Below are 72,089 nucleotides of genomic sequence, written 5' to 3'. Positions count from 1 at the left end.
TTCCCCCTTTCAATCAAGGAGCTCTAATAAATTGTGATTGAGAAGGATTCTTGATTTTGTGGTCGTCCATTCCTGCTGGTCAGGAAGCGCGTCACAAATATCCAATGAAAATTATAAATTATTCATTTTATAATGAATGATCTTCACTGACCAGGCAACATTTAACAATTATCACAAGGTTCCATAGCAACATATTTTCTCTCCTGGTTTCTTTAGTTGTCCAGATGTATCATCTCAAATAATCCCATGGAGTGGATGACATTAACTGATGATGTTAACTGATGATGTTAGAACAAAATCTTATGGTATTATCTATTCTTTATCTATCCACGATTTTTAAGAAAAACCCTGCACCTCTCTACACAGTGAATCAGGCATGGTCTTCTCCAAGGCATCAAAAAGTTGAAGAAAGTTCACCCCTGAGGGTGAGCATTCAAAGCAGGTGACCCAACTCTGAGAAGGAGATGAGGGAGAAGAACATATGCAGATGGAGAATGCATATCCAGATTGTTACATGCTTTTATATCTTGAAGAAGCATAACAATTTTTATATGATTCTTTTAAAAAAATTAGTATTTTTACATAATTGTCATAATTGTTTCTTATTGAAACAGAGACTCAGCTCAGGCTATCTTCAAACTTGTTATATAGTTAGGGCTTACCTTAAATCTCTTATTTTAGTGTCTCAACCTGGAATTACAGGTATGAGTCATCATGATTAATTTTAAAATCTTTAACTTTTATATCAGATCCTATAATTAAACTCTTACATGTCTTACGGCTAAAGAAGTGATATCAACCGTGAAGACTGATTATATTATATAGCAAGTAATTTTCATTTGGGTTTAACAGTCTGGTTATCTCACATGATGTTTACCAAAAACATCATTGACTGAAATGAATAAATAAAATGTAGAGAAGAAAATAAATATCAGCACTGTTTAGGAATGTTAAGATGGGAATACAGAAATGTACTGGTGAAGTTGATTAGTATGGAAATACTAAAATTGAAGATATCTGCATTGAATTAGTACCTCCCTGTTCACTAAGGTAGGACACAGTCCCTGTTTTGGGAAGCTACTGCACTGTCACTATTACTTGCTAGTGACGTAGCTTCTCAAATGTACAGTCTTTGCGCCTTTCCAATGTACCCATTTTCAGACCTCTGGCCTTGGAGCTAGCATCTTCCCCTTCATTTGCATCTGCCATGCTTTTTGATCATTCTCTTTATTGTTCTTATTAAATAAGTTGTAAGTTTCAAACAAGGTCATGATAGATAAGACAAGGAGACTCCTCTAAATGTCACCTAATGCTTTTTTTTACGTTAATTAACTCAAGAGATTAAGAGTAGAGTGAGATAATTCAAGCAGTTTGTATAAAATATACAGTATATTATTTTTGTGAAGTTCAAGAATCTTCTTAACAATACAAAGAAAAATTTTCACTTAGCAGATGTTATTATTGGTAGTAATGTGTGTGTACATATTGTATATGTGGATACACACGTCACTTAATATATGCGCAAACAAGAGAACATCTTTATGGAATTATGACTCTTTTTCCACCTTTAAATGGGATTTATATTGAACTTATGTAAGAAGACTTGTGTGGGAAGGGTCTTTATCTGATGAGCCATATTGCCATTCCTTGTTAATACATATATATTTGTTTAAATATGTCTGTGCATATATATGTGTGCACACACATATATACACTCAAGTGACAATTTTAATCTTTTCCTCAGCAGGACTCCTAGATCAATTTTAGTTGAGAGCATAAAACAGGTAACCATTTTCTACAATTGAAAATGTTATCATTTATGTTCTAATTTCATAAAACCCTCATTTAATTTAACATAACTAGAGGACTCTATATTCAATATCATAATTTTTCCTTCTATATTTCTTTATGTGAGTATTGACTTTTGGCAATAGATATAAGCTATACATATATATGAATGAATGCTATAGAATAAAAGGAAAAGTTATTCTACATGGAATTTGAAGGGAAATTTCCTTTAAAACACAAAATATTTTGAGATGTTTTGCCTTTATTTGTATTCTAACTAGAAATTTTAAAGCCAAATAAAACACATGTATCCCCCTAAAATACTATGCATATTCCTTAGTATAAATAACATTAAAGACCTTTAAAGACATATGGAAAATCAACTGCTATAGAAGTTTCTAGTGAGATATAAATAGACATAGTCAAGATATAGATAAACATACATAAACAGAGTTAAAGCTTAATTCCCCCATAACAGGAAAACAGTATATCTACTGTGCTTTAAAGCCTAACAAATCAAAAGTCCAGAGATAGTAATAGGTTACTTCTTTTGATTTTGTTGGCCAAAATGTTCCGTAGGTCCACAAAAATTGCAGGATATTGTTATTATTCTTGGTTACCTACTAAAACATGACAGTAAGAAACCAATGCATGCTTGGGTCAAAACATGGAGAAATCCAGCCAGTACTGATCTGTAAGTTCATCCCCAAAGAGTAGGTTTCATTGTTCTGAAAGATGCTATGAAACTACTGGAAGAGAAAAGTAAACATTAATCATACCCGTTATGAACCCAGTGAGCTTCAATAATGACTGACCTGGTCAGACATGCCCACTGATACAATCAGTAGTGACACAAACTCCATGGAAATAACCAGCAAATTCTTGATTGGATTTAAGGGCCACTCCACAAGATGGAACACATTTCTGGCATCCTTAGCAGACTAAGGACTAGTGGTTATAAAGGTAGTAGGTCATAGAAGAGAGCTCATATACTATTGTGCTGAAATGACCATAGTGACAAACTGACTCCTATTACTCTCAGATTTGTTAATCTCTCAGCCCTCATTCGAGGACTGTCTGTTTGCATTAGATGGTAACTATCATCTGTCAATTATGACCCACAACTGTCAAAGGTGCAGAGAATCCGAGACTGAAGAATTCTTAGTCCTAAATGGCTCATATGTATGACATATTCCCTCCCAATCTCCAATGATCATCGTAAAAATGGGGCAAAAAGAGTAGAGGAGCCAGAGTGGTAGGTGAGTACACGGAAGCATTATCTTTCGGACACAGCAATGAAACTGCATATATGATCACAAAACAGTTGTAATAGAATGAATAAGAGCTGCTTAAGTCCAAGGGTAATCAAACCCAAGTATGGAGAGGGGAGGGAGATAGGCACAAAAATACTGCCTGATGGACGTTGAGAGGAGAAATAGTTTTCTCTAAGAGTGTAGCTCTTTGTAAGGTAACTGTGCTCCAATGCAAGGCCACACATAGAAAAATATTTTAGAAACACAGATTTATCTTAAAGTTTAAAATAAATAAACAAACAAACAAAAAACAAGACACAAAATTGGTTGGGAAAAAAAGAGGTATAGATCTGGGAAGTGTTTGGGGAAGTACTGTGAATATGACCAAAACATACATCAAATGTTAGAAGAACTAACAAAAAAATAGAAATATTAAATCAAATAGAATGAATTTCAGAGTAAGAAGCTTCCTGGAAACTTGAGCTAATTTATACCTGGGTTTTACTTTAGAGAGTCACTGATAGACCAACAGATTTTCTTGGGTGTCATTTTGTACTTTGTACTTCTGTAAGCAAAATTTCAAGCCTCTTTTGATGGTTTGCTTACAAGGGAGAAATTTCAAAAACAAATATCTTTGAAAACGCATAACAAAATAAATAAAATACACACTCATATATTTTATATGTATCCAATCAATTTTAAAATGCAGGTTTATGTATCTTCATTTCGTGGGTATTTAAATAGTGTGCACATCATGTTACTCATACCATAGGTTTTGCAATACACTTAAACCTTTGGGAATCACTCAAATTAGTGGAAAAATTTATCCATCTCATTTACAATTTATCACTTATTATATTCTACTTATTCTCTAAAAATATATTAAGAGTGGAGGGTAAAGACAGCTCAACTATTAAGAAGAGCAGTTGCTACTCCAAAGGACATAGGTTCAATTCTCAGCACCCACATGACAGCATACAACTGATTATAGCTCCAGTTCCAGGGTGTCTCATGGTTTCTTTTAGACTCTGTGGGAACCAGGCATACACACAGTGCACAGTTATTTTTGCAGGCAAACACCTATATACATTAAATAAAATTAAGTTGAATTAAAAAATATTGTAATTTCTCTCATATCTTGCTTTTCTGTGGCTGTAATAAACACTCTGACTAAAAGCAATTTGTGGAGGGAAGGGTTTATTTCATCCTATAGGTTACAATCCACCTTGAAGGGAAGCCAAGGAAGAAACTCAAGGCAAGACCCTGAAGTAGCAACCATAGAAGAATGCTACTGGTTCGGGTCCCTTGAGTTATTTAGTTTCCTTTCTTAGGGAGCTCAGACTCACCTGCCCAGGGATAGCCCCACCCAAGCTGGGCTATGCCCACCCTCAGAAATTAAGAAAATGACTCACTGACATGTTCACAGTCCAATCTGAGACCAAGTATGTTCTGGTCTGTGTTAAGTTGATAAAAACCAAGTAAAATAATAGTTATGCCAATAAAGACGTAAGGAAAATAGGATTTCTGTTACATATTTAAAAAGAGAATACTTCTTCTTAAGGAGAATTATGCCCCTAATGCCAACAGGATATCATATGCAGCCACTGAACAGCTGTGAATTAAATCAGAAATACAGACCAATACCTGTACCTTGATAAGTTCTGAAGGAGGAAGATAGTAATAGATATGCATCAGACAAAGGGAAGTTGTATGTGCTGTGGAGATGGAGCAGGGAATCAAACGTTTGCTGACCAAGTGTGAAGTCCTGAACTTGGATCCCCAGTAGGCATTTAAAATCCATGTGTGGCAGGGTGTGCCTGCAACTTGTACAATGGGAAAAAGAGGAGGATCTTGGAAGCTCTCTTGATCTGCTAATTCATCAAACTCCAGGTTCAGCAAGATAACCTTGTCTCAAAAATAATGTGGAGAAAGAGGTGACAAACTCTGATATAACTCAATATATAATCAATATAAACATTGATATATAAATCTCTGCCTCTCCCATACCTGCCTGCATGGGAAAAGTGTTCCCTAACACATATATACAGTCATATATACACAAACATGCACACACATACACACACACACACACACACACACACAATTAAACATTTCGGTTTTTCTAACCCCATCTCTTTATTCATCTATCTATCTATCTATCTATCTATCTATCTATCTATCTATCTATCTATCTATCTATCATTTATCTTCTATATATTAGCTATCAATCTATATATCTACCTATTATCTATCTATCTATCATTTATCATCATCACCTACTACCTATTTATCTATCTGTCTATCTATCTATCTATCTATCATCTATCTATCTATTTATCATCTGTCATTTGATACTAGCAAACTTGTGTCAATATAATGGAGAAAAGTTTAATGAATATAAAATGTATAGGAAGAAAAAAATGTATACGAAGCTGAGGGAAAATTACTTAGAAGTCAGTTATTGTTAAATTATAGGTTTGAGCTAAAATAAGAAAGATATTTTAGAAGAAGACTAAATAAGCACAAAATAATCAAATATGTATTTTTCCTAGGGTCACATTGCTATATTGCCCTCTATCTTTATATATGATGCTTTCTTAAAACATGTTAACCCACATGTTTATCTTTGGCCTCTTTAGATTTCAACTTTGACTCTGAAGCAGTAGGAAGTTATTGTTATTAGATACTTACTTTTAGCTGGACCCATCGAGGTGGTTTTGGATTCCCGAGTGCCGTTTGGACCACCAGCTGCGCCATATTACTGAATTGCTAGGGTTAAATTCTGCGGGTAAGGAGATCAGTGGAACTTTGCTTTCTCTCCACTGCAGGTGTAACTGGAGACATGCGCAGTGTTACCTAGTTAGAGTTTGGTTACAAGTGCCCCTCTAACAAACATGGCCCATGATGGCAGAGACACACAGAGAAAAGGCCACTAGTCAAAAGTACAGTCTGGAGTGACACACTTGCAAATCCAGAAATACTGAGGCTAATGGGAGCTATATGAAGCTGGAAGAAGCAAGGAGAGAGCCTCTTTACCTTCTGCAGAGAGCATAGCCCTGCACCATCTAGAATGTAGACTTCTATCAGACCCACAAGACTGAGTTTCTGAGACTGTAGGTAGCCCAGCTGAACATCGGTGCCTCAGCAACAGTGAAGGAAATCGGAGCGGCGATGTGAGCCGAGGTCATCAATTAACTTTATCTTCCCTTAAATATTGCTTTAAAATAAAGTTATTAGAGGTACAATGATATAATATGATTAACAGATTTGGCTTTAAGTAATTTTAGATTTTGCTATCAAAGTGACCTCTCTGGGTCAAACAAAACTCCAAAGGTCAGTCATCAGGAAGGCAAGGTTAATATAATCAGTAGAATGATGATGAGAAAAAGGCAATAATTGAATATAATTTTGTAGAAATTAGTGCAATACTTTCCCCATATATATCTTCCCACTACTTTTGTATATAGTACTTAGTTGAGTGTTTGAAATATATCAAGTTCAACAGACATCTTTTTCTGAATTAAAATAAACAAAGGTTTAATCCAAGAGCAATTAAGTAAGCACACATGCCCTACCTTTTCAACAAATTAAACTAATAAATACTGTCATCTTATATAAAGAGGGCATTTAAAAGTTACTCAGAAATTTTTAATATAATATATTGCAATGAGATGTAGTCGTTATATTGTTCAAAAACTCTACTATTTTTAAGTTTGTGTCCAGTGACCAACATCTTTTCAGCATTAACTCCTTCCTCAACTCTGGGGATTACCATTCTAATCTTCATGTTTAGAAGATAAAAATTTTAGAGGTCACATCTAAATGAGCTTTTATGTTTGGTTTGTGCAACTGAAAAAATATTTCTCGGGTTCGGTTACACAGTCTCAAATGTCAGAATTGCATTTAATTGATTTTATTGATTTTTATTGAGCTCTATATTTATCTGTGCTCCCCTGCCTGCCTCTCCACACCCTGTCAACCCTTCCCTTAGGTCCCAATGCTCCCAATTTACTCAGGAGATCTTGTCTTTTTCTACTTCCCATGTAGATTAGATCTATGTTTGTCTCCCTTAGTGCCCTCATTGTTGTCTAAATTCTCTGGGATTGTGATTTGTAGGCTGGTTTTCCTTGCTTTATGATTAAAAACCACTTATGAGTGAGTATGTGATAATTTTCTTTCTGTATCTAGGTTACCTACTCAAAATGATATTTTCTAGCTTCATCCATTTTCCTACAAAATTCAAGATGTTATTTTTTTCTGCTGTGTAGTACTCCATTGGGTACCATATTTTTCTTATCCATTCTTCAATTGAGGGGCATTTAGTTTGTTTCCAGGTTCCGACTATAATAATCAGTGTGGCTATGAACATAGTTGAGCACATATCCTTGTGACACGATTGAGCACTCTTTGGATATATACCCAAAAGTGGTATTACTGGGTCTTGAGGAAGGTTGTTTCCTAATTTTCTGAGAAATCACCACACTGACATCCAATGGGGCTGTACAAGCTTGTGTTCCCACCAGCAATGCAGAAGTGTTCCCTTTTCCCCACAACCTCTCCAGCATAAGTTGTCATCAATGTTTTTGATCTTGGCCATTCTTACAGGTGTAAGATGGAATCTCAAAGTTGTTTTGATTTGCATTTCTCTAATGACTAAGGATGTTGAACATTTCCTTAAGTGTCTTTCAGCCATTTTTGATTCTTCTGCTGAGAGTTCTCTGTTAGGTCCGTACTCCATTTTTTATTGTCTTATTTGTTCTTTTGGTGACCAATTTCTTGAGTTCTTTGTATTTTTTATGTGTATTAGTGTTATCCTTGTATGTATCCATGCATGTGGACCACATATGTGCTTGGTGCCATAGAGGTCAGAAGAGGGCTTGAGATCCCCTGGAACTACAGTTAGGGGTATTTGTGAGCCATTGTATAGGGGCTGGGAGCCATACCCTGGTCTTCATAGGAACAAGTGCTCTTAACTGCTGAACTGACTTTCCAGCTCTAGAATTCTCTTCTTTCCAAGGTTGAAAATCCTTCTATTCTGTCTATAATGGTTTCTTTATTATTTATCCTTCAGTTGATGCTTTGATCCCCTGTCTTGGCTACTGTGTAATGGTACAATGTGTACAGAAGTGCAGATGTCTTTTTGACACAGTGATTCCATTTAGAGGAACTACAAGTTTGTTTCCTGGGTCATAGTGTACATTTTGCGAACCTCAGTACTAGTTTCAGGAATGGCTCTATCACTTTATCTTTCCCCAGGTATTCAAGGAAGCCTCTACTTTAAAAAGGAAAAAAAACCCTGTGTTTATACTTGTTAATTTTCATCATTTTGGCAAAAAACATTTTACACACACACACATATATATACTTGGTGTGGTATATATACTTTGTGGTATAATTTGCATTTTCTATGGATATGTAATGTTATTCTGGTGACAGATTTGACATGTTGACATGTTGCTTAAAGCCAAGACATGAAATGTCTCCAGTTTTGTTCTTTATGCTTAAGATTAATTCATCTAATTAAAATCCAAAGAAATTTGGGTTATATATATATATATATATATATATATATATATGAAAATGTCATTGATATTTTCATAGGAACCAATTGAATCTGTGACTAGGTGGCGATAATATGGACATTGCTACAGGAAGGTTATATCTAATACCTACCCACCTACTGGGACATGGCCTCAATGGACTATTTACCTAGATGCAGAAGCATGTCTGCCTTCCTTTCTTCCTTTCTCTACTTGCCCCTGGGCCCCATTTTGGCTGTTCGGTTTGCTTTGTATCTGATCTTCGCCCATTGTTCAAGCAGACCATCCTTACTTTGTAAGTCTAACCTGGTGCAGGAGAATTGTCTGTATTCTGTCAATCATGTATTTTAATAAAATGCTGATTGGCCCGGCAGGAAGTATAGACGGGTCAGCCAGACAGGAAGTAGAGGTGGGGCAATGAGAACAGGAGACAGCTAGGAAGGAGGAAGCTCCCTCCGCCACTCCTGCGCAGACCACTGAAGAAGCAACATGTGAGCTGACAGCTGAAAAAGGTACCAAGCCATATGGCTAACGTAGATGAGAATAATGGGTTAATATAAGCTATAAGAGTTAACAAGAAACCTGAACTAATGGGCCAATCAGTTTATAATCTTATGGAGTTCTGTGTGTGATTTTCCTTGGGAGTTGCTGGCTGTGGAGTACCAGGCGGGACAGAAACCCCAACAAGCCAGCTCCTCATAATACACTACCCCTTAATAAACACCAATCTGTTTTCTTAGTTCTGAGCTAGTGTGAGATTCCTTTTTGTTAAGCATCCAATCATTCTGCCTTCACTTGGTGCCCCATGTGGGGCACCACTTTGTAACAGGAGGAGGGGGTTGCTTGTTGTCCTGGCCGTTTGGCTATTTTACACCCAAAATAATGACACAGAAACTATATTTATTTAAACACTTCCTAGCACATTAGCTCTAACTTCTTATTGGCTAATTCTTACATCTTAATTTAACCCATTTATGTTAATCTGTGTATCACGACATGACTGTGGCTTACTGACAAGATTCTGTCTCAGGCAGAAGATCTATGGCATCTGTCACTCTGCCCTTCTTCCCAGCATTTAGTTCTGTCTACTCTGCCTACCTAAGTTCTGTCTTATCAACTAGGCCAAGACAGTTTCTTTATTCATCCAATGAAAATAACACATAAATAGAAGGAACTCCTACACCAGGACATTTTATAAATATTAATTTTTCCAAGACATGCATAATATGCTCTTTGGCCCTGTGTTCCCTTAAGTTACTTTCTTAAACGTGTTTCAATTTATTTGTTGTGTGTGCATGGATGTGAGCATGTGGATGCACATGCTTGTGCTCATGCATGAGGAATCAAGAAGAGGATGTTGGGTGAGCATTTTCCAACACATTGTCTTGAGGCAGGTTCTTTTACTTCACTGAAAGTTTGCTGTTTGGGTCAGAATGACTAGCCAGTGAGCCCCTGAGATCCAGCTGTCTCTGTCACCACCTCTAATACTGTATACAAGCACATGAAGCCTGGGTTCTGATAGTATTTGAGTGCCAGAGAGTCACACTCAGGTGCTCTTGTGCAGAGGGCACTCTTCTGTTCTCCATGAAGTTCTCTTCTCAAACACTCATGAATATTTGAGACATTTCCGTGTATAGATCCTTCACTGAATAGATCCATAAGTATTTATAGGTATTATTTTATAGTTATTGATATTGAAATTGCTTTCAGAATTTTTTTTTCTTAGTTAATTGCTAACATATATACATGAAACTGATTTTTACATGTTGATTGTATATGCTAAGACTGAATGGATTAGTTCTCAAAGATCTCTCTTGAAATTTTTAAAGCTTTCTGTATATGCGATCACATTGTACGGAATCCTGGACAGGTTAACTTTTTCTTTTTCAATTTGAATGCATTGATAGTATTCTTTTCCTAACTGTTTATTTGGGATTTTCTGTAGTATTTTGAATAGAAGGGCAATACTGTGCTTTCTTGTCTCATTCTTATTATTAGGGAACATTTTTTTTCTACCTTTATTAGAGTATATGGTGCTTTCTCTGAATTAGCTATTTCAGAATACTGGCTTTTGTTGACCTGAAACATATTTCTTACATGTCTGATTTGTTGACAGAAAGATACTAAATTTTGCTTTATGATTTTTTCATGTTGATAAATCATTATATTGGTGTTTACTTTCATTTCAATAATGTAGCACACTTACAGATTTATCTTTTTTAAACTAACCTTGAATCCCTGGAAAACATCCAACTTAGTCACAGAGAACAGTTCTTTTGAGAGGCTGTCAAAATCAGTTTGCCAGGGTGCTGTAGAGGACATCTATGGTCATCAAAAACCAGATAGGTGGCTTTTTGTGCCAGCTCATGAAACATTTCCTGCAATAACAGTCCATCTTATAATTGACTTATTCTTACATGTTTCAAACTTCTGTATTTTCTATCTGCCAGGCTCAGGTTCTATATATCTAAAAATTTGTTGATAACTACTTGATTATTAAAATTGTTTCCAAGAAATTGTTCCTACTAATCTGTCATGGTCTTTTCCATTTCTGTAGAATCAGCTTTGATGTCTTTCTTTCAAGCACACTTAGATTTGGGCATTCTCTCTCCCATTTCTTAGCTATGGTAAATTTAATTTTTAGGAACTTGAAAGGCATTTTGTAGATTTGCATGTTCTATTTTGTAGAATGTTCCATTGAGAAGAATATGCATTTTTCTTTGTTGGATAAGATATTCTGTGAATTTATGGTAGGGCTAATTGGTCTACAATAGAGATTAACAGAGTTGTTTTTGATTTTCTTTCAGGATAATCTGTGATGTTGGAGATTCATTTTCAGAGTAGTTATAGAAAGACCCAAGGAGTACAGAATCCTGCATTTAATCTCCATTTTCTATTGCACGCCATTTTTTTCTGGTTGTATATTTAGGAAACATTCTTCCCTCAGTACGTTCACTCATCTCTCATTTGCAGTTTTATGACTTTGAGATAAATAACTTAGTGAACTTACATTTATTCCATTTTATTGTTTTGCAAAAATGATCTTGTATGTTAAAGGTGATTAGTTAATTTAGAAAGTATGATGGTGATTAGTTACTTTTATAAACATCCATAGCGTGGCTTGTAATAACTTCCAAGACTTATTTATATTTTTAAAAGTTAATATGATATTGTGCTTTTTATTATTTGTGTGTGTGTGTATACATATGTGTATGTACATACATATATCAAGATAGGACATTATTCAGGAGCTGAGATATCAGACTTAAATGACAACTGTTAGTGTTTTTACTTCCCGAGCCTTTTCTTTGGCCCTCAAGAGTATTTTTTTCCACTTCACATATTTGTATATATTTCTTGTTTCTTTTTTTCTGTGAGATGTTCTTTGAACAGTTTCCACCTTTCTTATCACATTGAATTTTTATTATGTTTCTTATGTGTCATTTCTGTTGTGAAATCCTTGAGGCAGGGCTTCGACAGCTGCAGCACCTATTGTAACTTTGGTGTTCATACATTCTGTGTGAAGTCAAGGCTCAGAATATTACAAGAGAATAAAAGCACAGAAGATATCTGAATATCTTTTTTATAAAATGGAAGGTAATTAATACTTCCATTAATACTCTAGGTAATAAATTTCTAGAGGGTCGATGCTAAAGAAGATTGGTTTATGAAATCAGTAAAGGAATTAAAATACAGATATCAAATCTCAATTCGGCCCAGATCCAGCCCTCTTAGTAAATATTTCTTATCAGTCAGGACTTCAGTTACAATTCTATAGCTAGCTATAGATGCTAAGGTATTCAGAATGCTAGTTTACCATGGCTTTGGCACAGTGAAAGAAAAAGTGCAATGTAACCTTCCCTAACTAGACTATGAGCATTTTAAAATAATTCTGCTTAGTCTTACTTCCTTTTCATTCCATTAGGCAATTAAACATGTTATGTGTCATGCTACTAAAGTCTTCCCTAGATCAAAAGAACTTTTTGATGTTTCAGAGTCTCATTTCTCTCTTGAGAGTATTCCATAATGGTTTATGAATGGGTCGGCGCTTGGAAAAGGAGTCAGGAATACAAAGTGCTTCTCCGATTCTGGCACACCCATTGCTTGCTCTTCAGAAAAAGCAACTTAGAAGCTTCCCAGTCTTTTATTGGGAGAAGAAACCTCTTTCAGTTATTAAAGAATAGGATAACATAAAAGATTTTATGAGATGTGCTACTCAATTGATGCTACTCAATAAAAATTCAGAAATGATTAATTTCATTGTTTTTATCTTTGTGTATATTAGTGTCTTGGTAATGGATATACTTGTTATGAAGTACTCATGGATAAAACATCCTGAGAAATTTGGGGTGTGATACTAATTTTATTAATATTTTTCAGTTTGCTATTTGTGCATTCTGAACTACATCACAAATATGAACAAACGAAGCAGCAACCTATTTTTGTTATTTTTCCCCTTCTGAAATTCACATTTCTGACTTCCATATAAAAATTAATGTGGAAGGCTTTTTATTTCCTTCTGTGTATACCCATTGTGAAATGAGGGTACTGAATGACTTATCTTGTTTGAAATAAGCATTCAGCACTTGTTATTTTGGTGCTGATGATGATGTAGGAGAGTCTTATGTGTTTTTGTTGCTTTCATTGGCTAATTAATAAAGAAACTGCTTGGACTGATAAGTTAGAACATAGGTAGGCGGAGTAAAAAGTACAGAATGCTGGGAGAAAGAAAGCAGAGGCAGGGAGACACCATGACTCTCCTTTCCAAGACAGCTGCAGATTAGAATCCTCATGGTAAGCCAACACCTCGTGGTGCTACACAGATTATTAGAAATGAGTTAGATCCATATGTAAGAGTTAGCCAATAAGAGGCTACAGATAATGGGCCAAACAATGTTTATATGAATACAATTTCCGTGTAATTATTTCAGGGCTGAAGTAGCCAGGATCCGGGCTGGAATACAGCCTGCCGTTCCTTATTACTACACTGATTATAGATATTCAGTGAGGAACTTTAACCAGGCATGTGCAAATATAATTCGCTAAATGAAACCTTGAAGAGAGAAGCTCATGGAAGGTGAGTAGATCACGAGGCCAGAACTGAGCTATATGAGGGAAAAGAGCCCTCAGGAGACACAGTTCTACTCAACCCATCAGCTCATCTCAACTGGTGCCTTTACTGACACCATATCTGTTAGAAACAGATTTCTGCCCTTTCTAGGTTGTTCAATCCATGGGAGCTTGTCACAGTAGCATGAAAATGGCACCAACTTTACTCTTCTCCTCACCAATTTCCTGACTGGAGATACGATTCTAATTGACTTTATTCAATATAATGCTATAAAAGATCCTGTTAAAGTGGGAGGAAAAATAAAACTCAAGCATCCTATTCCCCTCACTTTCCCCTTCTCACAGACACAATGTTCTTTGGATCACAGACTTAACACTGTAGGTTCAGCAGAAATAAAGGATTCCTATGATTTAGTCCCCCAATGCATAAATATTTCTTCCTGATCCTTTATTCCTTGCTGTATCTCTATATTTTATTTTGTTCTGTGAACTGCCCTTGTGGTAAATTCTTCTTGGTTTGCAAATGATGCAGAATATGTTACCTAGAGTTGACCTAGGAAATTAACTTTTAAAATGGGACTGATTGAGGGATTCTGTTGCTCACATATTTCATAAACTGCCATAATAATGTCAAGATGAAAAGTTTGATGATAGAAGGAAGAAACACTCCATCACTCATGAATATGAATATGAAGTTTCTATGGAGGTCTTTAGTTGTCAGTTGTTCCATTAAAAATGGCCCAACATTTAGAGGTTCACAGCAGTTAGCCTCAGTCATTACCTGACTTCTGTTGCCGGGAGGTGCCATGGAAAGGTAGCTCTGATTTAAAGAGTTTATGGAGGCTGCCGTTGAGAGTCTCCATGGGCTGTCGCTATCTGGAGAATCCAGCAGGGCCAGGAGAAACTGCTCTCATGATTTGTCACAGCAGTGCATTTTAGAAGGAGAATTTTATGTTCCATTGGCTGTTGGCATGAGGACTTAATTCCTCACAGAAGTGCTTCAGAGGCTGGTGAGTGTCTGATGACGTTTCACTGTGAACAAGAGATCAAAAATGGAAAGTTTTTGCTCTTTTGTGTGTGACAATTGATGCTTCAAACGGGGCCCCCCACCAAGTCTGTTCCTGAGCAGTCAGCCATTGATTCTTGCTTATATTTTGCTTTCTGAAGTGATTGTCCTTACATTTTATATACAACTTGAGAAATTTGTGGGTATAGTCTATACTATTACAGGTAACATTGATTACTACAATTGTAGAATGTCTATTTCTTAAAAGTCATCATTTTAGAGAGCAATATACAGACAGTGTAGACTAATTGACAAGGTTGTATTCTAGCTTCAATACTTGAATAGTCAAAAGACTTAAATAATGAAAATAATAATGAAAGAAATAATGAAAGTATTCATTTTTTATCAAAAAGGACACTGTCAGTAAGACAAAAAGGCTACCTTCCGACTGGGAGAAGATCTTCACCAACCCTTCATCAGACAAAGGTCTGATCTCCAAAATATACAAAGAACTCAAGAAACTAGACACTAAAACTCTAATTAACCCAATTAAAAAATGGGGTACTGAACTAACAGAGAATTCACAACATATGAACTTCGAATGGCCAAAAGGCACTTAAGGTCATGCTCAACCTCCTTAGCGATCAGGGAAATGCAAATCAAAACCACTTTGAGATACCTACCATAGTACACCTGTCAGAATAGCTAAACTCAAAAACACCAATGATAGCCTATGCTGGAGAGGATGTGGAGTGAGGGGAACACTCATCCACTGTTGGTGGGAATGCAAACTTGTGCAGCCACTGTGGAAATCAGTGTGGCGGTTTCTCAGGAAACTGGGAGTCAACCTCCCTCAGGACCCAGCAATTCCACTCTTGGGAATATACCCAAGAGATGCCCTATCATACTACAAAAGCATTTGTTCAACTATGTTCATAGCAGCACTATTTGTAATAGTCAGAACCTGGAAACAACTTAGGTGCCCCTCAATAGAAGAATGGTTAAAAAAGGTGTGGAACATATACACATTAGAGTTTTACTCAGCGGTAAAAACAATAACATCTTGAATTTTGCATGCAAATGAATGGAAATAGAAAATGCTTTACTGAGTGAGGTAACCCAGACCCAAAAATAGGAATATGGTATGTACTCACTCATAAGTGGATTCTAACCATAATTAAAGGTCTTTGAGCCTATTATTCGTGATCCTAGAGAAGCTAAATAAGAAGGTGAACATGAAGAAAATCTTATAGTTATCCTCTTGGATATTGGAAGTAGACAAGATTGCCAGGCAAACTTGGGTGCAGAGGGGGCGGGGTTGGGGGGTGGAAGTAAGGGGAGATGGTTAGAGAGAAGGGAGAGGTGGAGGATTGGGGATGGCTTGGGGGAATGGGATGGGGGGAGGAAGGATGGATATGGGACTAAGGAAGTATATATCTCAACTAAGGGAGCCAATTTAGGGTTTGCAAGAGTCTTGATTCTAGAGGGGTTCCCAGGCCCAAGGAGAGGTCCCCAGATTGTTCCCTGGGCAGCAGAGAAGAGCGTACCTGAACTGGCCTTGGCCCAAAACCATACTGATGAATATTTTGTATATCACCATAGAACCTTCATCGGGCGATGGATGGAGATAGAGACAGAGACACACATTGGAACACTAGACTTAACTCCCTAGGTCCAAATGAGAAGCAGAAGGAGGGAGAACGTGAGCAAGAAAGGCAGGACTAGAGGGAACCTTCATCTGACGATAGATGGAGATAGAGACGGAGACCCACATTGGAGCACCTGACTGAGCCCCCAAGGTCCAAATGAAGAGCAGAAGGAAGGAGAACATGAAGAAGGAAGTCAGGACCGCGAGGGGTGCGTTCACCCACTGATACAAGGGGACTGATCGAATGAGAGCTCACCAAGGCCAGCTGGACTGGGACTGAACGAGTATGTGATCAAACCGGATTCTCTGAATGTGACTGACATGGGGGCTGACTGAGAAGCCATTGACACTGGCACTGGGTCTTGTTTTGTCTGCATGTACTAGCTTTCTGGGATCCTAGTCTGTTTGGATGCTCATCTTTCTAGACCTGGAGGGAGAGGGGAGGAACTTGAATTTCCCACAGGGCAGGAAACCCTGACTCTTCTTAGGACTGGAGAGGGAAGAGGGGAGGGAGTGGGGGGGAGGAGGAGAGGGAGTGGGGGGAATGGAAGGGTATGGGGAGGAAGGGAGGAAGTGGAAATTTTTATAAATAAATAAATTAATTAATAATAAAAAAACCTGAGGAATAAATCTGAGTACTATTTCCAAGTGTCACACTCTTGGATCTTCTTTCCCATCATCGCTCTGTGCTAATGGGGCATCGCTAACTCTGAAGGGATGGAATCTGAGGTATTGGATAGGAACCCATAGACGTATGAATCTGATATATGCAGTGGTACCTTATGGGCCTAACATGAAGGGCGAGAATCTGTGAACCTGGGCTAGAGTGTGAGAGACTGAGATATAGTCAGGATCCTATGGATTGAGATATGCACGTGAGATGCAGGGCAGAGACTATGGGTCTGAGAGGTTGCGAGGGAACCTGGGGTCCTGAGATGCAGAGTGAGAGCTATGGACGTTAGAATCACTGCGGAGCCTATGGATCTGAGATTTGGCAAGAATCCATGAACTGAAAATACAGAGTGGAGCCTTTGGGTTTCAGATGTGGGATGGGAACCCCTTTGCCTGAGGTGGTAGGATGCCATCTGTAGACAATTTTGAGTCATGAGTGTACTGAATTTTCAGGGCTTAAATGGTTCTTATTTCGTCTCTGGAAGCACAAATATGTTTCATAAAGATCTCAAAACCCTTCCTAGAGAACTGCTCTTGTAGAGACTGCTGATTCTTTTCTGCACCTCACACCATGGGGGCTGATGGCCTCCTGTCCTATCAGGAGAATGAGATCTCAGAATCTTTAATGCTCTCCCATACATTCTCCTCTCCAATGCCTCGTTAAATATTTGGCATTTTAACTTGTGTGCTTTCTTTTTTGAATATCTAAATCAGCCATCATCAATTATTTTTATCATCACTCCTTCCCCCCACAAAACATCCAAAATGTTTTATTACTCTTTAATTCTAAATTTAAATATTATTTCCCAAAGGTTACCTGGAAAAATTCAGGGCAAGTTTTGCATGAATATCTAAAAGTCTAAATTAATGATGTCAGTAACTAATAAATAAATAACCCCAGAGCCAGAAATGTTCAACACATAGATAAGTAAATAAAAGACAAGGATGTAGTAGGATTGGGCTAGAGATGACTTCTTAGTCATTAACAATAAAAAATGAAATTGACCAGAAGTCTTATCTGACATGAAAGAAGCAACAGAATAAAGAGAGTTACACCTGATGAAATGTCATCATCTAGTAGGTAGAAGAAACAGAGCCATAAAGGAAAATGGCCCCTGCAAAACTGTTGTCAGAACAGGGCCACCCAGAGACAAGGAGTAAGTGCAAAGAAGAAATTAGGTGTTGATGGCCCATTTGGGAAATAAAGTTTCCTCCTTGAAATTCTTTGCATACTATTGAAATGTATGCTATTTTAAAATAAATGTTTTATATATTTAGTGTGCACATCAATGACGTTTTTAATCTACATATACTTAATTTAGTGATCACTACAAGAATGACATCCATCCATCCAAATGGTTTCCATATCTTTTTTTCCACTTTTGTTCTGATAAAAACAACTATAAATTTTCCTCCTTAGTATATTCTCATCATAAATTAAACTGTCCCAGAGACTAATCACTGGTGTGCCTGATAGACTCTAAAAATTCATTTAGTAAAATAACATCCTTGTCCAACAACTTCTCATTGTCTCCCCTCCCCACTCCCAGTAACCACTGCTCAACATATTTAACTCCTTTCAGATTTCACAGATAAAGGATCACACAGAATTCTTTTCTTTACTGGCTTACTTCATTCAACATAATGTTTTTCATTTTATCTATGTCATAGTAAATTGCAAAATCTCCTTTATGAAGACTGAATATAACCCCATTTGCGGATCTAGCACCGATCAGCCTCTGAGTGTGTCAATCCTAGCACTCTCTCTTGCACTTTGGACCTGATTTAAGCACACATCTGCTGTCACCTCTAGGCATACAACTGGTTTCCCTTTGCCAGCTGACCTTCTTCTGTTCCATTTTTAGATCACCACCAGCTGCAGTGACCTCTGACAGATCAAAGTAAGTGTGCTCTGAAATGTATGTGTCTGTGAATATATAGGAAAACAATTGGATGGCGTATAAATGTGTGCATTATATAGTATGCACATTTCATTTAGAAGAGGCTGTTACCACGATAAATAATGCAAACTAATCTAGCTGTTACTGGAAAAGAGGAGAAGTGAAAGCTAAGATTTTTGAGTCAGAAGTGGAAAGCAAAATACCAGCACAATGGGGACATTCTTCTGGGTATAAGTTAGTGGCTGGCCCAGTAAACATATCCAGTCAATGTTGGTTGAATGAATAAAGTAACAAACAAGAATTAAATGGAAAATGGAACAAGAAGGTGCTTATTTTAGGAGGTGAGATTGGTGTCTATTTATAACTGAGGAGCAGCCATAGATAGAAGGACAGAGAAGAGGAGCAAAATGAGCAATAGCTTCACTTTACCTGGCTTTGTGGTGGCACTTGGGCAGTCTGAGGTCATTGTGGTGGCTCCTCTGTACCCAGACCAGCTATCGGCAGAAGTTCCTACCCAGTGGTTCTACACCCAGTACTTGCACTCCATACACCACCCACGCTGCAGTGCCGTGCTGTCTTATTGACTCTGACTTTGTGGTTACCAGTTTCTATTTACTGATTTTTTTTCTTATAATGGGCAACCACAGACAATGGGCTTTCAACAGAAAAAAATTCAATTTTATTTTATGTCCCATAAATTACAATGATTATATAGAATTATAATGTCATACATAAATATTGACTATCCAAGATTGGTCTCAGTCTCTGAGATTAAATATAACCACTTGTAAATTACTAATCACTTATACTTATTCTCATATATGCTTCAATAAAATCATAATTTTCATAAAATAACAATTTTACATATATCTATAAGTTTTCTTTTTAGGACATCCTGTATTTCAAGGGTTATTATAAAGGAAGAAAAGAAGATAGAAAATACTGCAGGGAATATTTGGATCACATTTTTCCCTAGACAGCTAAAAAAAGTCATGATTGACACTGTGATTGTGTGGAGATTACAAATCATGCTGCACAGACTTGTGTATTTAGTGTAGAAACTAAATAGCAAAAGCGGCACTAACAAAACAAGGGTAATCTGGAGAAATAGAACAGAGTTTAAGAAACTGAAGGGCTAGATCATTTGAGAAAGTACCAGATTTCTGTTTACTTTCCAACATCAAAAATGTAGATTGTCACAAAGAATGACTTGCAAATGAATAATTCAAAAGAGAAATAGATTATTGAATTAGATGGTTTGGGGAGAAGAAAAAAAACATCTCAGGGGTCCTCTAGAAACAAAGCAACATTCAAGGATGTCAGAGCAGCAGAAGCAAACTGCACAGGATGGGAAAATATTGAGATGAAAGGAAAAGGCAATAAGACTAGACCAAGTAAGCTGTGGGAAGTCACAGCAGCCTCACATCAACAGAAACTTAGAAGAAATTGGTAGATTGTGGAAACAGTTGCTTGTTTTGCTTGGATTTGATTAGATTGCGGTAGAAGGGCATTTCATTGATGCTTAGTTCAACTCTTTTCCGCTAACACTTTTGAATTTTCTGTGTCAGACAACCTGGTGGGTGATGAAGAAAAGGACATAAAGTAGTGCTTTTGACTCTGAAGAAATCACAGCAGAGAGATAGGTTCACAGTTGCGCATCCTAGCAATATGAGTATTATTAAGTAGCTGGAGGTAAATGAATACAGTGTACTAGGGAAATGAGAGCATTTGCTCTAGTGAGTCATCTAGAGAAGAAAATAGACACTAAATGTTATACCAACGCTGCCCTCTTGACACCATTGTTCATCTTTATGTAAAATACATACTTTGGTAGAAATAATAGATGCATGATACAGCTTTCAAAGGAAAATGGTTGCAGTCTCTTGGAGGCCTGCTCTTTGCTGATGGGAGATAGTTGGTGAATGGATACTGAGAAGAGGGCAGATGGGGGAGGCTGGAAGGAGTGGAGGGAGGGGAAACTGTGGTCAGGATGTATTTTATGAGAGAGGAATCTATTATATATATATATATATATATATATATATATATATATATATGAAAATAACACCTCAGCTAAAATTTTAGATAGTAGTCCTTACTATGAGAAATCTATGCAGAGCTCAGAAAACATTCAAGTTTTTAAGATTTTTTTCAGTATTGCATTAAATCTTACCAGTCATCATTAAGGTAAAGTCAAGCAAATAAGGAGTTTGTAAGTCTGCAATGTTTCTTGCAATTGCATATATAAGCATATACACATTTCCATAAATATATGCTTATTTGGTATGGCTGAGGTGGAAATGAATTTAGGGATAATTCAAGAAGACCATGATCAAAAGCACAGTTGAAATTCTTTAAGTGCAAAGTTAATGAATACAAAATAGAACAGATTCAAATAAACTCTGAGAGCAGAAATCTTAGGCTCCCTGCTCACTGCTTATCCCAGAGAGAAACTGGCTGATGTGCAGGCCCCGCAGTGCCACTCCTGAGGTCACGTGCTGGGGAGAGGAAGGGTTGTCAGGGGACAAGATGAGCTCAGATCTGAAGATGCAGCCCCCGTGTTCCTGTTGAATTTCCAGAATGGGATCACTTCTGATGCTTTGAAATTCACCGTGAAGCTCAGGGGAACAGAACAAGGTGGTGGGAGAGACTAACCTAAGAGAAATAAGCTTCCTTCGTATGTGTCCATTTAACCATTTTGGTTTGACTGCTTTGAACTTGTTTTGCTCATCCACTTTCCTAAGCTGGAAACTTATGGTTAATTATAGAACTTCTTTTTTTCTTTTTTTTTCTCTCCCCCCCCCCAGAACTTCTTTTTTATCTGAAATATGATTTCACATAATATTTTATTACAGTCTGCCAATTGAAAATAGTATTTTCAATGTTATTAAGTTTAATACTACAGACCCATGAGTTACTTAGATGTATACTATTACAAACAACATACATGCACGCACACACAACACACATGTACGCACACACACACACACACACACATACACTTCACACATAAATACTTTTAAAATAAGTATTCCTTTTATGACAATTTAAGTTTTCAGGGTCACTGACAAGTTAGTGTAGAGTTTCCCAACATCACTAAGGTGACCCTTTACTCAATATTGACTTCTTATAGTAATTGTATTAGTATCAATCTTTTTTAGAAAGGATACTAAGAAAGAGTAGCCTCTGATGATGAGTAAGGACAGAACACAGGCAAAGAGCACTTTATTCATAAAGATACAAAGCTAATTGCTTTTCTAATTTTGACTCTGTCCTTCTGTGCTTTTTTTGTGGTGTATGAATACACCAGCGTGTAAGCGATACTGAAAGAGTGAAGCCTTAAGTGAAGCTACATTTCTCCAGAGTGGCCAGTTTCTACTGCGTAGACATGCACTATGCTGTGGAGGTTTGGACTGGACAAGTGTTTGTGTGAGTGGCTACCTTACTCTACCTAAGTGATATTTTGATTGATTAATTCACTATAGTAAAGAAGTGTTTATAGTTAAAACAGTATTGGTGGATCGGTATTAATTGAAGTTAGTTCTTCATTTGGATCTGTTAGTTTTTATTCAATCTGATTTTTTCCCTTCCAGGATTCCATCCAGGGAGTGCATCATGATTTGTCATTTTGTACCCCTCAGTCTTTTCTTTGTTTATTATAGTTAATCATATGTGTTTTTGGTTTTGTCCATACATGTCTGTTGAAAGAAGGCCGCTTGTTGGTTCCCGGCTTCTCAGCCCCAAAAAAATCACAAAGAAACAGTATTATTTAAATTACTGCTTGGCCCATTAGCTCTAGCTTCCTATTGGCTAACTACATCTAATTACATCTTAATCCAGCCCATCTCCATTAATCTGTGCATTACCACGAGGTTGTGGCCTACAGCAAAGTTTCAGTATGTCTTTCCCCTGCAACAGCTCCATGGCACCTCCATGACTCTGCTTCCTTTCTCCTAGCATAGAGTTTAGTTTTTCCCACCTACCTAAGTTCTCCCCTATCAACAGGCCAAGGCAGTTTCTTTATTCACCAGTGGTATTCACAGCATACAGAGGGGAATGCCACATCACATGCCTATCTATCTGCCTTTGCCTAAGTGTGAATGTGTGTGAGTGTGTGTGTGTGTGTGTGTGTGTGTGTGTGTAGGTGAATATGTATTTGTCTGGAGGCCAGAGGTCAACTTTGGGTGTTGATCCTCAGGAGGTGTTCACCTTGTTTTTTTGAGACAGAGTTCTGTTGGAACATAAGGTTCACCAATTAGCTTAGACTGGTTAGCTGGTGGACTCCAGGTCTCCACCTGTTTCAGTAACTTCAGAGCTGGGATTACAGGAAGATGTCACAACATTCATCTTTTACTCATTTATTTTATTATTTCAAATGTGGATACTATCTTCGTGTGGGTTCTTTCTCTAGTGTTGGCCTCCTTCTTGTGCCCTTTCTAATCCCTCTCAGATCTGTGGTTAGTTTCTCTTTTTGTCATTTTTATAAGTGTGTGTGTGTGTAATTTGATAAGTCTAACCTGTTGAGTCTATTTAGTGTTACTTCCATGCATATATTTTTAGCACTGACCACTTGGATTGAATCACCTGCTAGGGGCCTTGTCCCTCTCTCTATCAGCAGTCATTAATTGCCCGTAGACTTCCCCTATCCACATAGACATGTCTACTGGCGCTGTCATTGTGCAGGTCTTGTATGGTCAGCCACATTTTTGAGATTTTACTAGTTCAGCTTCCTTGTCATATGCAGAAGGTATTGTCTCATAGCCAACTTCCTGGTCCTCTCACTGTCCCAATTTTTCTGGTTCCTCTCACCTGATGTCCCCTAAGCCTTGTGAGTAGTCCTATGTTGTAGAGCACCCTAAATTTGCTTGTTCTTCTGATTTTGACTAGTTATGGATTTCTGTAATGGTCTCTCCTGCAAAAAGGAGCATCTTTAATGAGAGGTGAGAACTGTACTATCTGTCAATACAAGAATAAGGATTTGGCATGCATTTGAAAATTGTGCTGGCTTAGGAAAGTGACAGTAGAGTGTTCTCTTTAGAGTCCATGACCTTAGTAGCCATGGCTATTTTGTTAGTTTTACAGTATCAGGAATGAATTCCCTCCTACTGGGCAGATTTTCAGTTCAGTTGGATGGGTATTGGTTACTCTCAGGATGTAAGTGCCACTGTAGTACCTTTTGGTACATTTAGCCATTCCTGTCATTGCTACGGTTCATAAATGTCACTGCTGTGGAGGAGTATCGATTGCTTTCCTCCATTGGCAGCTAGCTCAGCTCCTGTTGATCTCATAATAGCCAATGTTTTGGCAGAAAGATCCTGGGACACATTCACTTCAATTCCTCCAACTCTGAGTCCTAAGTGTGTGTGGTCTTAAGCAATAGGGTCTCCCCTTTTGTTTCTGGGAGGTAACCAAGGACAACAATAATAGCCTATATTGTTTTGGGAGCCCCTAAGGCTCTGATGACCAACAAATCTAAAGGAAGTTACCAATGCCTGGAACTAGAGGTATTGATGATAATCTGTGACTTTTGTGAGGCTGATTGTCATCACATGTAGCATAATGCCATTTCAACTATAAGCATATGTATGTATACATTTGCATGTGATATGTAATTCTAAATAAACATAAAACCACATTGTTCCCTATGGTTTAAAATATTGTTTATATCCCCTCCTATCTCTCTCCCTCTGGACTGCCCTCCCCCTTCCCAGATAAGGATCCCTTCATTTTCTCAATTCCGTTCGTACAGCACTGTTATTCTACTACTACTTTCTCCAATGTTCATGTTTTCTTCCCCTTTTTATTCTCTTTACCTTTCCTGGTATCTGTGGTTGCTTGCATATAAACATTCAGAGCTAGGAAGCACAAATCAGAGCGAATATACACAATTTGGTTTTCTGGGTTTCATTACATTACTCAATAGAATATTTTCTAGTTCTAACTAATTTTTCTTGTAAATGTTATCGTTCATTTTAGAGAAATTCTATTCATATATATGAGTATTCATATATATTCATATTCATATATATATGAGTATATAAATAAATATATACATCATATCATATTTTCCTCATCTATTCATCATTGGAAGGACATTTAGGTTGTTTCTATTTTCTAGATCTTGTGAATAGAGTCACAGTGAACAAAGCTGAGCAATGCCTGTGGAGTTAGAATGTGGACATTTATTCAGTTCCCAAATAAATACACAGAGTCTTAGTTTTTCTTATGAATGCTGGACCTTTACTTGGCTTGTTTCTAGTCAGCTTTTCTGCAATTATCCCATCTACCTTTTGTCTCTGTGCTTTTATCTTTCTCTATTCTGTATCCCTCTCTACACTTCTTACTCCTTGCTGTGTAGCTGGATGGCCGGCCCCTGATGACGTCCTCTTCTCCTTTGCTCACTCCTCAATCCTCATCCCAGATTTCTTCTCCTATTTAGTCTCTCTGCTTGCAGCCCTACCTATCCTTTCTCCCACCTTCCTTTTGGTTTTTCAGCTCTTCATTAGAGCAGTCGGGTGTTTTAGACAGGAAAAGTAACACAGCTTCACAGAGTTAAACAAGGCCAGATGGTGACACTGAAGATTCTTTGGATTTCTCTGAACACGTATCCCAGAGCCCAGGGGAATATGAATATAATGACTATGTTTCATGGAAGCAACGCTCCCATTGCTTTCTTGCCTGTTGCTAACCCTGGCAATGTGACTGCATGTGGCAAATACATACTTTCTGCTTAAAGTCAGGGAGCCTGGGCTTCATGCCAGTCTTTACAGAGACACAGGGAAACACTTGCTGTGTTTCTTGGACTTCTTCCTTGTCCTGGTTCCCTGGAAGGTTGACTGGAGGAATGAAGAGATAGAGAGTGCTCATATGGAGTTTCCCTTAGTTGTACTGTCTAGAAAATCCCATGGAGTACTGAATGGAAGTGATGAGGAGTTGAGTACCTGTGCTCACCTAGATGGAAGCCTTCTGGTTTTCATGATGATGTATGTTGCTAATTGTGACATTTTCTGAGACACCCTTTGTCAGAGCCGCTTAACTTCTATCCCTATATTGTTGAGTGTTTTTTTTTCTCAGAAATATGTTTGATGAGGTCAAGTGCTTTGCTCTGTCTGATGGGATGAGTATATTGTGATGCTCACACTCAGTGAAAATGTTGAGTTACCATGGTAAACCCTAGCTGGTTGTACTGTACTGTATTTTACTATGTTAGATATTCAGTTTAATAATATTTTAATGATTTTTAAGTGACTCAATGTTATGAATTGGTCAGCTGTTTTCTTATAATTTAGATTTTAATTAGTCTCATCAAAGGAGATGGGACATACTTCCTTTCTATTTCTGTGGCTTTGGGTATATGTGTGTGCACGTCCCAGCGTATGGAAGCTGGACGCCGATATGAGTTGTCTTCCTCAATCACTCTCCATCATATTGGAGACGGGGTCATCCCTGAACTGGAGGCGTGCTGATTTGTCTAGCCTGAAAGGCCTGTGAATTGCAGAGGTCCTCCTGTCCCTGTCCCTCAGTGCTTGGATTACACACGTACATGCAATGCCTGACGAGTACACGGTACTAGAGATCAAAGTCCTGATGTTGCACCAAGATCCTCACTGCTGGAGCTGTCCCCCAGCCTCCTCATTTTCAGTTTCTTTTGATGAGCATTGTCTTTTCTTATTTTTCAGTTTAGGAATCATGTGAGCTGATTTTCTTGGTAGTTTTGCCATCACGTGAAGAAGAGTTGATATAACCCAAACTTTTCCTTTGTATTGGATTACAATGATTATAGAACTTTTGAAAACTACATTTTATCTGCAACATTTTCCCTCTTATTAAAGCATTTGATCATTTTTTAATAATCAGAAGCCCCCAGTGCTAGTCACAGTAAAGGGGAAAAATCTACATGATAGCTATTTGTTAAAACAACTTCAATTTTTATTTGAAAAGCAATAATTATTTATATTATTAACTATTCATGTTACTATTTTCTTTAAATTATGAATATATATTTATTTTGTGCAATTTTCTTTTATAAATATTATTCTGCCACCTGAAAGTGTTTGATATAAGAATTAACCATATGATTTTATTAAGCAGTTATAGGTAAAAATCACAAGAGGAGTTTAGTTTATTTGAAACAAGTGTTAACTTTCTGTGGGGAAGGTATTATTGATATTAAATTATACTGAAGAGTAAACGCACCTCAAAGGTGGTTCATTGCATCAGTGCTCCCCAGTAAATTAAAGATTTGAATTCACAGTGTGTGTTGCTAAATGTCGATGCTTCCACACCCCACCACCTCTGCACACGCACACACATGTGGATCCATTGCACAGATATTGAATGGAAATCTTATTATTGTGTTGAGGGATGAAATTGCTAGGGTTACAACTCATTCCTGTAATAATTTTCTAACCTTTTGTTGAGCACACTGAGTCTAGCTGAGACGAGGAATACAGGAACTCTCTGCATCATTCACTTTTGATTTTTTTTGCCTACTTGCCCTTATTATTCCCAATTAGTAGATTAGTAGATATTTTAACTCAATACAGATTTCGTCATTTCTAGTTTCTGGGGATTTGGAGGCCATGACAGTTAATCAGGAGGTGTGAAAAATGTAACTTCATTTTCTTTCTTACATCCAGGGATTTTTGCCCAGGCTGTAGCTATTTTTAAAGCACAAAAGACACAAATATATTATTTGCTCCTTTTCCAGCCATGTGATTTAATAGGAATGAATGTTTCTGGCTTAGTTTTATAATAAGCTTGAAATAATAGCTTGTCTACAATTTATCTCATGATTCAAGTGACTGATAGAATGATAGTCTCAAGACAATTTCAGATGATGAAATACTTTTTCTTTATGATGAGAAGTCAGACTTTTCATTTAGATAACGATTAGGTATTTTCTTTATTCAGTAACTTGACATTTGTTCACAGTTCCTCTAAAGAGTAGCCAGCCTGGGAACAGGTGGAATGTAGCTTTCTTCCTGTACTGTAACTCCATTTCTGCCGTGGGTGTCATCTTGCTGAACAAATATTACCCCAACCCTCTCCTCCTTCTGGATGCCATCTCAGCTACATTAGCCAAGTAAGAAATTGACAGAGATAGCATTTACTTGAACTTGTTTGAAATAGTCAACTTAAATACCTGGTGTGGGACAATTCTATATTCTGTCAATTATGTCTTAGATAAACACTGATTGGTCAGTAGCCAGGTATAGGCAGGACAACCAGACAGGAATTAGAGGCAGGGCAATGAGAACAGGAGTTTTCTGGGAAGAAGGAAGCTCTTCCCCCAGTCCTGCCCATACACGGAAGAAGCAGGATGTGACCTGCCCCTCCGAAAAAGGTACCGAGCCATGTGGCTAACATAGATAAGAATAATTGGTTAATATAACTCATAAGAGCTAATATGAAGTCTGAGCTAATGGGCCAATCAGTTTATATCTAATGTAGAACTCTGTGTGATTTTCCTTTGGGGTTACACGGCTGTGGGACCTGGTGGAAGGACAGAAACCCCAACAAGAAGGCCCTCATGTTACAAATACCTGTATTGTAGTTTCAGAAAGAATTGATTCGCATTTTAGGAGCATGGATACTCTGTACTTTGTGGTCCTGGAGAATGAATTTGGATTTTGCAAATGAGCAAAAAACTTTTACCACTCAGCTACAATCATAGCCTCCTGCTTTCACTTTCTAGTGGCTCATAGCCTGTCTGTAGCTCCATCCTTTCTGCACCCACACCACTTATCCAGACTATGCCCTTCCAGCCACATCTGTAGTGTAGCCACCTCCCCAGCCATTTCCCCAGCACAGGCATACCATCTTCCTGTTCCTGCGCTGTCGGCTCATGTGAGCTGACTCTGCACTGAGTGCACAGCTTCTCTTCTTGCGACTGTATCCAGTAGCCATACACTCCTACAGGCATGTGGTGTTGTTCCTCCCCCTTTGTGTCTTAGTTTCTTCAGAAAGAAAACCTTCTCTCAGGTTTACTCTCTACACTCCAAAAAGTGCTCCACACACAGTATTCAGTTGGAGCTCAATAAAGCCATTTCATTCTCTATATGACAGATCACAGGTAACCAGTCGGTGTTCTCCCCAACTGCAACAATTTTCTCACAAGATACTGTCCTTCTCTGGGTGTGGTGCTGTGGTCCAGGGATCACTGTGATGAGGTGGCTGGGTTAGTGTCTCAAAAATATTTTCCCAACCATCCCATTTTCCATAATGTGACAACCTATGGGATTTCAGCTGAATCTCTCTAAGGGCTGTTTTATTTTCTTTACTTTTTAATCAATTTAAAGAAACCAATGGCTGTGCCAGCCACTTTCTTCCTTACAATGTGTGATTGGTTTCCTAACTCATTTCCCCCTAAGTCTCTCCCCATGTGTGATTTTTCTGTTCATATTCATTCAATGTCTGACACATTTAAGCAATATTCCCTCCTTTTAAGTCTACAGCGTGTGGTGCTTTGCTGATCATCAGGAAGGGGCAGCTACTCAGAAAAAGGGCCGAGTTATTCTGAATCATTTCTGGGGTGAAAGGCACTGCCTGATAAAGGGTTTGCTCTTCACTGGGCTTTGGGCCATCTCATTTTATTTCCTTCAAAAACTGAAATCCGCCTCTGAGAATTGTGCATGTCTGATGTCTTTCTGTGCTTTTGGATAGTAGCTTTTACGGCAGTGCCAAGTATTCTTCCAGCAGATTAGACTGGCCCCGAGTCTGCTAGACCTGGTGTTTTCTCAACACCTCCAAGAATTTAAGGCGCAACACTGAGAAATCTTTCCTGAGTCATCTATGCATTCTAATGCTGTTTGCTGAGTGAATAAGCGGGGATTGTGAGGTATTCTTCATACATATAACAAATCTATTTATCTCTTCACCACATTCTGTGTCTACTGTTGAATATCCACAGACCTAGATTGCATATATCCAAACTTCAGGTGTTAATAATGATCGCAAATAATATTTGCTACCAGAAACAGGCCACACATGTAAGTAGATTTATGATTGCCCTTTGTTTACCAAGCACTGTGGTCAGTCCTAGATCTTCCAAAAGACTGAAGATGTTCTCTGCAAGCTTCTTTGAGGAGCTCACTGTATTCTCATCCTTTGAAATGGGAAAAGCCCCTGCCCAATGAGACCTAGATGCTTTCTTTGCCCTGTTCTATGTTGCTCTGTGCCTCAGGGGCAGAAATTTCTGAAATTTTCCTCACAATATATTTTCATAGATATTTCTTGATTTTGTCAACAAATATCATGGTGAATTCAAAGTCAATGGGTAATCATGGTCAAGGCAAAAAAAATGGAGATTTATTGCAATTTAGCAAGGAGAGATCACTGTTAAATTGGGGCACTGAATATATTCATTAGGAAAAAATTTTAAGAATGAGCATATCTCTAAGAATATTCATATTCAGTTAATAAACACATTTCTGAACATACTTAATTTAAAATAATAGTTCCAGGAGAGAATATGGTGGACACATTTGAGACCACATGTTTTTGATAGTCCTAGTAACCTGTTTAAAACAATGCAAATGGCAGACCTGATCATCTGACAATGTTCAGATTGTTTCATTAAACTGTCAGATAGGACAGCTCTGGACATGCTTAATTTTTCTCCAAAATTTAAATATTAAAAAAAAAACTTTGAAGATATGTTAAATTTAAGGAACTGTTCTAATGGCGTTTGCTGCAGTTAGTGGTAAAGACTTACAGCTTTATCTGAAAGACAATTATCATGTCTTATATGACCACAATTTGCCAATCATTTATCAAGGAATGATAGTTTGAACCCAACTCTGTGCCAGTAGGACTAAGAATATATCTGTTCCTAAAAGAAATATTACTATTGTTTTGCTAAATATACATAGAAAACCGTCTTCTGAATATATATCATCATAGACCAGGGCTGTTGTCAGGCCCAAACAGAGAAGATGCTTTTTGCAGTGGGCATCAGTCAATGCAAACAATCTTAATTAGTCAAAGTGCTGGGAATGATGACTGTTGTGTGCATATTATCAAAAAAGGACGCCTGTGTCACTCCAGGGCACATCACAGAGGAGAGGGTGGAAAACAGGAGAGCTGGAGAATGGGAAGGAGGGTAGAGAAATGCTCTATTCTGAACTTGACATGGCTGTCATACTTAGAACTCACTGCAAATAGGGTAACCTGAATAAATCCTGAATAGCATTGAGTCAGTCAACATTCCAACATGGATAAGGGTGGAGAAGAGGAGGCCTCAACCATAATTGAAGAGCTATCGACAGTTAATGGTTACAGCGGTGTAAGCATGTAAGCTCTAGTAAGTTGCTCATGCCTCAGTCAATAATCCTATATGGATGCTTACACATGCGGCCCTGATTATGTTCAATGGATAAAAATAAGAAATGAAAGTTAGAATGTGTGTGGTTATGAAGAAGAGGGTCACTAGGAATGGGAAAGAGTAGGTAATAATTAGAATAATGTGACCTTAATCTGTTGTGTATATGTATTCATCTACAAATAAAACCTTACAATTAAAAAAGAACATGGAATATTGAAAAGAGTATATAATATATATATATAATATACATATATAATATACATATATATATCAGCAATCATGTCAATAACACCCAACTGAATATTTCAGTGGACAAACAATGTGGTTTCTTCACTACAAAAACTCATCCTCCATAAGTGGATGACATTTTTGTGAAAAGCTTTATGATCAGGTTATCCAAACTGAGAGTGGCAAAGCATTAAAAAATGTGCTTTTTAAGTAAAAATAAAACGGAAAGTTAGTGGTCTGAAGACATCTAAGATCTTTGTCCCCATGAGAACAACAGGTATAAAGACAATGGTGTAAAAGAAGACTCATTTCAGAGATAAATGCATGCATTTAATTACATCATATAGTTTAAAATGCAAGGATAAAATGTACTGAAGTCTCATAAAGAGAATGATGTAGGATGGGAGTGATTGTTTTGGGTAGACTGTGCTTCCTTGAAGGTTTTCAACAACTGTGAAAAATAGAAGCGTAAGAGCAAATTCTATTAACATTTCAAAGAAGCCATAGTGCTTATCAATTCCTCACTTTAGAGGAAGGAAAATTCCCAAGGTCGTGCTCTTCTGTGTTCAGCTTCCGAATTTAAAGGCTGAGTCTTGTCCCTGTCTTTTGTGCCTTGCTATGTTTTTTTTTTCAAGTAAGTCTTCTTTAAGGATATTTCCATTTCACTTTATGAAATATATAGTTCTATAATTATCTTTCATCATGAAAGAGGAAGTTAATAATTCAGTTCTCATGCTGCATCAGGCTGCACTTCAAAGTTTGTTCAGAAAACGTAGAAGACTGGGGGAAGTTAATGAGACCTTCGTGTCTCCAAACCCTGCTCTTGAGGACTTGCTTCAGGACATGTCAGGGCATCATGCTCTGCAATGACAAGAGTCTGTAAAGGAGCCTGGCCTCCAGATGTGCAGGGCGGTCACATGAAGGAGACTCCAGAGTCACTGGGAGGAGACTAAAATTAGTCAAAATTCTATGAGGCTCTCTAAGTACACTGACTGACCAGATCCATACAGCAATCATAGAAATATGTGTTATTGTTATTCCTCTATTATTTGTGAAATTGCTAATGTACATGAGGGTTATGTTATTGGGTCCAGTAAGGGATGAAGCAACCGTTCATGCTCACTGATGATGTGGAGTCCCCTCTGTGTGCTGTGATTGCCATTAACGAATAAAGAAACTGGTTTGGACATATATATAGCAGGGCAGAACTTAGGTAGTCAGGGAAAGCTAGGTGGAATGCTGGGAGAAAGAAGAACAGAGTCAGAGAGAAGCCATGGAGCTGCCGGAGACAGGCACTGGGAATTTTACTCGATAAGCCACAGCCACGTGGCAATACACATATTAATGGAGATGGGTTAAATTAATATGTTAGAGTTAGCCAAGAAGAAGCTAGAGCTAGTGGGCCTAGCAGTGATTTAATTAATACAGTTTCTGTGTGATTATTTCGGGGCTAAGCAGCTGGGAACCAACAAGCCAACTCCTACTACACACTGAGTCTGGCTCTGTAAAATCCATGCCCAAAGCACACTATTCCACTTGAAGTTGACAGACAAGCTCCTAGAGTAAAACACAGAACTGGTTGATTATTCAGAGAAGGTTGCAGTGAGCAGCCCATTACAGCTAAATGAGAGAGTTGAAGGTGTTCACATATGCTAAAGCATTTGAATAATCTTTCCAGCTGTGTCTCTAGACACCAATCATATGTATATATGTGTGTGTGTGTGTGTGTGTGTGTGTATACATATTAAATTTCATCTATAAAGTGAAGAAAGAATTCTAGTGTGCTGTTTTTTTTTTCTCATTGTCCTGCCTGTAAGATCCAATTCAACCCAATCCAGGAATCCAGAAAATTCTTCATAAAAAGTATGATAGTGGACATTCATGCTAATGGAATTTTCAATAAAAGATGTACAGACAGGAAATCATCACATTAATTTATAGAATGCAGCATACTAGGTTCTGGATAAAAACAAGCTAATGGCACATGAGTCTGTATATTGACCAACTACCTTGACACATGGATTGTTAATCCAACTGCCCTAGTGCTATATTCTTTGAAGACTGATGATCTTTGATGTGGTTCATAGATGTCATATCTGAATTGAACTGGTGCTTGCCTTTCTTCGTTGGAGGTTTGATAGGGCTTTTCTGATACTACGAAAGCCGGTGGTCAGGGAAGGTGCATGTAGGTTAGGTCTAGTTGTTTTGGGTAAATTCTATATTGCTCTTTTTAGATAGACATGCAGGAACATGCTTTGTTCTCTTACAAAAGCAGTACGGGAACCCTTAAATTTTATATAAAGGGAAAGCATCTGTTTTCATAAAATAATTAACAATATTCTAGTGATCACTTCATCTTTATCCTATATCCTAGGGTTCTAGTTTGCTATATACATTATAAATTGAATGTAACTTAATATTCTTTATCCATGTCTCTCAACCCTCTTGAGCTTCCATTTTTCCCAAATTAAAAATTTTTAGCTACTTTTGTTATTTTTTTATTTGTTTTCAGACAGTAACAGGACCCTCAACCTCTTCTGTGCATCTCGCCCTATCAGTCAATGTTTCTGCATCATCCTCTTGTACAGTCAATTCTAGCTTCTTCTATGGCCAATATTGTTTTATTTTCCTAATTCTTGGATAACCAAGGCCCAATCATGTATATATTTTTGCATTTCTTTCTATATTGTCTCATAGAATATAAACACAATACAGCCACTACTTATTTGTATTGGTGTTTATTCAGAAATCAGTTTAGTAATACATTCTGATAAAATTTACAATCATGAAGAGCTCTAAAGAAAGCTGTAAAGACATCTCAGAGGTTCAACATAATTGCTGTTATTCCAGAGGAACTGAGTTTGGTTTTAGCACCCAGATTCAGCATCTCACAACTGCTTGTTCAACTAGCTTCAGAGGATCTAATGTCCTCTTCTGACTTCCCATTGATGCTCCAAAGATGTGGTGTTCACTCAAATAAACACATAAACATACACATGAATAAAAATAATCTTTAAAAAATCAGAAAAAGGCAGCTTTACTGTATTAGTAAGGCCTATAAGGTAAACAAATGGAATATAGGATAACAGATGGAATGAATGTGCTTCAATGGTTTAGACTTGGAGAGAGGGGAGTTGGGGGTCATTGTGAGCAGTGAAGAGAGGAGAAACTGTGTTCTCGATATATTATGTGAGAAAAATCTACTTTAAGTATTAGAAAAGGAAAAAAATAAAACAGAAATAAATTCAGATAAAGACAAAATTTAAGGTAATTATGTTATCTAAAGCCAACCTAGAACATTTCCAGAGTGTGAATAATACACCAATTTATTTAAGTGTATTAAATTGCAAAAGAGAAAAACACTTTTTTCATGATTTGACACAATATCAAGAATTTCAAAAAACAATGTCTAGATTCTGAAGACTAACTTTTACTTTCATCAATTGTGCTTTTAAATTATTAATGGAAAAAGAGATGGAGAGCAACCTGTTGTGGGATAGGTATTTGACTGCACTGTGACCCCTGAGATACTGTTGATAAAGTTGATCTTAATCTTAATCAGGGGGTGGAGCCAATGACTGGATGACCGGAATTAACCATAAGGAAGGCAGGAATACAGAAGAGAGAAGGCACACAGGAAAGAGTAGGGAGCAACATAGAGATTTCAAACATAGGACATCGTGTTGCAGACACACAGGGAGAACACAGGTGAGGTCCTCATTACTATGCTCTGTGTCTGTGTGCAGGACTCAGAAAAAGTTATGCTGCATACTAAAATTTGTTCAGTAGATCTTCAGGTACTCTTTCAACAATTTAAATTTTGATGACTCTAAAAGTTCCACTCTTTTGTGTTTCATTAATTTATCAGTCTATTTTCTTAAGAAAAATAGATTAATTTCATATAAAAACCATTTCAAAAGATTTTGCAAATAATGTTTTTTTTGCATTGTTGTATACACTCACAAAACCCAAAGTTTTTCCTTGGATATTAGGAAAACAAATGGGCAAAGGAAGCAAGATGGAGTGTAAGTCATATTTGATGAGATCATAAATATCACAACCTGCAGACTGAATTACAAGTTTGCCATCAATCTCTTTCTCTATCTAGTATCTACCAGGGGTCAATGATGGCAGGGGAATCTAAATCACAGACTTTACCCAGAAGAATGGACAAATAAATGTAAACTACTCTTGAAGCTTTTAAAATGAAACAACCTGTTTCTTGTACTGGTAAAAAAACAAATTTGGAATTTTTTTTATTATTACAGGTATGGATAAACCCACCAGTCCCCCTTATGGAGACAAAGACAGAACCACACTCCTGACTTATTTGGATGACACAATGCTCACACTCGAAAGTCTCTGCAGTTCTACAGCTCATAATCAGTAATTTCTTACAGCTGTAAGTTGAGATCTAGGATTGATTTTAGAGTGTTGATTTATGGGCTTAAAACGCACAATAAATCAATTAAGGTTTGTTTGATAGGACAATTAAAAATACAATGGTATCACTAAATAATGGTTTAAATATTTTAAATTGCCTTTAAATGCTTTTGTTCTGTGTACAGAAGAAATTCTCACCTTAAATTAATAAAGGAAATGGCTTATCATGGGGCCAAATATGAGTGACCATGTTGGGGGATACAGATTAAGGTTAGAAACAGTTCCAAGACGTGTCTTAGAAACATTACAAAGAAAAGTGTAAATTAAGACATTTTCCATACATTGGGGAAGACATCGAATATCCAGGTCATGAGAAATTCTGGAAAATTCTGCCAGAGGCCTCGGATGTTACCTGAGACAATTCTCAGCCTTTTGGGCAGTAGAAACTGGATGTGTGCTTTTACACTGCAAGGGTTCACATAAACATCACAAAGATGTCTGATCACATACAGAGGAAGAAATACACAGCTCTTAAAAGAGTTAAACATGCCCCAAGATGATTTCACTCTGGACTTGAAACATTGTGTCCTTTCCCCACCAAAGATCAGGCATTTAGTCTCAGTCTCTCTCCACGAATTCAAAAGTTAATTCAACACAATCAGGAAAAAAAGGGCAAACTTACCACTGGGCATCATGTATATTTGTGTGATAATAAGCAACATGCATCATGGTGTAACATGATGGGAGCCTGCTTGTTTGGGGGTTTCTTTCCCACCCTGCCCCCTAGCTGTTTAGTGCCAGAGAAAAATCACACTGAGATTTCTATAAGTTATAAAGCTGATTGGCCCATTAGGTCAGGCTACTTATTAGCTAACTCTTACATCTTGATTAACCCATTTATCTGATCTATGTTAATCATGTGGCTCAGTACCTTTTTCAGTTGGGCAGCTCGCATCCCGCTACTTCGGTGTTCTGGGCAGGAGTGGGAGGAATCAACTTCCTCCTCCCCAGAATTCTCCTGCTCTCCTTGCATCATTTCCACTTCCTGTCTGGCTTTCCTGCCTACACCTCCTGCCTGGCCAATCAACGTTTATTTAAAACATGATTGACAGAATACAGACAATTCTCCCGCATCATGGGAGAAAATTTGTGCAGCTGACAAGTAACTTTGTTGGTGGAGACTGCTCATTCATTTAAAAATAGAATAAGTATTCTAACTATAGTTCTTGCTTGATAATTGTTTTGTTGTATGTAATCTCTCTATGTTTTTTTTCCTATTAAACCAGAAACAAACTTTATTCCAGGGAAAAGAATAAAAAAAATAAATCTCTATGGGGCACAAAAAGCTTATCAGCTACCTGAGACCACAGACCACAACCAGAGGTGGACTTGTATAGCTGTGGCAATGGGCAGTTTCTGAACTCCCCTTTTTATAGCAAGAAGCAAGCACTAGTTATGAATAAAAGAATTTTTACAATCTCAAGGTAAAACTCAGATACAAAGTGCTCTTTTTTTACCATTTACATTCACAGAGATTTTTAGTTACACTAGTGTTTGATTTTAAGCCATTGCACTTCCCTGGAGTTCCCTGGTAGTGTTTACCAAAGCTTCCCACTCCCCTGATATTGCCAGTCTTGCATAGCAGGGAAGGGTATGGGAACATGCACGATGAAAAAGTCAGGTGCATCTCATCATTTAAAACTTAACCCCGCTCACATCAATTGCTGGTCATGAGTGGCCAGGAGGTTATCTAAAAACTGACTCTCAGTTGCAGAGGGCCACTTCAGCCTTGCAGACAGCTATGGGTTGTAAAGCAAAGAAACCTACTGTAAATAGTTAATCCTTAGCCAGGTGGTAGTGGAGCACACCTTTAATCCCAGCACTTGGGAGGCAGAGGCAGGTGGATCTCTATGAGTTCGAGGCCAGCTTGGTCTACAAGAGCTAGTTCCAGGACAGGCTCCAAAGCCACAGAGGAACCCTGTCTCGAAAAAGCAAACCAAACAAAAAACAAAACACAAACAAAAAAGTTAATCTTTAATCTGCTGAATGGGCTGCTGACAGCCTGCTCTCATTCTCCTAGGCTTACAACTTTATTTCTATATTCTTATTCTTGGATTCTTCAGAATGTCTTGTTTTCTCCAGCTATGGTGATTGAAAGCTTTGTTCAGTATAGTAGTCTGGGCTTGCATCTGTGATCTATTAGTGTCTGACCAGGACTTTCTGACTTTCAGTTTTCATTGAGAAGTCAGGTGTAATTCTGATGGCTCTGTCTTTATATGTTACTTGGTCTTTTTCCTTTGAAGTTCTTAATATACTTTACTTATTCTGTATGTTTAGTGTTTTGATTATTATATGGTGAGGGGGACAGTCTAATTGGTATTCTGTAAACTTCTTGTACATCTGTAGGCGTATCCTTCTTTCGGTTGGGAAAGTTTTCTGGTATGATTTTGCTGAATATATTTTCTGTGCCTTGGAACTGTTAAATCTAAAACCTTTCTTTTTATTTAGACAGAAAGGGGAGGTGATGTGGTATTTCAGCTGTATGCTGTGAATAACAATGGTTAATAAAGAAGCTGTTTTGGGCCTATTGCCATGCAGAAAAGGGTAAGGTAGGATTTCCAAGCAGATAGAGAAAGAGAGAGTAGGCAGTGTGAAAGAGATGCCATGTAGCTACCAGAGGAGACAGACATGAGCCTCCAGCCTGAAACTGGCTGATAAACCATGAGCCTCATGATAAAATATAAACTATAGAAATGGGTTAATTTAAGATGTAAGAGTTAGCTGGAAATATGACCATGGGAAATCTTATAAAGGAAAACATTTAATTGGGGCTGGCTTACAGTTTCAGAAGTTTAGTCTATTATCATCGTGACAGGAATCAAGGTAGCAGGCAGGCAGAAATGGTGCTAGAGAAGGAGCTGAGAGTTCTACTTCTTGATCTGCAGGCAGTAAAAGGAAAAAAAAACTGTATACTGAGAATTGCTTGGGCATATATGTGACTCCAAACCTGCCCCCACAGTGACACACTTCCTCTAACAAGGCCACACCCACTCCAGCAAGGCCACACCTCCTAATTTTACCACTTCCTGTGTGTCAAGCATTCAAATTCTTGAGTCTATGGGGCCATTCCTGTTCAAATCTTCACACAATCTAAATTTGTTTTTGAAAGTAAGTTCCATATGTCTCACAGGGCTAAGCTGAGGGTAATAACAGCAAAAAGCACCAGATATGCTCTGGGTAGGATTCATTTATTTGTCTTGTCCAACTTCTAGAGGCCATGTGTGTCATTCCTTCAGCTTTAAATATAGCTATAGCATGTTGGGTCTTTATCACATGTGTCACTTGGCCCCACTGCTGAGAAGGCCCTGTCTTGATAAACTCTCATTCCATATTACTTCATAGCATAAAGTCCCTTCTATCACACATACTGATACATTAGAAACTTCCAGTGACGAGAGCGTGTACATGAGTCAAATTCTCTTTAGTCAGGACAGTTGGCTGTTCTGGTGTCTGTAAGTTGGTAAGTTAGGCGTAATCTTCCAGATAAAGAGGTTTTGGAAAGTAAAGAGCAGTTTGTGCTACATTCGCCATAACCAGTGGTGTGTCACTGGATAGGTCAGAAAGCAGTCTCTAGGAAAGCCCAGTTAAGTGGGAGAGATCATCCTTTTAAGTACTTCTGACTTTAGTTATTAAAATAATACTTTTCGGTGAGTTTTGTGTATTCATTGGTTTATATTGAGAAATAAAATATTGTTCACTGAAGATAAACCATACAGTGATTTGATATAATTACACATTTTGAATTGATGACCAAGATACATATACCAGGTATATCTACAACTTTGAAATGAAAGTCACAAATCCAGTGCCAGTCTAGCAGTTATTTGTCTACTCATGATGCTGGCCTAACCTACGGAATTGGGTGAGTCTTCATTCATCTGCAGAAGGAATGAGACTACTTGGTCCTTACTGTTGCTCATTTGAAAGCTTAGAAAGCATGGACTATGGCTGCTTGTGTTATTTTGAGTAATCTCAAAAATCTGCCAATATACTTGGAACTTGTTAGTCGAGAGGGATAATTTATTACATTAACTATTGTCTTATTTCTAATCTCTTAAATATCTTTCTCTGTTTTATATATCCAATTATTCTTCTACATAACTATCTAAGAGGTTAAAGTACATTTTAGCTTCATTATTCTGTACATTAGAATATTCAAGGCTCAAGTAATATTGTCATTAATAATATGATTCAGTTAATGGTGGTATAACTATAGATGACTAAAACATTTAACCTATCTCATTGAACAACCATGATCATTTTTCTCATTTTTATTAAGATAAAATTATAAATATATTTCATATTTAAAATAACTATAGTTAAAACATCTTTAGGTTTTAACTCATGCTTATTAAGAAAAATAATGCCTTTGCTTTAATCTTCTGGTAAATGTACTTTTTGAATGTAATTTGGGGAATAAGGGAGAATTTTTGAGAATTATAACACTGCACATTATTAAGTCAGTGATATAGGGAACAAAGGCTCACACTTTAATGTCGTGCCCATCCTAATGGTGTCTAGCTCAGCCTTCTCTCTCTGCCTCTATAAAATTAGCTATTGAGTCCTTTAGCAGGCAGAATGACTTTTCCCTAAATTTCTAATCTCACTTTAATTCAGACAGATTTATTCTGCAATCTTTATCTTCACAATGCTCAATTTGGAAGGCTTGTAGTAGGACATAAAAGAAAAAAATGGAAAAGTGAAAGTCACTTAGCATGGAATCAGAGACATCATTGGTTCATGACACTGCTGGCCTCCTCTGGAATGTAGGAATTGGAGTAGGTGTGAGAAGCTAAGCAGTGGTCAACCATTCCTCAATAGTTCCACTTTGAGTCAATGTGTCTTTAACTAAAGACATTTTAGACTCTTCTTGCCAAGGACAGTGACTCTTCCCAGCTCCTTGTGCAGAACCTTGTGCAAATTAGCAATTCAATTAAAATTCATTCAGTGACTGTGGATTAAATTATGTGATGTCCTGAATTTTTCTTGCAAAACTCACACAGATATTAATATTTTGTCAGATTTATTAAGTTATTCATTTATTCATGCCTGCTCTTTACTGTGTGACAGACAATGATTACACAAAGGGTTGAAAGCTCTAATTCATTCCTGATGGATCCCATCAAACATCTCCAGTACAAAATGAAGGCTTGTGAGGCTAGAACCATCATTGGGAGGTGCAGGTGGAAAGCAGCAGAATGTACCAGGGCCATGGAATATTCAATATATTGATCTCTATGCTGACTATTTGAATGTTTCAATTGATCAAAATTTACTGTTTTACCATTCTATACAATGTATCCTCCAATTAAATCCTTAGTGTTGTAGTGTGAATTCCTTTCATGAACATAATATATTTTACACAAAAACAAAGATTTTAAAAATGTCCTTCACTTGAAGTTCATTGTAACCCAGGAGATTTTTACATGGCTTTTGCAATTTAGGTACATAAAATAGAAATATAAACATTTACTGATAAACCACAGAAAAATTTACTGTTAAGTAATATATAATATTGTTATATGTATGCATTTAAAATGTATCAAAGGTGAAAGCAATGCACACACTAATTAAATGGATGTGTTTGTTTATTATTTATTATTTTACATAGCATTCAATATTTACTGTATGTTTGATATTGTAGGGGATGGAGCCTCTTCAGTGTCTTTCCGAGTTGACTAATATTGATACTGATTAAATATCAATGCTAAGAATCTATATTATGTTAATATACAAGTAGAATAAATATGTTTCAGACAATTTCAAAAATTGTAGCCTAGGGATCTGTGCAGCTAGGCAAGTCCTCTACCACTGAAATTAATTTCCACTGATCTAAATACAATTTATTTTAGTAGATTTTTCAAGTTGAAATGTATTGCTATTCACATATAAAACATATAACATGGCACACAATTGAGAATTTATCTGTTTACTTCAATACTCAAAGGATAGAAATCTCCACCCTTATTATACATGCTGCCTCTTTGCCTTGTTGTATGTTGTACAGAGTGTTTATAATTTGAGGAAATTCCATTTGTCAGTTCTTGCTTGTCTTTCCTGACATTTTACTGTCTTGTTTGGGAAGGTTTTGCTGATGTCTAAACCATGAATGTTTTTCTCTAGTAGTTTCTAAATGTCAAATATTGTATTAAAGTCTTTGATCCATTGTGGGTTCATTTGGTACAAGTTGGGAACACATGATTTAGTTTCAGTCTTCTACCTGTAGATACCCAGTCTCTTCAGCAACTGGAATTAAAGGGGTTGTATTTTTTCTAATTTATGGTTTTAGTACCTTTGTCCACATCAGAGTGCCAGCAGCTAGGTGTATCAGTTTTAGGATCATCTCTTCTTATCTTTTATTCCATTGTCCTATGAGTATTTTGCCAATGTTGCTTTTGTTGCTGGCTATCGAGTACAGTTTGGGACATGCTATTATGATACCTCTAGCGTTATTTATATTTCTCAGGATGTCTTTAACTATTGGAGGTCTTTGATGGTTCCTTATGAATTTTATAATTTTCTATATTTCTGTAATGAATATTATTGGGATTTTGGTGCAAATCACACTAATTTTTGTGATGTGATAATTTTAACAATGTTTATCATACTAATATATTTCATATTTAGATATATTCTACACTTTATCTTTATATACATTATAATTTTATTATAGAAATTTATATTCCCATTGGTTGCCATCTATATTGTGTTGTCTAAGTCTCTGGGAGTAGGAAAACAACAGGCAGAAAGAATTTAAGAACTGAAAGGAAGGAGAGGAATGTTGTATACTTATTTTTTCTCTTAGCTGAAATATTTTCTTCTGGAGGGAAAGAGTAGACTCTTAAGATTTAGGAAATGAAAAAAAAAGCATAAAGGACTGAGGATATCCTTAAAGAAACAAATTCCTCAAAGCTCCTCCCCAAGGGGAGATGAGCAGTCATAATGTTTCCAGGGGGGGCACTCTCTGGTTGTTCCAGCTGCCTGAGAATTCTGGAGCTTCATGACTTATTTTGAGTACTGGGTTGTGTTTCACTGTGATTCTGTGATGCCCTGGAGTCATTCATACTCCCGTACAGAACCCTGATAAACTCTGGTAAACACTGGTTCACTACATCAAACTTGAGTGGAATCATTTCATGGTCTATTGCTAGTACACTATATAGAATATACAGACATTTGTTGATATCTCTTAAGGGGATGTTGTACGAGTGTAGCTGAGGTAAACATGAGATGGCAGACAGTGAGCCTGGCTTATCATTTAATTCCTATATGGACTAGAGTGGTAATGAATAGACAGCAAAGTACTTTCTTACTTCAGGATCTGGAAAGGATCTAATACAATCTGTGTGAAGACAAACTTAATCGAGAAACTCAAGACAGTCTGGGAAGGCTACATCTGATATGTAAATACTTTACTAGGAGAGACACTGTTACCTCTGATGCTCTTATCTCTGAAATCACCATAGGAGACAATGCAGATGGTAATCAGCTACAGTCATTACACACTGTGCAGATGCTTTAAAGTACCAAGTTTTCCATGCCAAATACAATTGTCAATGTAAAAGTAAGGTTTTTATATCAAACACTTATATATAGATTTATATATAGTATAAACATCTTTTTTTTATTAAATTATAAAAGTTTCCATTTCAGCCCCTCCTCCCAACACCCTCCCACTCCCCCCACTCCCTCTCCTCCTCCCTCTCCATCCCCTAGAGCAGTCAGGGTTTCCTGCCCTGTGGGAAGTTCAAGTTCCTCCCCCCTCCCTCCAGGTCCAGGAAAGGTGAGAGTCCAAACAGACTGGAGCGCCAAAATCCAGTATATGCAGAGGAAGCAAGTCCCAGTGTCATTGACAATGGCTTTTCAAAAAGGCTCCGGGCCAGCCACATTCAGAGAATCTGGTTGGATCACGTCCTCGTTCAGTCCCAGTCCAACAGGCCTTGGTGAACTCTCATTATATCAGTTCCCTTGTATCAGTGGGTGCTCGCATCCCTCGCAGTCCTGGTTACTTTTTTTATTTTCTTCATCTTTCTGTTCCTCATTTGGACCGTGGAGTGCTCAGTTCGGTGTTCCAATATGGGTCTCCATCTGTATCGTCATCCAACGTCGGATGAAGGTTTCCTCTGCATCTTATGTGGAAACAAGTGGGAACTAAGAGACCTGCCCTTTTTCAATCTACATTTTAATAAGAGTAGAGAGCCATAATATATTTTACACATACATACATACACACACACATGGGGAGAGGGAGAGAGATGATAAATATATTACATATATATGAATTGATCTTTTATTGTGTGTACCAAATTAACTAACATATGCGTTCACATCCAGAAATGTATTTCTGATAAACTGCTGTCATGAGAATGTTATATTCCTGAATTTATTTACATTTCAATTACACCTCAAAACTCAAGACATATGTCATTAATCAAAGTAGTTGAAAGCTTCTTTGAGCTTTAAAAGATGTTCCAGTGGTTTAGCAACAGTATGTCTCAGGGAATGTAAATACAGATAATTAGAAGAGGAGAAACTAGAATAGGTCTGTGGTATATTTCCTGAATTTGGATAAGTTTTTTTTTCACCATCAGCAAGATTGATAGTAGTTAATTTTTACATTCTTTAAAATACATTGTATGTATGATGTGTTTCATTTAAAGAATACCGATTATACACTGATTTCTTTTCAGATTATATATTATATTCTTTCTTTTTTAAAGGAATGTATACTTGTACACACAGAGAGAGGGGGAGAGAAAGGGCGATAAAGAGAGGGAGAGGGGGAGAGAGAGAGGGGAGAGAGAGATTGAAAGCAGAGGGGTATTTTTTGACAGAGAAAGGAGACTGGAAAGAAGAAAGAGAAGACAAAGAAGGAAAATGGAGAGAAATGTGAACAAAGTACAATAAATATATTTATAAAAAGAAAAATCCAATAAACTTATCCTTATTAAAATACTCAAAACAAAGAACTATACCATAGAAAATACATATTTCAACACCTTATTTCTTTTGATTTATGGATATCAATTAGAAGACATAATTTTAAATATATATCTTAACAAATGAGGTAAAAGAATGATACTTACTTTAATATTCCATTTACTGGCTGTATTGTCTCCAACCACAGGGTCAGCTCTAGTATGCTTTCCAGGTGAGGGTCATACCTATGATGAGGGGTGGGGCCATCTTTCCTGAGTGGGGGGTAGGGTTAGCTCAACTGCTGTAATATCCAGCGAGAGGTAGGACCAGCCATCCCAGGGACAATGAAGGGTGGGACAGACTCAGGACAGCATGGTTCCAATGATTCGATGATACCATTAGCCACAGATACCAACACAGACTGTAGGCACAGCAGAACCTTGGGTCCAATTACCACATGGCCCCAGTGCCATCACAGGCCCCTCAGATCTGCACGCCCCACCAGCAGCATGACCTCGGGCATCAACATGGTCCCAGGTGGCCAACAAGATGGTCCTATTACACCAAAATGAACCCTGGTCATCTGTCTGGCCTTCAGTGACAACAGAAGCCCTGACAGCAGCTCAGCCTTTGACTACTGAGCTGACATCAGCTCAGACCCAGGCATGGCCCTCTGTAGCAACCCAAGCCTGGACAGCACTATTTTCCCAGGTAACAGCATAGGCCACTCAGGTCAGGATGTCCCTAGTGACAGCATGGACCACAACTGCCCACGTGGTCATAGAATGTGGTCCAGAATCTGGGCATTTTGGGGACCTTTGATGGCAACATGGGCCACAGAGATCAATTCAGACCCTGGCTGTGGTAGTTCCATAGACCCAGGCATGGTCACAGACAGCAGCCCAGACCCAGTCATCACCATAGCTCCAGGTGGCAGCACAGATCACCTGGTCTGGCATGCCCTCCCCACTGTTTTAGAATATTATTTTAATGTATGTTGCTTTTGTTTTATATTGCATTTGTTTAACTCTGTGAAGCTGTGATTCTTTGCCTGTCTAGAAGACCTGATAGTCCTAATGAGGAGCCGAATGACCGATAGGTGGGGCTGGCAGATAGAGAGCATAAATAGAAGGAGCAGCCAGAGAACAAAGGGGAGATGGACATCGGGGTCCAACCACCCAGCCCCCCCTGCCAGTCAAGGAGTAGGAGTGAAGTAAGATACACAGAAGAAAGAAAAGGAAAAGCATTGAAGACAAAAGGTAATCAAGATAAGTAGTTAAGAAAGGCTGGCAAGAAACAAGCCAAGTGAAGATTGAGCATTCGTACGTCAGAATAAGCCTCCATGTGAGTGATTTATTTGGGAGCTGTGTGGTGGGCCCCCAAAAAGATTAAAAAAATCCAAAAGACCAAAAACGTCAAACAACAACTACATTTTGGCATACCAACATGGTCTGATATTTCCATGTAGGACATGAGAATGTTAAAAACAAAAGTATATGACTCCTTTAAGAGTTTACACCTGCTGGTGAGCCCTTGAGCAGCCAGGAAATTAAGTAAAAACAACAACAGCAGCAACAACAAAGAGTAAAAATGACTGCCACAAGGCAAGCATTGGCATTCTAGAGCTCCAGGAAGGTAGATTTAGGTCCTGGTCCAGTCCCACCGACCTGGCTGCTAGCTTTAGGCTTGGCTTTCGTGACTCGACCCAAGAGTGGGGGGAAACCAGTCTATAGAGCACAAGGAGGATCAGGTGTAGCTTAGCAGTCTAAAGTTCACTGTGTGATCAAAAAAAGACTAAAAGGTATGTATTAAAAGAGGTCCAGATGGAAAAAAAAAAAACCTCTGAATAGATTCCACTCTGTTTTGCAAAGTACATAGGCTTAAGAAAGAAAAGGGTAAAGGCAGTCATAGGAAGAAATAGATTAAAAATAGTAAGTAAAGTATTTAAAGAGATAGTAAAACAAAAAAGATGGGAAGCACAAAGGGAGTCTGGATCCTGTGTAGTATTGTGATGATTTTGAATTTTTTGATTGCTGAAAAGCAAAAGGCAGCTGCTAAGAGACCTGAAATCGAAATAGGGACTGTGACAATAAACCAGTCTAGATATTTTAGGAATGCTTTAATTTAAAAAAGTCAAAAAAATGTATTTGTCAAACGGAAATAAAAAATGCTTTGGATAAGTGGTTTTGCTTTTGTTTCCACAGGAAACAAGAGGATATGGCTTTGTTCCAGGGTGATATGGATCTAGTTTGATCAAGGGAGACCTCCTGAAACTTGACACATGTTATTATTCAACCAGAAGCAGTCGAGAGAAAATGATGTCCATATTGCCAAGGTGTGGGAAGCTTTTGGTTAACTGGTGGGTCATGGATGTTTCTTAGACTTAAGGGAATATAGGAGTATAGGAGTGATAAGATGAAAGGGTAGACTGTTGAATCTACTAACTAAAAGCAACTATTAATTTCAAATATTTTGCATTGGGATGGTCTTTCATTTATTGATACAAATTTAAGACAATTTTTATTACAACACACTGCACATATATTTCTACTCTTGTTTAAGGCATTGTACGTATGCAGTTTATTTAAAAATGTATGATAAAATTCTAATTTTTGAAAGTTATTATTAAGGACTAGTTAGAATAATCAAGAAACATAGGTCAATAATTAATCATATATAACAACCAAATTTGTAAGTATGTTACATATGTTTTTGAGATCACACACATATATTTATATCTACATATATATGATAGATAAAATGTTTTTAAAAACTTCAGAGATCTATAGAATATGGAAATTGGCAAAAATGAGTAAATTTTGGAGTCATTAGGACCTTCAGTCTTCCCACAAATGCAAAGAAGTACATAAATATCTATATAATGATTCTATGAGAAAATTTTATGATGGCAAGGGAATATTATTTTTTACTATTATTTCCATTATAAAGATGATAAACCTGAGAGTAAGGAAGAGCATGAAAGTGTTGTTTCAGTCACTCCATCACGTGTATTGAATTGGTAAGTTTTCTACCCATTAATTTTGACAGTTTTAGCACACTTCATTGGCTATCTAATACAAAGAGCATTTGGCTGTACACAGTTTTCATGAAGACTGTAATGCTTTTTATCCCCATTCAAATGAATGTACCATAGGTGGTTTTCAAGAATGGTAATATCTTCAGGCGGTGTAACATTAAAACTTGCATAAATCAAAATTCTAAAATATGTCCACAAACTTTCTTTTGGCATGAAAAGTTTTATTTGGCAAGTCATAAATTATAGCTACATCCCAGATCTGATGTCCGGTGTAGATCTGTTTGTCACCTCATGACCTAAACATTTTCCTCTATGTTCTAATTAATAACAGCTGCCTGGGTCACTGTTTTTCCATACTCATGAGAAGTAATCTTCTTCATTTAATGAAGAACTTCGTGTTGTCTTGGATTTGCTCCAATTCTATAATGTATTCATTTGGAAAAAGTAATCAAAGAATTTTAAAAAAATGCTGTTGTGTACTGTTAGACTTGTCTCCATTTGGGTCTTTTTGCAGCTTTAATTGGCAGATATTAACATAGAGTTTTGGTTAGAACATGGGAATGAAATGACAATGTTTGCATCAAGTTATAGGATGTTATTTACAAAATTTTTCATAGCAAAAGTAAAAATTTTATACATGAATTTTAATATATTCGAGGCACAGAGACAGTTTAAAGTCATTTGTGTACAGATTGCTTATTTACAAAGGTTGTTCAGGTAGTCCCCACAATAATTTTATTAGTGGGTTTTATGATAACATTTTAACAAACATTCACTTCTCCTTGATCATCTTCTCTCACTCCTCCCTCACAACTGTCACACTGTTCCAATTCTGTTTACATATCATTATTCTGTGACTCTGCCTCTTCTTTAAGGTCTATTCTCATGGTTCTCTGATGTGGGAGTCCCCTCTGTGTGCTGTGATTACCATTAATGAATAAAGAAACTATTTGGACCTATAGCAAGACAGAATGTAGGTAGTCAGGGAAAGCTAGGCTGAATGCTGGGAGAAAGAAGGGCGGAGTCAGAGAGAAGTGATGGCGCTCCTGGAGACAGAAGCTGGGAACTTTAGCCCATAAACCACTGTCACATGGTGATACACAGATTAATGGAAATGGGTTAAATTAATTTGTGAAAGATTAGCCAATAAGAAACAAGAGCCAATGGGCCAAGCAGTGATTTAATTAATACAGTTTCTGTGTGATTATTTTGGGTTTAAGCTAACCGTGCAGCTGGGAACCAACAAGCAACATCCCTCCAACAGTCCTCTTTCTAGTTTTACAATACACTTACTCAAACACCCGTGCACACACACACATGCACACATGCACACTTGCTTGTACACATCTTACATCTGTTGATGGGTTACTGGACTAATTTCTCTAATAGCTGCTATGAATAGTGCAGCCAGAAACAAGAATTCACAGTATTTTTGTAAGAATTTGAGTATTTCCATCTATCGATGAGAGAGATAAAATTTGATAATCCTGTTTTCAGTGCTTTGATTTACATTTTGGCCACACCATTTCACATTCCCACCAGCGGTGTACAGTTATTTCCATTTCTCTGCAGCCTCATCAGCATTTAGTATCTTGATATTAGCTTGGGTTTTGACGTGGGTGAGATAGAACCTCAGGACAGTTATTTTTTGCATTTGTTTAATTATTAAAGAATATAACAAAAAGTTCCAACTCACAAGTATTTCTGTCATGAGTCACTCAGTGATTGATTGTCACTGGATATCATGTTTACATGACAAGAAATTTGCAACTATACCCAGCATGTCAGATATTGTTTAGTTCCTTGCTCAAGTCTGATGTTTTGTTTCATCTTGATCTCTTTCTGACAGTAGCTATATGGTTCTCTCTCTAGTATTTTGCATGTCCCAGATCCCAGGATCCCACACTATTTTGAATGTTCCAAGTCTCTGCAGACTCCTCTTGGCTGTTATTTTTCTAATACTTTTCATCTCTTTTGATGGCCTCAATGATTACAAAGAATGTGATTCTTTGTATCATAGAGGAATTTTCATTTATATTTTGTCAGGAATACACAAGGGCAATGGCTTTTAGATGGATAAAACAGAGTACAATTTTCCCCACCACCTATTAGATTTTATATTATAGGCCACCAAAGGTCCCATTATTGCTCCTGCCCATCTTCATCTGAGCTGCTTGTCAGGTTTGACCTCATCAGCGTTCTCCTTCTTGTAGATTTTCATTTTTTGTAGGTATTCCCTAACTGTAGCTCATATCTTAGAAGTGGAGAGCTACATATCACCTATTGAGAAGGGAAGATTCATATACATTGTTTTGTGTCAGCAATAACTCCCCAGAATGTTACAGCACTATAATAAGTAAAAGGGTATTGGGTCCCAAATGAGAAGAAACTTATCTTAGTTTTAATTATAAATAAAATTATAGCCCTCAAGATGGCTGGGACTATAAGCTTTTCAATATATTAGCAAAATTTATTTAATTTTATATATTGTTATCGTTATGAAAAATTAAAATTATCTCAAAATATACTCAAGAAATATTTAAAATGCATCATAAGAAATCCACTACAAAATGTAATACTTGGTACATAACTTTGGTTTTTCCTTAAGTTACCAATATTGTACTTTTAATTTTGTAATGATTTTTTAAAAATTTTCAACAAAATTGTTATTTAGGATTGAACTTAGAATCTCAATTCTAATTTTGTAATGAATTGATGTATCAGAAATAAACTTTAAATTTTATACCACGAAAATATTATAGTCTATCAACTTGATGAGTGACTTCAAAGTTACCAGTATTTCTTTAGCATAAAAAGAAACAACTGCATATCTTTTCAGGGAAGAGTCTTTTTCACTGAATAATTTTCAATTAATGAATAAATTATTTTCACAAATAAATGGTCTTAGGATTTTATTTTCCTCTTACTTAGTGTTAAATATATTATTTTTCATACATTTATGTAAATAATCATGATGAAACACAAAATAACTGCATGAACTTTTTGATCTCAATAATGTTAATGATGGTGAAAATTAGAATTTCTTAAAGACTTGTTAAGAAATCACTTTGGATAATTTCTTCTACTGGGATACTATGTAGATCTTCACTATATGCAGCACCAGCTATTCACAGAAAGCCTAAATGATGTGGGATTCCCCTCTGTATGCTGGGAATACCATTGGTTAATAAAGAAACAGCTTTGGACCTATAGCAGGGCAAAACGGGTAGGTGGGGAAAACTAAACTGAATGCTTGGAAAAAGAAGGCAGAGTCAGTGAGAAACCATGTAGCTCTGCTGGAGACAGATGCTGGTACTTTACCCAATAAACCACAGCCTTGTGGAGATACAGAGATTAATGGAGATGGGTTAATTGAGGATATGAATTAGCCAGAAATATGCTTAAGCTATTAGCCAAACAATATTTCAAGTAATATAGTTTTGGTGTGATTATTTCACATCTGAGCAGTTGAGAAATAAACTAGCAGTCTGTTACAACACATAAACATTGACAAGAAATCATAAAGGCAAATATTAAGGTATAATAGACATTTTTTGAAATATAGTGTGAAAGTACAGGAAAACAGTCTTTTAACTTATGCATGGATTAATATATTTTAAAATAACTTTGTTCACCTTTTTCCTATTGATTTAGCTGTATTTTTTTAAAAAATATATTACACAAACAGTATATTCATCATAAAACTTTTAAATGTGATTATTAAAAATATTGACATTGTAGTTCCACGGTAGGCAGAAAGGACATTACAGTACAAGGATGTGCAACAATTAGAATATGAATATGAATATGAAGCTAAATGGAAAAGCTGGAGCTGAAAAAAAAATGATTGGGCTGTCCTGCATTAAAGTAAGAGCCAAAAGCCATAGCCTTTGAATGACTCATTCAAAGGTGATATCATGATGAAATTTGCACTTTACAAAGATCTCAATAAACAATGGTAAGAATATTATGATCATAACTTATTTCCAAGATATAAACAAATAAAGTTAGACTCAGATTTCAGTTCATAAGTATGAAATGTAGTAAGTGGAAAGAGACGTAATATAGAAACTTCAGACAGATGGAGGGAGACAAAAGTATTCAGTGCATAATGTGACTTCTGTGACTACTACACATATAGAGATACACACACAAGTATACACACACACACCAAAATCTCATGCAAACATGTACATAAACTTTTTGAAATAATAAATAAGGTTGTCATTGGGAAGATGAGCATTTCTGGTCAAGAGTTTATTTTAAAGAATGCAGCTGGTATAGTACCCTTCATTATTGTACCTACCATAGTTGACTGAAAAAAAGTTGTGGGTATGATGTAAGCTTCAAGGAACCAGAAAAGCACTGGACTCAGGCCTATTATGGTACAGATGTCATTGAGAGTACTGCCACAAACCCCACCTTACATGCTCACCCTTATCACCAAGACTTGTAGAGACCAAGGTGGTGAGAGAACATACGGTACAGAGACTTCTGATTAATTCTGAAAGCTTGACCTTAGCTTAGGCTTCTTTCTAATTAGTTCTTATAGCTTAACCCATTTCTATATTACATAAACTTCACACATTAATCTATACACTTCCACATAACTCACAGCTTTTACGTTTACTATTGCATGTCTTGGCTAGTGACTCCCCTTCTTCTTCCCAGAGTTCTCTCTCTGCCTGGAAGTCCCATCTATTCCTCCTGCCTAGCTATTGACTGTTCAGTTTTTTATTACTCCAATCACAACAAATAGATCCTTCAACAAATAGATACTACAGTGCATCTAGTGAAATGGTTAGAACCCAAATCATGGACAATACAAAATGCCGACAAAGATGTGGGTTCATAGGAATGCCATTGTGGTTGGAAATGCAAACTGGGAATACAAGCACTCTGGGAAGCAGTTTATAGCTTTGTTAGAAAGTGACACTTACTGTTAAGATAGAATTGAATTATCATACCTTTTAGTACTTACGCAGAAGAAGAAGTCCTACTAGATGAAGATGAGGAAGAGGATGAGGACAAGTCAGGTCCTCATGGAAACACTGCTACACTTTTGGGTAGATGGAAGTTTCTATGCTGTCTGGTTCTATAGCTGTTTAGTCCCAAAGAAACACACAGAGACTTATTTTAATTTTCAACTGTTTTTCCTATTAGCTCAGGCTTATTATTAACTAACTCTTATAACTTAAATTAACCCATAATTCTTATTTATGTTTATTCATGTGGCTTGGTACCTTTTCCTAGTGCAGCATTCTCATCTTGCTTCCTCTGTGTCTGGCTGACAACTGTGTCTTTGTCTTTCCTTTTTCCAGAGTTCCCCTAGTCTTGTTGTCCCAGCTATATTGCCTGCCTGGCCACTGGGCAAACAGGGTTCTATTAAACTAATATGAGTGACAAATCTTTATGGTGCATAAGAGCATTATCCCACAGGACTTTTGTTTATAATGTTTATAATAGTTGGATCTAGAAGCATTCTTGTTTCTGTTCAGGTGATGAATAAACATTAGTTGTACAGAGTTTAGACAAGAGACAAGATTCTGTACTGGAAATAAATAAATTCCCAACCTATCAAGCAATGGGAACCTTGAGTGAATCTTGGAAAATAAAAAAAAAGATAAAACAATACCAACAACCAACAAAACATAATCTCTTTATTATTCCAACTATATTGCTATTGTGGTTTAGATATGAAATGCCTTTTGTGGGTCATATATTGGAGTCACAGTTGCCAGTTGATAAATCTTTGGAAATGATTGCATCCTTAGAGCTCTGGCTTCATCTGTAGATTGATTTCTTGATGAATTCAGAATATGATGACATCATTAGGAAGTGGTACAAAGGCGCCAGGGGCCTAACCAGAGGATAACGATCACTGAGGCTTTGTTCCTAGGACTGCATCTTGTAATAGTCTCTTTCTGGGCACCCATTCTCTGCATCTTGTCCATTAAGTAAACGAGCTCTATGACAGATTTCTGCCACCAGGGTATTCTGTCTCACCATGGGCCCAAATCAACAGGACAAAGGTGTATGGACTCAAATTTCTAAAACCGTGAGCTGAAATAACCTTTTCTTAATTGACTCATACATTTGGACATGGTGATGAAAGTTTAATTAGCACAATGACAATCTAGAGAAGTGAATTCATAAAGAAAAATGATGATGGCTTGCCCCATATGCAGTGGGCATGAAAAGGTCGACTTGGTGGATAACAGTGGTGTTGAGAGCAGTAAAGCAACTCTAGATGACACTATCATGGTAGGTGCATCTGTTAATGTAGTTATGTAAATGTGTAGGAAGTGCATGCAGAACCAATAGATTGAAGACTATTGTAAAGCCTGGTCATCCAGTGACTATGATATTTTTTATATCATACTATGTTATGTAAATCCATGAATAGTAACAAATTTGCCACTCTGATGAAAAGTAGACCCTATCCAGGGCAGAAGACATATAAGAAATCTAAGTTTCCACTTTTCAATGTTGCTTTAAAAATCACCCTAAAAGCAATACTAGTCTAAATTCATTACCTAAAAAACAAATAAACAGCATTGTAATGTTTTCCTTAGCACCATTACAGGATTTTAATAATATATAGTAGCATATGTGCATTTTGTATATAACTTTATAACCTTTTCAGAAAATATTCCATTTTATTTTGCAAATAAGTAATTAATGGAAATAATTTGCGCATGTAAATTGTTCAGCTGTGGCATTTAGACTTTTCAGTATAATTACTTCCTACAGTGAGTTTTCTAATATGCAATTAAGGGATTTAAATTGTTTTTCACCTTTACTTGAAATAATGATTCCTTACACCTATGACAGTAGTTATTAAATAAAATTCCAAAGTCAGGCTACAGTTTGGCTTATTAGAAAACTTAGGTTTCTTGAGGGAAAGCATTTGTGTTGGTCTTCAGATGGCTGATTGGAGCACATGTGCACAGACACACATACATACAAGTGTAAATTTATAATTATTAGAAATTATGTTTACCTCATTTCACACAATAGCTAAGTATTTTGATATTTTTATTTTAGCAAAGTTTTGATAGCTCTACAGTTCTGTTAGTCTCCTAGTCACTCTCAGTCTACTACTTCTCCATCTTCAATCAATGGTCAGAAAACATCTCCTAAGGAATGAACTATCTTGATAGAAGAATTCTTACCAAATAAATCGACAACACTTTTTGTTGAAATAAAGGCTACCCTAAACCATTGTGATATTTCCATTACTTTTTTAAAAAAAACCTTTGTTAGAATCTGGCCCAGGTGCAAATCCTAGATAGATGTAGGGAAAGGCCTGCCAAAGAGTTTGGAATGTGCATCGTGTTGACAGATGGTGGGGAGAACAGCTTTTAATTACTGGAAGCATGGAGCTAATGAATAGAGGATGAATAAATAGGAGCTCACGGGACCCAAGCCTCTTGTTTGGAGACTATTGGTTGCAATTACTGTGTGGATGAAGATATTGAAGGGTTCAGGACACCTTAAGACCAATTTTAAAAGGAGACAAAGGGCAGAGGATATGAGCAAAGACTGGAGAAAGAGGATGAGTGAGAAGAGCAAAGAGAATAAGGAAGGGGGGAAGGAGCATTCCTTCCAGGTGGGACAAAGGACTGCCTCTAGATAGAGGAAACAGATGTGGTCCATAGAAAATTGAAACCCTGTGTTAGCATGAGGTGTTTAATTTTAATTGGGTATGGTAATTAGGTGATCCAAAGGGGTTCTTTGATTGCTGGATTTCAATGTTTTGCTGGCTGAACCTTGGTAGACAGCTTCAGAAGGAGGAAGGGGACAAACAAAGGAAGACCTTGGCTTGCTTTAGGAATGTAGCCTAAAGGATTTTAGTAAGGCAGAGGGAATGTGGGAGAAAAGCAAATTCTTCCAGAGCCAATTTTGCCATTCTGAGGCCAGCTAGAGTTCCTTCAGCTATGACATGTGGATGACATCGAGGGATGGTGATAATCTAAGCAAAAGACTTTTCTTCTTTAAGAAAAAAGATACCTTTTGTTGTTTTTGTTGTGACTTTGAAAGTGACATTTCTTCAAGGAACATCAAAACAGTTCAAAGTCTTTTTCTCAAGGAAGAAAATTCTTCTTAAGAACTTGCATTTTTTCTTCTCTAAGAAACATACTTTTAGCAGTTTCTATGTTGATGAGTGCAGGCACCCCAGCACCCCTTCTTCCTGCATTGTATTACACACTAATTCTAACATGACAAGCTTCCCACTGATTTGGCTTATTGCTATGACTTGTGCCTGTAACAATTCTTATATTCAGTTTCTCTCTCTCTCTCTCTCTCTCTCTCTCTCTCTCTCTCTCTCTCTGTCTGTCTCTCTCTCTCTGTCTGTCTCTCTCTCTCTGTCTCTCTCTCTCTCTGTCTCTCTCTCTCTCTCTCTGTCTCTCTCTCTCTCTCTCTCTCTCTGCTTCTTTCTATTAATGGAAAGCACACTTCTATTACAGGTGGAAAAGAACAAAGTTTGGGAGTTGCTAATCTTTGAGTTTGGTGCACGGAAAAGCTAAGGCATTTCAAAGACAAAGGCACAAGGACTTATCTTTCCAATAGTCCCCAAGGTCACGCCCCTCTCCAAGCTAGTAACCTTTTCTGTTTCTGAGTCATTTATAGCTTCTCATTTTGCAAAAATAATCCTTTTAAAGATCACAAAGACCAGGGATTTTCACAGAGGAGTTCTCAAGGGAGCAGAGATCAAGAAAGGGGGTAAAATCGGCGTCTGAGTGGCAGCCTCGGATCCCGGCCTCTGGTCCATATCATTTATGTTCTGGAACAGTGACTAACACTGGCATGCTGCAAGTTTTGAGTTGGTACCTTGGGAATAATAGTCAATGAGAATATGTGCTTAAAGACAATATATGTAAAGGCAGAAACAGCAAACGGTAATTTTTTACAATTGTGTTCTTAGATGTTCATAGTACATATTGTCCTTTGTTTATCCAACTTTTGTTTCTTTCTAAATTTTATTTGAACTTCATTGTACTCATCTGAGTTATGTATTTTGATACCTATATTCCTAGTGAAATGATAACTAGAGTCAGAACAGTTTACAAATCCATTGCTGCACATCGCTTATTTGTGCATGTCTGTGGAAGAGTGTCTGGAACCGACTCTTACAGCTGACTTTCACACACAGAGCAATATTATAAACTGCAGCTTCATCTATATTAGCTTTTAAGTGACCACAGCTGCATGTGTTTTAACCAACTTCTTCCTATTTCTCCATGGGGTTTCTGGTTACTCATATCCTACTCTGAGTTGATTCAATTCTTTTTAGATAACATTTATGGGTTTCAGTGAGTAAATGGTCAATGTGTTGAGAGTAAGTAACTTTTGAGGTGCTCAGATCTTAACAGGGTATCAATATCATCTCTCCCAGGCCTATAAAACACATAAAAAGGCATGAGAGAAAGAATGCAAGAGAAAGAAGATGGGGTGGGTGCTTTGAAAAGAAAAAAAGAAAAGTTGTTTTTAGATCATTGCATAGCATTAAAATAACTACCACACAGCAGCTGGGGTTGTCAATCGAACACTTGTAGAAAAGTGGATCTTCAACACTCTGTTACTGGTAGGGAAGACATTCATGAGACCATACCACTCCTTGAGGAGAAGTTAACCATAGATGGGGAAGTTTCTCATTTTCTTCAGTGATGTAGCCTCATGTAAGGTATCCATGCTTATACAAACAATCATAATCAAATTTCAAGGGTGAAAATAATAATTTTAAAAGACATGATAGCAGGAGAGGTAATAACTGAGAAGAAGAGGGACAGCAGGAGTAGGGGTGGGAAAGAGGCTGATGGGAGTGATATGGTCACAGTAGACTGTATTAAAAATTAGGTCTCAGGAGATGCCTCAGTGGTTAAGAACACTAGCCACTCTTCCTGAGGACCTGGACCTTTTACAACTCCAAATCCAGGGGATCTGGTATCTCTGGTCTCTGTGGGCACCAGTGATGCACCTAATACACTGTCATAAATGCAGAAAAGCATCTATACATATGAAACATTTTAATATAAATACTAAATGCAGATGCCTCTTATGAAAGACATTGTACTGTATTTTCCTTCTGTTTCTGGCTAATTTCTCTTGTATTGATATCTTCCAGAATCATCCCAGTTGATTCAAATGACTAAATTTCTTTCTTTTCAATGCTAAATGGTATTTGCGTGTGTATGTGTACAGTGTATTACTTCCCACTCATTAACTGAGGAAGATTTAGGCGGTTGCCACAGCTTAACTATTGTGCACAGTTGCAATGAATAAGGGGCATCAGAAAGGAGGAATAATGGCAGCCACGTCTTACAAGTATCTGTGGTGATTCTATGAAAGTAATGGACTCTGAAGCCTCTCACCCTGGGCCAGCTGTGAGGGTTGCCCTCAGCCAGTTCCAGTTGGCACATAATGTCATGACTGCTACATTTTTGATTTTTGTTCTCCGTCTGTGTGCTCTGCTATTTGATAGCAAATTTAACACACATGTCACTCAAAAGTGTGGGTAAATCCTTTTATGACAAAGCAAGTCATTTTTGCCGCCAAAGGTAGAGTTTGTGGATCTTAGTGTTCTAAGAGAGAGAGAAAAAGAGAGAGAGAGAGAGAGAGAGAGAGAGAGAGAGAGAGAGAGAGAGAAAGAGAGAGAAAGATCTTCTCTAAGTGAAATCAGAATTGCTGTGGCAGGATGTATAGAACACAGAACACATAACCAGCAGTTCTCACCTGTAGAGAGCTGCGTAATGCCGCGACTTAAAGTGTAGTGAGGAGCTACGGGCAGGCCTGCTTTCATCCCGCCCAGCTCCCGCACAGCTAGCTTAGCCCCGGAAATAACAATACACAAATTGTATTCATTTAAACACTGCCTGGCCCATTATCTCTAGAGAGTTAGTTACTGACTAACTCTCACATCTTGATTAACCCATTTCTAATAAACCACAAGGTGGTGGCTTACCGGAAAAGATTCAGCGTATCTGACCTGGTGGCTGGCTCCATGGCGTCTGCCTCATTGCCCTCTTCCCAGTATTCTGTTCTGTTTACTCTGCCTACTTAATTTTCTGTCCTATCAGAGGGCCAAGGCAGTCTCTTTATTAACCAATGAAAATAACACATAACAGAAGGGCCATCTACATCATTAAAGATGTGCTGGTTTCTGCCTTCCACCTTCCTGATGGTGAGTGCCCTCGGTCGTAAACAACTTCATATATGGCTAATGCTAAGGATCTGGCTTGCTACCGCATTTCTGGACCTATCTGCATCCAGATAGGTGGACTGTTGGGGTTGACTACTCAGAGGTTATTTAAGCTGTGGGCTGGCTTTCCTCGGGGCGAGAGGTCAGAAAGTTGTTCAAGGTTCCTGAATAAACTGCAGAAAGAAGAGTCTGTGTTGCGTCTTCCTTGCTGGCAAGGTGAACGCGACACTCACCAATAGTGACATTGTCCAAGTCTCACGGCATGGTTCCAAGCACCATGTTGTTCAAGATGTGCAGTCTTCCAGCCATGCAGGAGAGGAGGATTGCAGAATGATGGTGCTGGGAACTTCATTGTTTTCTATCCTCATCTAAATGCAAGCTGAGTTTCCACAAGAGGTATCCTTTCATATGAATAACAGGCAGATTTCAGCAACTGAAGAAAATGTTGAAATCATTACCCTCCTAACACTGTAAAACTTCACTGACTGATTCTTGTCCCTTCAGCTCTGGTTGCCTTTTATAAATGAGAAGTCATGAAATAACACTTGGTCACAGTATCAACTACAGTTTGTTCCGTGGGAAATTGCCTGCGAATGTAGTCATGTTGACTTTCAAACACATGCGGTGGCCAAATAAGCCAGACTAGGATTTTGAGACAAGTTTGGAATTTCTTTTTCCATGCTTATATAAACAAACCATATAATCAAAGATATATTTTGATTTGACTATAAGTCTCTATTAGTATGCAATGAACCTGTATTAGAATTTTAAAGCTTTACAGTTTTGAACATCTTTAAAATTTTATTTATTTATTTATTTAACAACCACAATTTCACCTCCCTCCTCTTCTCCTATTCTCAGTCTCCGTCCCTTCTGCACCACCCCCTACTAGAGCCACCCTTATCCATTCTTCCTCCATTTTTGTTCACAAAGGGGCAGACCTCCCATGGGTATTAACAAAGCATGGCATATCAAGTTGCAGGAAGACTAAGACCCTTCCCTTGTATTTAGGCTGGGCAAGGCAATCCACTATGAGGAATAGATTCCCAAGAGCCAGCCAAAGCATTAGGAACAGCCCCTGTTGTGGAATTCCCCTCTGTATGCTGTGAATATGTTTTATTACTATTGGTTAATAATGAAGCTGCTTTGGCATATGGAGGGGCAGAATATAGCAATGTGAGAAATCCAAGCAGAGATAGAGGAGGAAAGAAGGCAAAGTTAGACAAAAGCCATGTAGTTACCAAAGGAGAAAGATGCTAGAAACTTACCAGTATGCCACAGCCTTGTGGCGATACACATATTAATAGAAATGGGTTAATTTAAGATATAAGAGTTAGGTAGGAATATGCTTAAGCAATTGGCTAAGCAATGTTGTAATTAATACAGTTTCTCTGTGTTTATTTGGGTCTGAATGGACAGAAGGCACAGTCTCTACTTACAAGCCCCTGTTGCCACTGTAAGAAGTCCCACAAATAGACCATGCTACAAAACTGCCACATATATGCAGAGGACCTGGGTAGTTTATTCAGTTGTTAAAAACAAAGACATCAAGAAATTCAAAGACAAATGGATGGAACTGGAAAAAAAGTCATCCTGAATGAGGTAACCCAGATCCAGAAAGACAAACATGGTATTTGCTCACTCATAAGTGGAAATTAGATGTAAAATAACAGATAATTATGCTACAATCCACAGACCCAGAGAGGCTAGGTAACAAGTAAGGCCCAAGGGGAAGGTGGTGCATGGATCTCCATGGGATGGGGAAATTAAAGAGAGATTCTGGGTGAACTGTGTATGGGTAGGAATGGGAACTCAACGGTCTACATTTTGATCTCACTTAGATAATATATATGCTCATATACATATATATATGCATATATATATATCCATATAGATATTTTTACTTATTTTATTTTGGTATTTTGAGAAAGGGTATCATGAAGCCCAAGCCAGCCTCAAAGGTGCTATGTAGTAGAGGATACCCTTCAACTCAAGATCTCCCTGCCTGTACCTCCCAGATACTGAGATTATAGATGTGTGCTGCCATTTCCAGATAACCTGTACAATGTTTTTATAACATGCTTAACCATCATGCATGCTAGAAATCTAGAATTCTAATATGCTGTTAAGTGGGACCACAAAGATATTCCCAGGCTCATCCACCTTTATCTGTTGGCACAAACACACATACCTTCAATTTATATATAAATTTAGAGCTTTTATTTATGCATTCATTTATTGATAGTAACACATTCACCCATTCATTCCAGTCACTTATGGATTCATTGGATTCTGTTACAAAGGCATTTACTTAAGGAAGGAAAGAATAAAGGAAGGAAAACTGAAACAACTGCTTGGAGAGTGAAGTGAGAAAATAACTCATGGAGAGGAAGGATAAATTCAAACGTTGAGTTATTCGTAGAGCTTAGAAATCAAAGTGACCAAGAAAGTATATTCTGTTGTGCTACTTCGTGCTTTGGGGATCTGATCCAAAGGCTGGTGCATGATAGGCATTTTCTTTGATGGCTAACTTCGTTTTAAGTTTAAATTGACTGTGTTTAAGAGATCTATAAAATAAAAATTCCTTTAATCTGTAAGCCCCTTGCCCAAGCTGTCCTGTAATGTTGAGGGCAGTTCTTCGTGTAAGATAACAAGTCATGTGTTTTCATTTCTGTAAACTGGTTTGATTTCCCAATTGATCACAGGTAGGCAGGAAGTATGTCAAAGTGTGTGCTTGTCTGCAAGGATACAGAAGTACATAGTTAGTCTTGTGAGTTTTGCCTTTACAAGCCCCTGGCTGATGTAATTCAGTATCTTATTTTGAGCATAAGTCTCAGGTATGTACCTGGTCAGTACACATGGTCCTGGGAAGTATTTAATAAAATCTTTTATTTGCTAAATTTTATTAAACATCAGATTAGTAAATCTCTGAGTGACCCCATACCTGGAAAAGCCCCAAATTCTCATTTGATTACACATAAAAGGCAACTCACATTCTTAATGACAAACACAACATTTATGAAATTTTGACATTTGTTTGAAAATATTGTAGTAAATTTTTTTCAAATATGCTTATGTGTTTGAAATATAAAATTTTTTTCTTTTTCTAGGCCTCTTAAATACATTTTCAAAAGTGATCCTTATTTGCCAAAGAACTTAGAGAGAACTATGTGTTAAAGTTAATGTAAACTAAAGCTATATTGATATCCATAGATAGATAGATAGATAGATAGATAGATAGATAGATATAGATATATATGTTTTTTTCTTTTATATAGTGTTTTTGTTTTAGATAGTACCCTAACCCTTTTCAACCCTTTCAACCTTCCCTAAGGTCTACTTAGAGAAAAATTATAACAGACACACATAGTGTTTCAGGTTGTCATTATCCCACATTTAAATATTTATGAAATTCTCCTCCTTGGTTAAACATCAACAGTCAGTGTTGTGCTTACAAAGGTTTCACAGATTGGACTTCTGTGCAGCCTGATATCTGCTTTCTCCTAGGATGACGAAGGCCAGGCCCTGCCTTCCATTTGTGCTCTTGTACCATAAGCACAGCGTTCCAGCAGTTTGTTGCTGTGCAGCTTACACTGCTGGGCCTTTTCAGCAGTGGTTCCCCTTACAGAGGGCTCTAAGCACTTCGCTGAGTGTTCCTAACCACACGGAATCCGTGATGTGTCCTGTGGAGGGAACACATGTTAGATCAGCTCCTTCCATGAATGAGTTATAGTGCTGTCAGCTGTGGGCTGCGTATTAATGCATCAACAATACCTATATCTAAGTTATCTTTGACTAAAAACACACATAGAACAAGGTTATGTATTGATTACTTGACAGAGGAAGCCTAACGTGGATTTCCCTTAGGAGAGGGGGCTTAGTATTTCTAACGTATTTTTTAGAGAAGATGTCTACTATTAAAAAAGGCAACTTCACTGAACATAGCAAAATGTTTGCCTTATAATTCCAGTTTTTCTAAAAGTAATATAATGACTTGCTGGTGATAGTTTTGATTGTATTAAGCACAGTCTATTTCATTTGAATAAAAATGTTTTTCTCAACAACTCTTATTCATATATTAATTCAGATCCACCTTATTTATATAATAGCAAGGTTTCATTATAGTTATAGTACTACTAATTTTTACTTGTACAGACAATTTGCTAAGAGTTTGGGAGGTACTTAGATTACTCTACAGCACATATATTTTCTGTATGATGGAACAGTTGTGTAAATTCTTATTTTTCCCAAAACACAGAACATGCTGATTTGAACACATAAAAGAAAAGTTTTAAAATTCTCCCCTGTTAATTGCCTGTGAAAGTCAAGCTTAGAATTCTATACAGTAACATACACACATGCATACATGTGCATGTATAGATACACACATGTACACTTACACACACATACTCTATGTAGACCAAATGTTTCAGTGTTCCATTCCAATAGTGCAATAATGATTACATGATAATTTATTGGATGACTTGTACCTTAGAAGAACATTATCTACCGAAAGAAGATGTTCTTGTAATTACTTGGTTTATACGTTGACTAGAGATGAATGAATGCTGAATGAGGATGAAATGCGTTTGTATTATAGGCATAGATCTGCATGCAAGAAATGCAGGCTTTCTGACGGCTGTTTCCTGGGACAAAGAATTGTGCTGGAGATATATGGTTAGAAGTTAAAAGTAGACATACTTTATTAAAAAAAAGAGAAAGCACTCCCCAGAATGAAAGTAGGTTAATGAACCGAGGAAAAATCCCCAAAAGTCTTGGGGTTTGGGACTTGAGGCCCATGACCCTTTTTAGATCATTTGCATATAGTTCCCAAGACTCCTACATTTGTACATCATTATCTTTCCTTGTTCTGTTCATTACCTGAAGCGTAAGCAAGGAAGGGCTTCCAATCTTTCCTTTAAAACTGGTGTGGAAATGTTCTTTTTATTCAATGAAGGTTGGGAAGAGTGTCCAGGCCTCTGACAACCTTTTTTATACATTAATCTTAATGTCTCTAGTTTCTATTCTTCTGTCCCCCATCCCTTAGTGTGTGTGTGTGTGTGTGTGTGTGTGTGTGTGTGTGTGTGTGTGTGTGTCTGTTGCTTATAAAGCAGAATCTGAGCCAACAATAAGAGTCAAAGTTGGCTCCTATTTTCACAGTCAAACAAATCTAGAAATGTTACAGTATAAGAAGCGTTTAGTTTTTCCCCTGCTGGTAACTAAGATGGTCAGTGTTGGAGAGCAACTGAACCAATGTATGTTTTGAAGAACAAAAGGGAAGAGTATTGTCTGTTTTCCCCCTATTAATTATATCCAGTCATTATAAGCTTACATTGGCATGTAGCCTGTGATGGCGATGTTAGGCACACAGAACTTTGGATTATGGATCAGTAGCACACCTTTTTGTCACCAAACATTCTGACACCCTTTTATTGCTTCTCTCTGCATTTAGAGTTAAATGATCTTTTATTTCTTGTGTTGTCAGAGGTTACTTGTTCATTCCAGCAGCCCAGAACTGAAATAATCACACAGAAGCTATATTATTTGCTATACTGTTTGGCCAATAGCTTAAGTATATTTCTGACTAACGCTTATATCTTAAAATAACCCATTCCTATTATTTTATATTTTACCTTGAGGTTTGTGGTTTACTGACAAAGTTCCAGCTGGCATCTTGTGTCTTTATCCTCTGGTGCCTGCATGACTTCCCAGTGACTCCACCTACTCTCTCTATGTATCTCTTCCAGCCTGGCTATATTCTGTTACGCCATTGGCTGAAAGCAGCTTCTTTATTAACCAATAAAAGCAACACATATGTAGAAGGATTTCTCATACCATCTTTGGAATGAACTTCTCTTAGGATTATTATTTATTTTTTGTACTTAATTTATTTTCTTTTTTGAATTATTTTATTTTATCTCTTTATTTGCATTCCAACCAGAGTTCTCCCTCCCCCCTTCCTCCCACCTCATTCTCTTCTCCACCCCAGCCCACCCTTCTCTCCTCACAAAGTGTAGGGCTCCCATGTGGAGTCAATGAAGTCTGGCACATTAAAATGGGGCAGGACCAAACCCCTCTCCCTTGCATTAAGTTCGCACATGGCATCCCACCATAGTGGAGGTGAAAGAGTATCCAAGCCAAAGTGATGGATATTCTAAGTTTTATTTTAAATTTGTCTGAGTTTATATGAGTTGTAGGTACCTGAGAAATAGCTTTACATTTAAACAAAGAACTTTAGTAATTCAAATTACATGTTTTCAGATTTAATATTGGCCTGATTTCTTGTCTCATGGTTAAGTATGTATCACTCAAAGCATATCTGTATTTGTTACTAATGATCTCTTTGATAAACCATTTCTGTAGCTATGAAACGACTCAATAGTTCAGAGTGCTCTCTACTCTTGCAGAGGACCCAAGCTTGGTTCCTAGAACCCACGGCAGGTGGCTGACTCTGCTTGTAGCTCCAGCTCTAAAGGCTCTTGATATGTCCTCTTTGCCTCCACAGGCATCTTGACCTATATTCACAGGCAGACAGACACATCCTTACATATAATTGAAAGTCATAAAAATAAATATTTTAAAAAGAAAAGCTTTCTCGAATGTCATTAGGACTTTGGTAGTTAAGGTCTTCCTCCTTACAGTAGAACGAAGTGCCATAGCAGAAAAGAATAGAGGCATGTTAGGGATTGGGAAGAATATGTACACTTTTCCGGAGTACCAGAGTTCAATTCCCAGCATTCACATCTGGTGTCTTACAACCAACCACCTATAATTTCAGCCCTTGGGGGATCCAATATACTTTTTTTTTGTCTCTGTGTTCATTTGCACAGACATGTGCACATGCTCCCCCAAATATATACACACATAATTAAACATATAATTTTAAAAACTGAAAGAGTGTAGCAAAGTCACCTTGTTCCTTGATAAGTGAAATAAGAATTTTAAAAATCATTTCAGAGATTCACCACAGACTCAGGTTCATTAGACAATAGTCACAATTTTGACTTCATTTCTTCAAAGAGTAGACGGGAAATCTACTCAAATATCAGGCAGGAAAATTTAAAAGCCAGAGTTTAAATTTGGACAGTTTATTCCATTTTACGATGTGATATATTTAACTTTTGATAGGCTCAGTGAGGTAAGAGTCTTTTGTAAAACATTTACTCAGTAAATGCTGACGTGGGTTGATTTACTACATTATCTCCGCCAGCTCTTTGCGAGTCAGGGTAACCACTTCCAAGGGTGACTGTCAAGGAATTTTCATGATAAACAGTCTGTTAGATGCTTGATTTTTCCCACTTCAAATGTGCACGGTTTGTGAATCATGTCCCTTCTTTCACTGCAGTTCCCCTGTCTCTCATTGTGTTTCTCCATTCTGATGAAATCAGTTTCAACCTCAGACCTATGCTTGAAAATATTTCTTGTCATCCAACGTCCTTGTCTTCCATTGTGTTCCTGGACAAATTCCATGTCTACAACAAAACCTAAAAGGTTTAGCTCACAATTCTCTGCTGCCTTTTGAAAGAGGCTGTTCCACAAATCATGACAGTTACAAAGGCAAAGTCTGAGATATGAGTTCTGATTATTCTTCAGCAAGAGAGCCTTCAGGTTAGGTTGAATTCACCGAGGGTGTGGGAAAGCTCATGTTGGCATTTATCCATTTGGGCACCCATTTTACATAGACATATGGTAAAAACATTCAATATTCCGTGATATTATTGATCTGTACTGTGTGTAAATAATTGTTCAAGGAACCTGAGATGAAGCAATGAGCTGGAAAATTCAAAGCTCTTAAAAATATCATGGCAGAAGCCAAGATATTCAAAAGAGAAAACACATACCCTTCTCTTCAGCTATTTGACCACTGAGACCATGGACAGCAAGGAATTAGAAATCTTCCTGCTGATGATGGAAAATGTTGAAACAAGGTTCCAACAAGAGATGGAGCTTGTCTCCAGGAAATAGGCTCCCCGCAGTTCTAATCACGTGCCAGGTTACCTTTCAAGGGGAGTCTGAAGCCAGATGATAATGGGTCATTGATGGGCAGAATTACTCCTTGACACGGTCTGCTTAGTTAACTATGGGTCTCTGTCGTGACCGCCTGGACCAGCAAGGAAGACGCAACACCAGCGCTCTTCTTGCGAGCAGTTTACTCTAGACCTTGTTACAATAGTTTCTTTCCCCGGGCAAGCCCCTCCCAGCCCTTAAATAGCCTTAGGCAGCCAACCCTGAATCGCCATGTGGGCACTGTCCATAGGTCCACTTATACGCAAACAGCTTACGATCATTGAGTGATCCTGGCCTTAGCCAAATAAGGTGTTGTTTACCACTGAGAGCGCTGGCTTCCGGGCTTGCAGAGGGTGGCAGCCGCTGCCATCTTAAAGGCACGGCTCCACGCAGCTCTCTACAGGTCTCACCCTCCATACGAAGTTAAAGCTGTGGTCAGCAAAGACGTGGTCAGGATCATGCTAAGGTGCCCCTTTGTTCTTCTTTCTAATATGGCCACATTGAGAAAAATCTGCTTTTTCTCTACTGATACTTGCATTTTCTTTCTTTTCTTTCTTTTCTTTTCCTTTTCTTTCTTTTCTTTTCCTTTTCTTTTTTTTCTTTTCCTTTTCTTCCCTTCCCTTCCCTTTCCCTTTCCCTTCCCTTCCCTTCCCTTCCCTTTCCCTTTCCCTTCCCTTCCCTTTCCCTTTCCCTTCCCTTCCCCTCCTTTTCCCTTCCCCTTCCCTTTCCCCTTCCCCTTCCCTTTCCCCTTCCCCTTCCCCTTCCCCTTTCCTTTTCCTTGTTTTTCGAGATAGGGTTTCTCTGTGTAGCTTTGGTGCCTGTCCTGGAACTAGCTCTTGTAGACCAGTCTGGCCTCAAACTCACAGAGATCCACCTGCCTCTGCCTGGTGATACTTGCTATTTAATTAACCTAATTAGAAGTGGTTGCTGGACCTAGTTTATTAGGTTTGCCAGGGACCAGACTCCAATTTGAATAGCTGCGGTTACTCTTTGTAAAATAGTATTTACTTCAGTATAGAGAAAAGGAAATTTTAACGCAAAGAGGTAGAGACTGACACGAGCTTCAGATGCTAAGTGGTTTGTGAAGAGTATTAGGCTACATATGTAGAGTTAAAGGTTGTGCCTGGGAGACAACTTTTCTTATTCATTTTCTCTTGTTTTGCTTAAAGGGTACAAAACTACTTGAAGGAAGCAATAATTGAGAAAAACTTTAAAGGGGTGAGGGAATAAGTCTGCTGAAGACACTGACTGGAGATAATTAAAAATCAGGAGGAAGAAAAACCTGGTGTGTTCAGCAGCACAGCGTTGATGTGGCAAGGAAAAGGAAGAGAAAGGATTTGGTGAACTCCTTTCAGCACCCAAGTTAGATTGTATCTTACAGACAAAGGAAAGCATCTTGAACAGTTGTTCTCAACTTTTCCAAAACTGTGATCCTTTAATACATTTCTCATGTAGTGATGGCTCACAATTATAACATTATTTTCTTCACTACTTTATAACTGTAATTTTACTACTGTTATGAATTGTAATGTAAATATCTGATATGTGACCACTGTAAATGGGTTCTTTTACTTTAAGGGGTTGTGACCCACAGATTGAGACCCACTGACCTAGGACGCTCTGATTATAGGGATACTATCTCTATTTTTTATTTAATTCATAAAAGACTTTCTCCTATTTTCTTACTTAGGGTTTCTATTGCTATAAAGAGACACCATGACTATGGCAACTCGTACAAATGAAATCATTTAACTGTGGGAAGTTGCTCACAGTTTCAGAGGCTCAGTCCATTTTCATGACTGGGAGCATGAAGGCAGATCTGGTGCTGGAGAAGGAACTGAGAGTCCTACATCTTGCAGTCAACAGGAATTGGTCTGTTTCAACACTGAGTATAAAAAAACCTTAAAGTTTGCTCCCACAGTGACACACTTTGTCCAACAAGATCATACCCACTCCAACAAAACTACGTCTTTTAATATTGCCACTGCCTATGAGATTATAGGTACAATGAAATTCAAACTGCCACATTTCTCATCTGACCCCTATAAGATTGTAACAATATCATAATGCAAAAATGTATTTAGTTCAACTTCAAAAGTCTCCATAGTCTATCATAGTCTCAACAATGCTTGAAAGTCCAAAGTTGAAAGTCCAAAGTTCAAAGTCTCTTCTGAGATCCATGCAATCTCTTATCTGTAATCACCTGTAAATATCAAAATCAAAGAACAGATCACACACTTTCAACATATAATGGCACAGGGTATATATCGCCATTCCAGCATGCAGGGAAGGGAGCATAGCAACCAAATACTGGACCAAAGCAAGAGTGAAAACTAACTGGGCAAACTCCAAACTGCATCTCCATGTCTAATGTCAAAAATGCTCTCCAAGTCACCAACTCTGTTCAACTTTGTTGAATGCAACACACTTCTTTCTCTTGGACTGGTTCAACCCCTGCTTAGCAGCTCTTCTTGGCAGGTGTCCACAGCTCTGGCACCTCTAACATCTTGGGTTCTCCAAGGCAATCCAGGCTTCAGGTTTACAGCTTCGCACAATGGCCTCTCTAGGCCTCCATTCAGGGACACTGGTTTCTTATATACTTACCTCTAAATCCAGAACCATGTAGCTGAAGCTACCAAGTTCTTGCTAGGTCTGGAACATGGCCTCCTAGATCAATTATATCTTCACCAGCTTTCATTTAATTGGGCAGGAGTTACTTGCAGTTTAAGAGGTCCAGTCCATTATCATAAAGGTGAGGAGCATGGTAGCATGCAAACAGATGTGATGCTGGAGAAGGAGCAGTCAATACTACATTTCGCAGACAACAGGAAATGGACTGAGACACTGGGAGTATCCTGAGCATAGAAAACATCAAACTGAGCCTCCCCCCCGCCCTTCTGCCCATGACACACTTCCTCCCACAAGGCTATAGCCACACCTCCTAATAGTGCCATTTTCTGTGGCATTATTGGAGACAATGTATGCCCATAGGGGACAATCACATCCAAACTACCACATCTACATAGAGTAAGCTGGCCTTAAACTTGATGTGTAGTTGAAGATGATCTTGAACTTTATCCTTTTCCACCTCATAAGTGCTGTGTGCCACTTCAGCACTTCAGCTGGTTTGTGTTAGTGTCTCTGAACCTCCCTAAACCTTTATTACAGTTCCTCATGTTGTGCTGACCCATAATCATAAAACTGTTTTCATTACTATTTCACAACTGTAATTTTGCTACTGTTGTGAATTAAATGTAAATATCTGACTTTTTCTGGTGTTCTTATTTGATTCTTGTAAATCCTTTGGGGATTATTTGACCCCCAAAGAGGCTGAGACCCACAGATTGAGAAATGCTGGTTTGGTGCAGGAGAATTCTCTGTATTCTGTCAGTCATGTTTTAAATAAATGCTGATTGGCCAGGCAGGAGGTGTAGGCAGGAAAGCCAGACAGGAAGTGGAAATGATGCAAGGAGAGCAGGAGAATTCTGGGGAGGAGGAAGTTGATTCCCCCGCTCCTGCCCAGATCACCAAAGCAGCAGGATGTAAGCTGCCCCGATGAAAAAGGTATTGAGCCACATGGCTAAAATAGATCAAAATAATGGGTTAATCAAGATATGAGAGTTAGCCAGTAAGAAACCTGACCTAAAGGGCCAATCAGCATTATAACTTAAAGAAATCTCTGTGTTATTTTCTTTGGGGCTAAACAGGCTGGGGTAACAGGGCAGGACAAAAACTCCAAACAAGCTGGCCCTTCATGTTACACTGGTTTATGTTGTTCTGGGAGTACTAACGAGGACTTTGAAGAGCATATTTTGTATGCTAGACAAGAATTCTGTATTTCCTTCTTATTTGTATGAAAAGAAGAATGCTTTGACTACTGAGAAAAGAATTGACTTGGGGACGGGACAAGTTAGGAGATAAAGAAATTTTGAAGCGATTATGATGACCTGAAGTAAACAGGAAGCTTTACAAGTGCTAGAACAAGTAGTGCTTGATTATCTCTATGGCATGAGCTTAAAACAAGTGCCTCTGATGGGAGCTTCTGATGGAACAAAATGAGTAAGTGTTCATACATAATATGGGAGGGTTATGCAGATACTATCTACAATGAAGCCCTGAGGGAAACAGCGAAGTATCCTTACATGTTTTCACATTTCTGTTGGATTTTTCTGATACAGACTCAGAGTCTCTGTCAGAAAGAAGCTATGCAGATCAAAATAGTTTTGGAATGTGAAAAAAGTGTATATGTAAGAACTCGAGGCTGAGCAAAGCAGTGGTGTTACATCTGATCACCTAGAAGGGGAGTAAAAGTAATAGGTGAGCTAGGCCATCAGTGACTCTAACTATACGGTGTTGGATCAAAATGGAGCACCTGGAGAGAGAGGTTGCTAGAGAGGAGAGCATAAGAGAGCTCATACCACCAAACCCAAGGAGCCAGTGAATGTCTGCGAGGGCGAAAAAGCAGAGTGGGTAAAACAACAAACAATGAACTTAAGACAAAGGCTAGAAACTGCTGCTTCATCTGAGTCACGGAACTTGTTGGCTTTGAAAAGCTTGTCCTCAGTGTATCATGGTCTAAAGGGCTACGTAAAAAGTTTTCAAAAGAAAAGTGGGAAAAGTGAAGACATGAACTAGGCTACTGTTTCTCAGAATTGCATGTGTCTGTTGATAATAGAAACAGAAGTGAAATGGTGGATTTAAATATTTGTGGGCTAAGAAGTTTTAGAGAAACAAGATACTAAATCACAATTATTACTTTATAGGATGTGTAGAACTAAAGGAAAAATTAATGCAGAGGATCCAGCAAAAGGAAAGATGAACAGATACAGAGACAGATAAATGATAAGGAGATAGGTGATGAACAGTGAATGATGGATAGACAGATGATAGATGACATTGAGAGAGATTATAGACACTTCATTATAATCAAATCAGCTTTATTCCATGATATGAGATATTTATTTGCTTTAACATCCAAAAAGTAAAGCAATCAATCATGTTAGTAAGTTAAAAAATGCATATAAGGAAATCCAACACTTGTTCATGATA

At 37.6% G+C, this 72,089-nt stretch overlaps 1 long non-coding RNA gene across 1 annotated transcript; it reads left to right on the top strand.

Moving 5' to 3' along the window:
• Positions 1 to 18,805: 18,805 nt before the first annotated feature.
• Positions 18,806 to 47,239, top strand: LOC125390398 (uncharacterized). Its single transcript, XR_007228722.3, has 3 exons — positions 18,806 to 18,878; positions 35,700 to 35,833; positions 46,998 to 47,239. It is a non-coding gene; the product is annotated as an uncharacterized LOC125390398 (long non-coding RNA).
• Positions 47,240 to 72,089: the final 24,850 nt, after the last annotated feature.

This window comes from Myodes glareolus, chromosome 13, assembly GCF_982192425.1.
Source record: "Myodes glareolus chromosome 13, mMyoGla1.1, whole genome shotgun sequence".
Taxonomy (NCBI): domain Eukaryota; kingdom Metazoa; phylum Chordata; class Mammalia; order Rodentia; family Cricetidae; genus Myodes; species Myodes glareolus.
Note: the sequence above shows the minus strand (reverse complement) of the source record. Positions and strands in the feature narration are given on the sequence as shown.